This window comes from Scyliorhinus canicula, unplaced genomic scaffold, assembly GCF_902713615.1.
Source record: "Scyliorhinus canicula unplaced genomic scaffold, sScyCan1.1, whole genome shotgun sequence".
Lineage (NCBI taxonomy): Eukaryota > Metazoa > Chordata > Chondrichthyes > Carcharhiniformes > Scyliorhinidae > Scyliorhinus > Scyliorhinus canicula.
The window spans coordinates 147,847-219,935 of NW_024055479.1; the positions used below are offsets into that span (position 1 = coordinate 147,847).

The 72,089-nt window shown below is 46.0% G+C and overlaps 1 long non-coding RNA gene and 1 pseudogene across 2 annotated transcripts; one reads left to right on the forward strand and one right to left on the reverse strand.

Annotated features, from left to right (window-relative positions):
* Positions 1-5,261: 5,261 nt before the first annotated feature.
* Positions 5,262-24,789, forward strand: LOC119960047 (annotated as a pseudogene).
* A 24,689-nt stretch (positions 24,790-49,478) lies between these two features.
* Positions 49,479-55,468, reverse strand: LOC119960042. Of its 2 annotated transcripts, none has more exons than XR_005459316.1 (3): positions 55,347-55,468; positions 53,427-53,549; positions 49,479-49,817 (listed from the first exon to the last, which is right to left on the reverse strand). It is a non-coding gene; the product is annotated as an uncharacterized LOC119960042 (long non-coding RNA). The 2 variants fall into 2 exon arrangements; XR_005459317.1 differs by having other exon boundaries at positions 53,434-53,549; positions 55,347-55,467.
* Between the last annotated feature and the right edge of the window lie 16,621 nt (positions 55,469-72,089).

The window sequence follows — 72,089 nt, forward strand, 5'->3', positions numbered from 1 at the left end:
ACTGTGAAAAGCCCCTAGTCGCCACATTCCGGCGCCTGTTCGGGGAGGCTGTTATGGGAAACGCAGGCCAAGGAGCAGAAACGCAAATGTGAGGAGGAGTTAGGAGGAGAGACGGAGGATGGCCTCTGGGTGGATGCACACTGGGCTAAATCGCTGGCTTTTAAAGCAGGCCATGCAGGCCAGCAGCACGGTTCGATTCCTGTACCAGCCTCCCCGGACAGGCGCCGGAATGTGGCGACTAGGGGCTTTTCACAGCAACTTCCTTGAAGCCTACTCGCGACAATAAGCGAGTTTCATTTCATTTCAACATGTCCCAGGTTCAGGCTGATACAATTTAAGGTCGTTCACGCAGCCCACATGACAGTGGCCCGGTTGAGCAGGTTCTTTGGGGTAGAAGACAGGTGTGCAAGGTATACAGGCGGACCAGCAAACATGTCCATGTGTTCTGGGAATGCCAGAAGCTTAGAAGATTCTGACAGGGGTTTGTGGATGTTTGTGGATTTTCACGGTGTTAAAAACAAGGGTTGCACCGAGTCCAGCGGTGGCGATTTCGGTGGCGATTTTCAGAGTGTCGGAAGACCCGGGAATCCAGGAGGAGAAAGAGGCAGACGTTCTGGCCTTTGCCTCCCTGGTAGCCAGAAGACGGATATTATTAGCTTGGAGGGACCCAAAGCACCCAAAGTCAGAGACCTGGCTATGGGACATGGCTAACTTTCTGTGTTTGGAGAAAATCAAGTTCGCCTTGAGAGGGTCAATGTTAGGGTTCCTGGAGGTGGCAGCCGTTCGTCGACTTCTTTTGGGGAAATTAACTGTCAACAGAAAGGGGGCGGGGTTAGGGTCTAGCTTTGTTTAGATTAGTTTGTAAGAAAGGTGGGACCTGTGAGGAAGGAAGACGGCCTTTGCACTATGTTTATATTTTTGTATGTACATTGTTTCTTCTTTTATTGTAATAAAATTATAAATACCTCAATAAAATGTTTATAAATAAGTAAAAGAATAATGCTGACATTGTCAGTGATGCTCATGATCCCTTTTCGGAATAAAAACAATGCATAGTACTGCGGATTTGGGTAATCTAAAACAAAAACAACAAAAGAAGCCTCCACACCAGGCCAGTGAGCACCAGCCCAGAGAGAAACCAATTCACTTTTCATGTGGATGACCAGTTACAAAATCTCATTGATATGATTCTAAAGCGCAGGCCTGTCCTCCAGAGTATCCTAAACCATTGTGCATTCTTCAACTAAAATCACAGATTAGCTGGTCATTCAGAATTATAGAATTTACAGTGCAGAAGGAGGCCATTTGGCCCATCGAGTCTGCACCGGCTCCTGGAAAGAACACCCTATCCAAGGTCAATACCTCTACGCAATCCCCATAACCCAGTAACCGCACCAAACACTATCATAGATATCATAGAATTTACAGTGCAGAAGGAGGGCATTCGGCCCATCGAGTCTGCACCGGCTCTTGGAAAGAGCACCCTACCCAAGGTCAACACCTCAACCCTATCCCCATAACCCAGCAACCCCACCCAACACTAAGGGCAATTTTGGACACTAAGGGCAATGTATCATGGCCAATCCACCTAACCTGCACATCTTTGGACTGTGGGAGGAAACCGGAGCACCCGGAGGAAACCCACGCACACACGGGGAGGATGTGCAGACTCCGCACAGACAGTGACCCAAGCCGGAATCGAATCTGGGACCCTGGAGCTGTGAAGCAATTGTGCTATCCACAAGGCTACCGTGCTGCCCACTTTTTTTTCTTTCTTTTTTTGGACATGAAGGGCAATTTATCATGGCCAATCCACATAACCTGCACATCTTTGGACTGTGGGAGGAAATTGGAGCACCCGGAGGACACCCACAAACACACGGGGAGGATGTGCAGACTCCGCACAGACAGCGACCCAAGCCGGAATAGAACCTGGGACCCCGGAGCTGTGAAGCAATTGTGCTATCCACAATGCTACAGTGCTGCCACGGTCAACACCTCTGCTTCATACCTCTGTTTGTTGGAGCTTGTTGTGCTCAAATTACCTGCTGTAGTTCCAACGTTACAACAGTTTCTAAATTCAGAAAAAGTAGATCAATGAGTTTTAAGTGTTTTGGAAAAACCTACTGTCGGGTAATGCGTCCCATTGATGCAAGTTCTTTCGAAATGTTAACATTTTAAAATGCAAGTAGTGAAACGTTGGAAACTCTGAGATTAATGTGATTATAGGTCACTCCACTGACTGATATTTTCAATTATCCAGTTCAAATGAGTGAAATCTTCAATCAGATTAACCGTCTGTGGTATACCAGCCTATTAAAAGAAGCTTCATTGATTGTGATATCTGAACTTTCAAACTGAATTCTGAATTTAAATGTTTTTTTATTTGAATTAAATAACATGTGTCGGACGTTCAAGAAGTCTCTCTTCATTTTGAACCAACTGACTTAAAATATGTCCCTATTTTGAGTTGAAAATAATCAATAACATACTATGTCTATCTGGTTTTGCTACCATGCACACTTTATTGTAACCAAGGAGTTGCTTATGTAAATAAATACAGAAACAGAAGCCCAGAATAGATTGTGGACTGACAAAAACACAACAAATATTTCCCCGATAGCGTCGGGATTTTTTCACCCATAAAATCTGGAGGAACTGAATGTATTGGACTGACACAAAGGAAAACAGGACCTGTTCAATTTACGAATTAGTCAAGCACAAGGTGAGAACAGCATGTGTCAGGCCTATCTGTCGATACATCTATCAAATCATTCATTGATTCCACGAACAAAATATTTCGGCATTGATGTATTGTTCATTCGAGCATCAACATTATCATTACTTTTTGTGTGGTGTGGGGACAGACAGTGGCATAGTATTGATGGTATTGGTCTGGTAATCCAAAGGCCGAGGTCAATGATCTGGCGTAAGGCAGCTGGTGGAATATGAACAAATCTGAAATACATGGTAATGGTGAACTTGGAAACACCTCTGCTTCACCAGTGAAGAAAATTAGCCATCCTTACCTGGTGTCACTGACATGTAACTCTAGGCGGACAGCAATGCGACTGACTCTGCAATGTCTACTAATATGACCCAGCAAACCACTCACCTCAAGAGTACTGGGGACCGGCGACAGATGCTAATCTTCCCAGAGACTCCCAAATCCCATGGACGAATCAAGGGGAAAACACAAATATCCATGTTTATCTATTGCAAAATGTATCCTCTGCCTGATAGTCTGCCTTTCTTTATTTCTATACATCCATCACAATATTATGAGATATTGGAGGGATCTTCCAACAGTTTCTGTTGCCAACATGGTGTCAAAGAAGCTGGATAACTCTCCTCTCCTGACAGATGGGAACTGTTCACATAAGTTCACAATTCAAAACATAGAAAATGATCTCCAGTGGTGTTGCTGGGTGAGTTTGTCTATAAATAGTCTTCTTGAAAATACAGAGAGTTTGAAGTTGGCTTGCAGCACCAAGGAACCCATGTATTTTGTTTACTGCAAAAAGCCACCAGATGCTTCCTGTCAATGAGACTGCCTGGCTGCAGCCAGTTGGGTTGCTGCCAAATACTGTGTGAGACAGATCCGCGCCAATATGAATGGACAAAGTGGGATTCAGCCACGACGAATCAATGTTGTAATCGCACCTGAAGTACACATTTTAAATGTTATTTCACAAAAATAATCATTTTTAGTGAATTCCCTGTTCAACGTGAGATATAAAACGATCCTAAAATAGTAAACTAAGAATACAGTGTTTAATTTGTATACTTGCCAAGTAAAATTAATTCAAGTTATTAAAGACGGTTATTGAGAACGTCATGAAGTGCGAATGAAATGGATGTTCCCATAAACAGCATCTAATGGGGTCAGTGGGATGGCAAAAATACATTTATATTAAATTAAAAGAGAATCATAGTATCATTTGGAATATTCACCGTGTTGAGCCCCTCATTTAAACGGAGGCATCTATGATACCCAATTAGCACCGTGTTCTGTACAGTTTAATTTGTGCTGATTTCCATTATTTAACAATCCCTCTTATTGCTGCCAATGAGTGGAGAAATGACCCGTTCATGACCTGTTTTAGTGGAAGATAAAACATTTATTCTTGTGATATTTTATTATAGAACAGTACAGCGCAGAACAGGCCCTTCGACCCTCGATGTTGTGCCAAGCAATGATCACCCTACTCAAACCCACGTATCCACCCTATACTCGTAACCCAACAACCCCCCCCTCCCCCCCCCCCCCCCCCCCCCCCCTAACCTTACTTTTTAGGACACTACGGGCAATTTAGCATGGCCAATCCACCTAACCCGCACATCTTTGGACTTGTTATATTCCGCAAAGTCCCGATATCCTGTGTTCCCAACACTAGTGAATGTTAGACAGCCGGTGGCCAATACAAACTAGCTGCAATTATTTGGATGCTGAAGGAGAACTTTGCTGATCGCCGGATCCCTTCTGATTCATTAATTTTTCTGTCCAATGCTGATGTCAATTTTATGTTTCTCTGTCCACTCACAATGCGATAACGGGGAAAACGGAGTTCTTTTCCCGCTAATATTTACAGGACTGTCTTAATCTCAAGAGAATTTCGTGAAATGTCAGGAGAAATATTGTATAATGTGAGAATTCCTCTTACCCACAGTCCCACATTGTACAGTGATAGGCACCCACACGGGAAATACAATCACTTTGTTCATCCCGTCATTTGGTTACAGAAACCGATAACAATTCCTCTGGTAGATAATACTTTATTGTTGTAATGGGAAAGAGACCCAAGGTGGTCGAAATCAGACTGACAGACGATTCGTTCCCTGATACTATCATTGAATCTGTTTATGTTCACTCCCTTATATTGGAGTGTAGAAATAAAGGGGCTTAATTTACAATGGAATTAGTTTTTATAACCAAATATTCAGATGTAATTTTGCCATTAGGAAGAGGAGAGGTATTACAACGAATCAATTCAGACAAATAAATATTCCGATACAGATAAAATGTCAGTTTTAATAATAACCCTATAGTAAATCTCTGAGTCCATTCTGTTGGGGGTGTGGAAGGCGGGACGTGGATCCAGTCGCCGCCTCCACCAGGGAATCAACAGGCGGCGCCTGGAAAGCCGCCCCCTTCTGCCGGGTATTTAAATGCCGCTCACTGGGACCCGAATCCAACAGTCCGGGAGCTGGTTTGTTCACTGAGTTCCTGACACAACCATTTCCCCCAAATGGCCAGAAGGATGAGGTGGGCCATTTCTCTCAGTTTGTTGCTGACTTTCTTATCCCGTGAGTAATTTTTATTGTCCAAGTCTCTCACTGTTACTGTCTCAGTGTTAGTCTCTCTCTGGAATGTTCCAGAGTCACCAATCATTTCACCAGCATTAATCCTCGGGCTTTTTGATATATTTTTACAGGTGTCCAGTCGCAGGTTGTGTTGACTCAGCCAGAGGCAGAGACCGGGCGTCCCGGAGGCTCCCTGAGACTGACTTGCAAAGCCAGCGGGTTCCGCGTAGGCGGCTTCAGCCTTCATTGGGTCCGATTCGTCCCCGGACAGGGTTTACAGTGGTTGCTTTACTATTATACTGCATCCAACAATTACTACGCCCCAGGGATTGAGAACCGATTTACTGCGTCCAAAGACCTTACGAAGAACATCTTCGCTTTGGACATACGGAATCTGAAGACCAAGACATCGCCATCTATTACTGTTCATGGCAGCCTACAAAATACTGGGGTGGCGAATACTGGGGACAAGGCACCATGGTGACAGTGACGGCAGGTCAGATTCTTGCATTTATTTATGCCTACTCACAAAGTTGTTGCCATTATTCCAATTTTCTGGTTATGTTCCGAATTAAATAGTTTGTTGGCGAGCGGGCTCCTTGAATTCCATGTTGAATTTTAATTGTACCAGGCATTTGTTTTGGTTGGAAAAATATGCATAATAGAAGAAAAACAGCTGCGTCTCCATGAAACGTGTTTCAGCGCACGGTAGCACATTGGTTAGCACTATTGCTTCACAGCTCCAGGGTCCCAGGTTAGAGTCCCTGCTTGGGTCACTGTCTGTGTGGAGTGCACGTTCTCCCTGTGTCTGCGTGGGTTTCCTCCGAGTGGTCCGGTTTCCTCGCACAAGTCCCGAAAGACATGCTGTTAGGTAATGTGGACATTCTGAATTCTCCCCCTCTGTACCCAAACAGGCGCCGGAGTGTGGCGACTCCGGGCTTTTCACAGTAACTTAAATGCAGTGCTAATGTAAGCCTACTTGTGACAATAAAGATTATTATTGACGTGATTTGGTATTTTTCTACGGTGGAGAAGATGTGACTGCGTTACTTTGAATAAGTAAAATTTGTGGAAACATTTTGCGTTTCTGACTTGCTCATGCATTGTTTCAACTCCGTGAGATTGCGCGGTTAAACGTTAACTGATTGCATGAAATACTTCAAGCACGATTGTAGGCAGAAAACAGGCAGACGTTAAAATGAAAAATTAACATTTTCAGATATGTTGGTGCATTTTTAAAAATTGTGATAATTGCAGTTTAAATAAAGACAGGGTTTATGATGCTCGCTCAGAACATATTTTGTAACTGTGGTCACAAACTATTTAATTAACAAGTTCACCAAATGGAGAGTAAAATGAATGTCATTCAAACAGCTAGAATGAGCCAATATCTCTCCGTATTGAATAAAGGTGCGGTTAAATTAATATCATTATCATCAATCCCCTTTCACAATGCTGCTGTGTACTGGGCACAAACAACATGAACGGAAAACTTCAAGTTGTAAGTATTTTTTTTATTATCCCTGCAAATATTTCAATAAGACATTCTGATTCCAATCAGTGTTCAGTTTCACAAGCCATTTTGAAGTAATTGTTATATCCCAGGCTAAAACAGATAAATGAACGTTCGCATTTACTTACATAGGAGTTTTATATTGCATTTTGGCAATATATGCATCCGGTTATGATATTATTTGTGTGCAGCCGCAACTATATTATCCCATCAATTTTATTTGTACTTTGACAGTGAGGTAATTATAATTAACCTAATCCTAAACGGTTTTGTGAAGGAATTGTTAATAATGATGGTTAAATAGTTGGTGTATTTGCATATGGCTAGAGATTTGCAAATAAAACAGGAAAGTGAGCGAATTATTTTAAATCAAAAGTCTGCCAGTAGCATCGAACCTGAAATCAATACCGTCTCCTATAACTGTGCTGCACACAGGAAAGAATCAGAGCTGAAATACTGATTATATCTGACCTTTATGGTTAGTTCTTTACTAAATATTACATTGAACAAGGAAATTGCGCCTTACTTTCTCGCAAACGTTCTGAATGAATTGTTCCCAAGATTTAGATGCTTCAGTTTGGCTCTTCTCGAATTAATAATATATTTATTAACATATTTCCGGCAATTGTGTGAATTGCAGGTGTATTTTTGAAAAATTGCCCGAGTTATTAAATCCAGGTAGTACCGTTACCGCTCACAAACTGCGGATATATATAGGCCCTGGCAGTTTCTGATCAATAAAGTTGCTGCCTGTAGGTTATAACACAGACATTTTTTAAATATTCACTCCTGTAATAATATATATAGTTACGATTTACGACAATATTTAAATATGAGAGTCTTGTTTTGCCAACCAGCTGATATTACAGCCCATAAACCGACCGTGCGAAGTGGCCCACTCAAAATTAGGAACTACTTAAAATATTCCACTCAAATGCATCATGTAAACCACTTACAGAGGATTAATTGAGGTTATAATACATGAACGTCTTTACGAATATTTTAGTGTTTACATGTTTGTCGGTAAAAAGGGCAGTTATAGGTATTGCCCATTTTAAATTCTTAAAATGTGATTAGATTTAAATAAAATGACATATATGTCTCAATATTTCCCTCTGTTAATTTTATTTGTATTACGTAACATAGGTTAAGTGCCATACTAATTCAGTTTACCCCAATTATTTCACAAAGTATTAGGCAGAAACATATTTTGAAATGTCAAAATTATTTTTTATTATTGAGTACAAATCTGTTAACAAGCAAATTAACTGTAACCATAATAACTCGAACTTATTCTACACACATGTGATCTCCTACAACTGAGTAATTTCAGTGAGCTCATGGCCCCGGCCGTTAGGATTCACTCTTCCCGCCGGCGGCGCACCCCCTCCGGCGGCTTTCCCGACGGAGTGGGGTGGCTTAAATGGAAAATCCTATTGGCAAGTGGCAGGAGGGGAGAATCCCCCCCGCCAACGAGCGGTGCGGCACCGAGCAAACGCTTCTCTTGGATGGGAAAAACCAGTCTCAGATCTCAACGGTTAGGAAGAATGTTTAATTGCATCCAAAATGAATTGAGAAAACAACACATATATTTCGTCAACTGTAAGATGCTCGGTAAGGAGCTTTGCCTTGATTTCTTTGTTAGCTACATTCCATTACGAAATTGTTATGTCAAACCTGTGGAGAATGAGTTTTGAATATGAATGCTTCCCGGTTTGTGTGTTGCTTCCCCTGTCACTGCGTGTCTTTTAAGAACATCAAATTATCCCTAATCTGCAAAGCTTGATATGCTCATATTCAGGGAAACTAAATCTTTGTTTTTTCAAGACTGAATGTCAAAGGCGTTATTATTGTGGTAATGGATCATTGATCAAATAGAATCACACCGTTTGAATGAAATTGACAGACTGAACGTATTTATCTGCTGGAAACTCGGTTGTAGCACTGCTTGTGTCTGTTCAGTTCCATGCGCCTGGTCACTGTGTTGTACCAGGAACCTTGCTGACTGGTTGTAAACCTTCCGCTTCCTTCTCCTGTTTTTCAAGGCGTGCAATCGGATTAATTTCTTCAAAAAGTATGCATGATCAATGTGAAAGTTTGACTTCATATTTAATTGTATGCATCAGAAATCGGACTCCTGACAGACCGGGAAAATCACACACAATCGACAGCCTAGCAAAAGAGTTTAGTTCGATTTGTAACCAGTAATATTGGGACTGTTGAATTAGGCAATTTGAAGTGAATTTTACTCTACATTTAACTTTTGCTCCTAATGTTCTCTGAATGAGATGGTGCAGAAGGAGTGAACAGACGGCATGAAAAAGTATACAGAGGGCTGGTTTAGCACACTGGGCTAAATCGCTGGCTTTTAAAGCAGACCAAGGCAGGCCAGCAGCACGGTTCAATTCCCTACCAGCCTCCAATTAAAGGCGCCGGAATGTGGCGACTAGGGGCTTTTCGCAGTAAGTTAATTGAAGCCTACTCGTGACAGTAAGCGATTTTCATATTGATCTAAGATTACATGGCAAGGCCAGCATTTTTTGCAGTTTTCTAGTTTAGTTTCAGAAAGTGTCGTTGAATCCTATAGAGTCTATGGAATCCTTTCAGTGCAAAAGAAGGCCATTCGGACCATCGAAAGTGTAGTTACCCTCTTAAAGGGCACGTTACCTCGGCCGACTACGCGACTTATCCCCCTAACACCGTAGCCCCACCTAGCCTGCACATGGTTGGACTATGGTGGAACCCCGGAGCACCTGGAGGAGTCGCATTCTTAAACCGCTGAAACAATGTGTGTCAGTACACTCAAAGTAATGTTAGGAAGCGAATTGCATGATTATCCCCAGGTAAGAGTAAAGAAATGATTATATAGTTCAAATCATGATAATTGTGTATTCAAGGAGAACTGAAGGTTACACTATCGTCAGTGGGAGCCATTCCACTTTCAGCTGGTGGAGGGACGTGGGTTGGGAAGGAGCTTTGTCGAGTCGTTGTTGTAAGGGACACTGTGCACCGGAGGTAGAGAGAGTGAGTTTTTAAGGTGGTGGGTGTGGTGCGAATTTTGCTGGCGACATTGTTCTTGACAGCGTCGAATTTATTGAATGTTGTTGGATTGGCATTCATAGAGGCATATGGAATTTATTCAATAGTTGTCCCCCTTTGTGTCTTCTCTAGATGATGGTCGGCTTTGATATAAAATTGTTGAGTTACTCCGGGAGTTGGGGGTTTGGTGGTGGAAGGAGGCGGAGAGACAGGACTTGGGGCGGGAGGGTATTCAGAGGCAAGAGAGTCAGGAGAGGTCATAACTTCATAATTGTCCTGTGCCTGACCTGAACGTCTTCTCCCCACATCATTAAACACATTTAATCAGCTTCAATCTCAATAAGTATGTTCGTAAACACAAATTCTCCCGTTACTCCTGTGAACTAATGCACTTTAATTGATTTTAACAATCTTTCTAAAAAATGAACATGCATGCATTTTACTGAATTAATTATGTTTAGGCATTTGAGTACCAAATAATCATTCCATGAGAGCGACCTGACTTTGAACGCGGTTTTATAATACTTTCAGGAAGTGAGAGCAATGCTCCAGCGAGCGGCGTCTGTTCTGGTCTGATAGGAAGCTGCAAGTTATTTTCACTCCCGAAATAGAGAATGATTAGACGCCCATGCCAAATAACCAACATAAGAAACTTTTGGTTCAAATTATTATTTCATTCTATTCTTTGAAATTGTTCACTGACAAAAATAACAGGATCGAGGTGCAAGTATCCCACTGGGCCACCATACAGAGTATAAAGCCACAAAACTACATTTCTGTCACATATTTCAAGTGCTGCATTTAGTCTGAAATCGGCTGTTTCATCATAAACCTAATTCCTTGTGTGCATTCGATTGACTCAGTTACCTCAGATTAATCAGATCCCTTTATTTTAACGTAAGTTTCCATTATTCCAAACAATATAATGATATCAAAGAGCTGCAAGGGAGTATTAAACATTTTCTCCCATCAAATGAGAAAGAATGTGTCCAATGAGTCCTACAGACTGGTAGAATTATGTCGTAGATAACTGAGTAATTCGGCTCATTATGCCCATTTTGACTCTAAAATAGTTCCAATTTGGACCCACAACTCGTAAATCTGTTAATTAATTGACATATCAAATCACTTTATTCATTCCAGATGCAGCGAACCGGGGCAGACACAATGATCTGGATGATCTTCTCATTTGCAGTAACCACTCTATAATTCCAAAGTCAACACCTTCTGACTGGAGCAAAACACGTTCTGCATCACCCTAAATTTCCTAATTATTTTGTCAATTGTTTCCTTTCGATAACCAGCAGAAACATTTTCTCCTCAACTATTATATTAACAATATCTCATCATTTTGAACATATCTCTCCAATAACCCCATAAGACACACGGTTAGAACGTGAACAAGTTAGCTGGTGTAACCTCTCTATAATATTGAACTCTCCCACACGTGATATCACCTTAGTACATCCTCTCCGTATTCTCCACAGGGACTTGACCATTTCCCTAAAGTGGTGGTCAGAAGTTTTCAGAAGATAGCGCAGCCTGGTGAGTGCTTGAAAAACGTCATCATGAATTTCTCCTTGTCGGGGCTCCTATTTACAAGACTTCCATTCGCTTTTCAAGCCACCTTAACAACCTTTCCTGCTGCTTTCAAAAACGTTGTCAATGTGCATCCCTCTAATTCTCCACCGTGACAAAAATTAGTAATCCTTGATATTCCATACTGTAGAGTGTTATTTCCGAATAACTCAGGTATCTGAATCAGCCACAAAACAGAAGTGCGAGTTGATCATATCAACAGACTAGATGATTCCGTTCTTTTATCTATGTAACCCATTGACATATACTCGAATTATGACGTTTAATGAGTGCAAGCGTTGATGTATACACAAAATGTCTGTCCTGTGATCAAACAGAAACAGCTGGTAAAATAAATAAGAGGTAGAACTTAGGAAGTTAGATTGCTAAATGAAATAGACTATTTAAACAATGGCGTTTTATATTTTCAACGCATGGAATTGTGCTCAATTAGTAGTATTAATTGAGTTGTCGGGCTGGGGTGCGGGGCGACCAAACTTGAGATAGACATTCAGTAGATCTGTGTAGAGAATGTATGGGAGAGCACAACTCTTTTTCAGAAGGAAATAGATAAACTAGATTAAATGACTATTCACACAAAAATTCAGTTCCAGGTATTAACGTTTGTAAAATTATCCCTCGCAACGCCAATGTCAAATGTACATTTATATGTGAAAGGAGTCATCGACCAGTTATTTCAAATATCCATTACTGTCATGAGAACAAAGAAAATTAGGATGAAATCTGGTGGAGGTGTTTTGTACAACAGAAAGGGTTTCTTCTTACTGGAATTCAAGAAGTTATTTCCCCAAATCAGATGTTGGTCTATAAAATATATTTTGTTTAAATAAACATGGAAACATTTAAGGGAGAAAGGATTGCAATTTATAAACGCTTGGTTGTTAGGACCGGATATGGCCTGTCAAAAAGTAGATACATAGATAGATAGAACATTACAGTGCAGTACAGGCCCTTCGCCCCACAATGTTGCGACGAGCTGTGAAACCCCTCTAATGCCCATGTACACTATTCCCTTATCATCCATACGTCTATCCAATGACCATTTGAATGCCCTTAGCGTTGGCGAATCCACTATTGTTGCAGGCAGGCCATTCCACGCCCTTACTACTCTCTGAGTAAAGAACCTACCTTTAACATCTGTCTTATATTTATCTCCCCTCAATTTAAAGCTATGTTCCCTCGTGCTGCACACTACCAGCCCAGGAAAAAGGCTCTCACTGTGCATCCTTTCTAATCCTCTGATCATCTTGTGTGCCTCAATTAAGTCACCTCTTAATCTTCTTCTCTCTAACGAAATCAGCCTCAAGTCCCTCAGCCTTCCCTCATAAGATCTTCCCTCCATACCAGGCAACATTATGGTGAATCTCCTCTGCACCCTTTCCAATGCTTCCACATCCTTCCTATAATGCAGCGACCAGAATTGCACGCAATATCCAAATGCGGCTGCACCAGAGTTTTGTACAGCTGCAACTTGACCTCATGGCTCCGAAACTCAACCCCTCTACCAATGAAAGCTAACACACCGCACGTCTTCTGAACAACCCTCTCAACCTGGGTGGCAACTTTCAGGGATTTATGTACATGGACACCGAGATCTCTCTGCTCATCCACACTACCAAGAATCTTCCCATTAACCCAGTATTCTGTCTTCCTGTTTTTCCTTCCAAAATGAATCACCTCACACGTTTATGCATTAAGCTCCAGTTGCCATCTCTCAGCCCAGCTCTGCAGCTTATCTATGTCCCTCGGTAACTTGTAACATCCTTCCGCACTGTCCACTACACCACCGACTTTAGTGGCATCTGCAAATTTACTCACCCATCCTTCTACGACCTCCTCCAGGTAATTTATAAAAATGACAAACGGCAGTGGCCCCAAAACAGATCCTTGTGGTACACCACTAGTAACTGGACTACAGTCTGAACATTTCCCATAAACCACCACCCTTTGTCTTCTTACAGCTAGCCATTTTCTGATCCATACTGCTAAATCACCCTGAATCCCATGCCGCCGTATTTTCTGCAATAGCCTACAGTGGGGAACCTTATCAAACGCTTTACTGAAATCCATATACACCACATCAACTGCTTTACCCTCATCCACCTGTTTGGTCACTTTCTCAAAGAACTCAATACGGTTTGTGAGGCACGACCTACCCTTCAGAAAACCGTGTTGACTATCTCTAATCAAATTATTCCTTTCCAGATTATTATACATCCTATCTCTTATAAAACTTTCCAAGACTTTGCCCACAACAGAAGTAAGGCTCACTGGTCTATAGTTACCGAGGTTGTCTCTACTCCCCTCCTTGAACAAGGCAACAACATTTGCTATCTTCCCAGTCTTCTGGCACTATTCCTGTAGACAAAGATGACTCAGTGGAATGCGTAATAGTTTGGTAAAATTGAACTTTTGAAAGGAAGATCAAAGTCATGATCAACTGAATAGCTTTTTTCCCCAGACATTATATTTCATAATTTATAATGCTGTTATTCTTAAAGAGCATGCAGTGATTTGTTTTAAACATGTGATAACTTGTATGACTATAAGTAACATCTATAATGAAGAAAAGTAAACCGATCCAAAAAATTTTTTAAAATCCTCTAAATTCAATAGTGAGCTGCAATTGTATGACCACTGCAATGTAGTGCGACGCCCCAAACATTTTCCTCGACCTTTACAAGAGATGACCTACCCCGAGTCATATAATGAGAAGTTATGGCAGTTCCCCACAAGCTTTGTCCAAGAGGAAGGTTTAAGGCAGCTTTTAAAATGGAATGACGGATGAAATGTAATATCAAGAATGGGAGAATCCTGTGCAGATGTCAGGAGGCTGGTAGTAAATGTATGTAGGAGGTGTCCAATGGACAAAATGTGGAACAGTCTAACTCTAAAATATTTAATACTGAAATATAAAATATTTGGGGAGTTAAGTGAGTTTCTCCACAGCAAACAAGATCTGAAGAAAATCGACGATTCAATGTTCCGAAGTTGCTCGAGAAAGCAACCTCATGGTCAGAATGCACCTTTCGGAATCATGGCCTTCATTTTCTGCAAGACTGGAATTATTTGAAGGTGTTTTACATTTGGTCTCACAACCCACTTTAGCTCCAAGGGCACTGCAGGTCATGATTAGAAAATGTTGGAATTACTTTATCTTGTACTCAGGTTTAGAGTTGTAGGGCTATTTTATAAGCACTCCCTGCCAAGCACCGTTTGAATCGGAGTTATTATTTTGTGAGGGCCATGGGGCTGGAGTGGCAAATTTCAATAAGGCCAGTTTCCAGTGCAACAACCTGACGACGAGAAAACACTTTGTTCTTCACGAAAATGTAAATATTTTTGAAATGGTAGTTGCAATATTTGGAAAATGTTCTGCTCTTCTATTTTAATCTAACGAAGTCGACGTCATTCAGCTAAAATCAACATTTTAAAAATTGTGTCAGAGGCAGAGAAAGTGAACATGGGAAGAACAATTCATAATGGTACTGATGGAAACTCAAATGCGGATGTACAGATTACTGTCAAAATAATGGAATAGGGCAGCACGGTGGCACAGGAGTTAGCATTGCTGCCTCACGTCGCCGAGGTCCCCGATTCGATTCCGGCTCTGGGTCACTGCCCGTGTGGAGTTTACACATTCTCCCCGTGTTGGCGTGGGTGTCACCCCCACAACCCAAAAATGTTCAGGGAAGGTGGATTGGCCACGCTAAATTGCCCCTCATGTGGAAAAAATGAAGTGGGTAATCTAAATTTATTTTTAAAAATTGAATAAATGTATAACTATAACCTAATTTTAAGTTGTTTGGTTACGAATTAAAAGCAAACAATTGGATCTGACATGTTCAATCCGTCTTTCTTTTCCAGCGACGCCGTCTCAACCCACTCTCTACAACCTGGCCCCCTCCTGTCAGCAACACAACACCGACGGCTCCGTGACCTACGGCTGTTTGGCGATGGACTACTCCCCAAAAATCAGCAGCCTTACCTGGAAGAAAGATGGGCAGCCGATCACCACTGGATTGAAGACTTATCCGGCAGTGAGAAACATAAAGGGAACCTACACCCTGAGCAGCCAGTTAACCATCCCTGAGTCAGAGGGGGCATGCAGCAAAATCAGCTGTGAGGTTCGACACAACGGCTCAGACAAGAGCATTGGAATGACATGTAAGTGTTGTGGAACCAGTACAAAATAGGAAATCTATGAATACCTTGTGTAAGGTCTTGGTTATAACGCAGTTATAGTAATCACTGTATTCCTGATCCCAGGAAAATCCAGGTTCGTGTCTGTTGACCACAAAAACTGGCATGTATAACAGCTCATTTTATTTATTCTAAATTTCGTCTATAAGAAATATCTAACACTTGTTTTTGAAGGTCGTAAAAATGACAAACCTCCAAATCTTCTCCTCACTGTGAGTTCCAATGAAGAAATCACACGCACTAAATTTGCAACCATCGTCTGTTCAATCATCGATTTCCGTCCAAAGTCAATGGCGGTGAAGTGGTTGAAGAATGGACAACCCATGGGTTCAGGAATTCTCACCTCTCCCGCCTGTGAAGTGAACGAGAACTTCTCGGCGAGCAGTCGGCTGACAGTCTCCGCTGGGGAATGGTTCAGCAAAGCGGTCTATACCTGCCAGGTCACTCATAAAGGGCTCACACAAAGTCGGAATATCGGCACATCTGAAGGTAAGAGAATCAAACCGGGGAAATATTGATCATTCTATGCTGCGATTTTAAGCATTATGCAGAATTTTATTAAGCTACAACTTCTAATTTATTGCCATGTTCTTTGTGCTTCACTCTGATGTAAGAGCTGTATTAGATTGCTCAACATTCAGGATTTGATCACATCAGCAAAGACATGTTCCCTCGAGACTGATGTTATTCAGTGGCTGAGTTTCAGTCATTATTGACTTGCCTGGATAAGTGCAGCTCCAACGACACTCAAGAAGCTTGACACCATCCAGGGCAAAAGAGGCCGCTTGATTTGCACCTCTTCCACAAACATTCATTTCCTCCACCTCCAACATAGAGCAGCAGCAGTATTTAGAATCTGCAAGATACAGTTTGCGCATTCTCCCTGTGTCTGCGTGGGTTTCAACTCTACAACCCAAGGATGTATTAAATAGATTTGCCACGCTAAATTACCCTTTGAAAAGATTTTTAAAAAATAATCTACAAAATACACTGCAGGAACTTACTGTGCCTCCGTTAACAGAATCTTCAAATCCCACGACCGCTACCATCACAAAGGACAAGTGCAGCAGGATGACTACCTTCTGGAATTTGCCCCCCAAGTCACTCGCCATTTTAAGGTCAGAAGAGCGGATGACTGCACAATGTTCAGCACCATTCGTAACTCCTCAGATAATGAAGCTGTCCATGTCCAAATGCAGCAAGACCAGGACAATATCCAGCAGTAATAAAAAGTGGTAAGTTGCATTCGCGACCATCTCCTACAAGAGAGGATGTAACCACCGCCCCTTGACATTCAATGGGATTACCACCACTGAATCCCTCACAATCAACATTCTGGGAGTTACCATTGAATCCTCCAGCAAGCAACTGACCTCCTGATCCCCCAAAGCCTGTCCACCATCTACAAGGCACAAGTGAGGAGTGTAAAGTAATACTCTCACTTGTCTGGATGAATGCAGCTCCAACAACACTCAAAAAGCTCGACACCATCCAGGACAAAGCAGCCCGCTTGATTGCTCCCCCTTCCACAAACATTCAAACCCTCCACCACCGAAGAACAATGGCAGCCGTGTGTACCATCTACAAGATGCACTGCAGTAACGCACCAAGGCTCCTCAGACAGCAACATACAAACCCACCATCTCGAAGGACAAGAGCAGCAGATACCTGGGAACCTCACCACCTGGATGTACCCCTCCAAGTCACTCACCACCCTGACTTGGAAACATATCGGCGCTCCTTCACTGCCGCTGGGGAAAATCCTGAACTGCCTCCCTAACAGCACAGTGGGTGTACCTTCACCTCAGAGACTGCAGCAGTTCAAGAAGGCAACTCAACACCGCCCTCTGCAGGGCAGCTAGAAATGGGCAAGAAATGCTGACCTAACCAGCGACTCCCACATCACATAAATGAATAAAAGAAAGAACATCTCGACCTCGAAATTTCTCACCATCCCTTCACTGTTGCTGGGCCAAAATTCTGGAATTCACTCCATAACAAGGCTGGGGATATATACACCACATGGACGACAGTGGTTGAAGAAGACAGTTGACCTCCACCTCTCAAGATAAATAATGGATAGGCAATAAATGCTGGCCTAGCCAGAGACGCCGACATCGCATTGATTTCTGGAACCGTTTACTGGTAACAGCTTCTGTTCAAAGCATTGGAAAGTGAATTTCTAAAACGGTGTCACGTACGGAGGAAGCTGGTGTACCATTGTATATTGAAGATTTAAGGAATTGTTAAGGGTTGATACATCGAGGTTGGTATAGTTTCCTTTAGAAAGTGAAGGCTGAATACTGCTGTCCTGATGCTAAAGATGGAATTTGGGTTGATTTTAATTTGTCATTCACAGAGCCTGCCCCTTGCACTGATGTCTCAGTAAAAATACTGCCTCCGTCAATAGAACAGGTCTTACTGGAGGCGACTGTAACCTTAACCTGCATCATTTCGAATACTCCTTATGGAGTCAACGTGTCCTGGAGTGAAGCGAAGAAGCCGCTGAAATCAGAGATTGCTGAACAGCCTGGGGCAGATACTGGGAGTGTGGTGAGCAAATTAAACATCTCGACACAAGCCTGGCTGAGTGGGGCTGTGTTTGACTGTGTGGCGAGCCACCAGGATCTGCCAACGCCCTTAAAAAAATCCATCCACAAAGAAGAAGGTGAGATTGAAGCAAAGGCCTGTCCCTTATATTTAGTGTTTAATGGACCACATTGATAATTGTTAATTCCAATAACGAAATCCTCCGAAAGCGCAGATCATAGATTTAAGGAGAAATTGGATAAGTGAACGAATGAGAAAGGAACAGAAGGATTTAACACTAAAACAAATAAGGTGTTGAACCTAAACAGAAGCATCGAGCAGTTGCGCCGAATGGCCTGTCTCTATGCTCTAATTACGATTCAATTGTCATAGAAACATAGTAAATTGGAGCAGGAGGAGGCAGTTGGGCTATTCATTATGAACATGGCTGATCACCCAATCCAATAATCTGTGCTGGCTTTCCCCCAATATCGTTTGGTCCTTTTAGAGTTATACCTGACACTGTCTCGATAGCGTCTCAGCTTCACCTGCTTCCTATTGCAGCAAATAACGCAGTCTGACCACTCTCTGGGTGAAACAAAGTTTCCTCCTTTCATCCAAAAAGGTGCCTTAGACCAGGGGTGGGCAAACTACGGCCCGCGGGCCGCATGCGGCCCGCCAAAGGTATTTCTGCGGCCCTCCAAGTCATTAAAAAAAATAAAAAAATAAAAAAAAATTTTTTTAATTTAAAAAAAAAAAATTTTTTTTTAAAGGTTAATGGGGGGGGGCTGTTGGGTTACTTACTGGTATAGGGTGGATACGTTGACTTGAGTAGGATGATCATTGCTCGGCACAACATCGAGGGCTGAAGGGCCTGTTCTGTGCTGTACTGTTCCATGTTCTATATGAGGCGCCCAGAATCATAACCGGGTGAAGTAATTATTTTACTTAATATACTATGCGGCCCTTTGTGAATTGTGAATTTCTGAATGTGGCCCTTGCACGGAAAAGTTTGCCCACCCCTGCCTTAGACTATGACTTGGTTTGTGAACAACCCATGATCGGGAATATCCTTCGTGCATCTACGCTGTCTAGTCCTATTGGGATTTTATAGGTTTCCCCCTCATTCTTCCATCCTCTAGCGAATATAGAACATAGAACATACAATACAGAAGGAGGCCATCGGCCCATCGAGTCTGCACCGACACACTTAAGCCCTCACTTCCATCCTATCCCCGTAAGCAATAACCCCTCCTAACATTTCTTTGGATACTAAGGGCAATTTAGCATGGCCAATCCACCTAACCTGCACGTTTTTGAACTGTGGGAGGAAACCGAAGTACCCGGAGGAAACTCAGGCAGACACGGGGAGAACATGCAGACTCGGCACAGACAGTTGCCCAGCAGGGAATCGAACCTGGGACACTGGCGCTGTGAAGCCACAGTGCTAACCACTATGCTACCGTGCTGCCCTATAATCCTAAATTACTCTATCCCTCCTCATACATCAGTCATACCAGCCCAGGAATCAGTCTGGTAAACCGTTTCTGTGCTCCCTCTATAGCATGGAAATCTTTGCTCAGATCAGGAGACCAAAACTGCATAGAATATTCCAAATGTTGCCCCCCCCCCCAAAGAACTGTATAATTACAGCAAGTCATCTCTGCTCCTGTACTCGAATCCTCTCGCTGTAAAGGCCAACATAGCATTTGCCTTCTTCAGTGCCTGATCACTTGTATGCTTACCTTCAGCGCTTGGTATACGAGAACACCCAGATCTCGTTGCACATGTCTCTCTCTTAATTTATAGCCATTCAGATCATAATCTGCAGTCCTGTTTTTGCCATCAAATTGGATAGCTTCACGTTTATCAACACTGCACTACATGTGCCCGCATTGTCTACTCACTCAGCTTGTCCAAATCACATTGACGCATCTCTGTATCCTTCTCACAGCCTGCCCTCCCACCCAGCTAGGTGTCATCTGCAAGTTTGGAGATATTGAATTTAATTCCCTCGTCAAAACCATGAATATTTATTGTAAATATCTGGGCTGCAAGCACCAATCCCGACAGTTCACCAAATGTCACTGTCTACCATTCGGCAAAATTCAATCCTATTCTGTTTCTTGTTTACCAAACAGTTTTATATCCATCTCAATATACTAACCCCAAACCGATGCGCTTTAATTTTATAGACTAATATTTTATTTGGCCTTTGTTGAAAACCTTCATAAAATCTAAACAAAGCACAGGCCCTGACTCTCCCTCAGTAACTGTACTCGCTGCATCTTCAAAGGATTCCAGTAGAATTGTCAAGCACAAATTCCATTTCGTAAATCCATGCTCACTGTCCGATTCTGCAGTTTTTCAAATCCATTGCTACAAACTCTTCAATACATAGAAACGTACATAGAAAATAGAAGCAGGAGGGGGCCATTTGGCCCTTCGAGCCAGCTACCCCATTCATTGTGATCATGACTGATCATCAAGTTCAATACCCTGATCCCGCCTTACCCCACATCACTTTGCCCCAAGAGCTATATCTAATAACATCTTGAAATTACACAACGATTTGGCCTCAACTACCTTCTGCGGTAGTGAATTCCACAGATTCAGCACACTCTGGGTGATTAAATGTTTCCTCACCTCAGTCCTCAGAGGTTTATCCCTTATCCTCAAACTATGATCCCTAGTTCTGGACTCGTGCAACATCGGGAACTTTCTTTTACAAATCTGCACTGTCAAATATTGTGTAGGTTTCTATGCGATACCCTGTCACTCTTCTAACCTCCATTGAATCTAATCCTAACCGACTTAACTCTCTCCTCGTATGACATCGCCATCCCAGCAATGATGTCGGTGAACCTTTGCTGCACTGCTCCATAGCAAGATCATCCTTGCTCAGATAAGGACACCAACACGGCAAACAATACTCCAAGTTTGGCCTCACCAAGGCCCTAAAGAATGTCAGTAAATCATCTGTACTCCTGTACTCAAATCCTTTCCCTATGAAGGCCAACATAGCATTTGCCTTCTTTACTGCCTCCTGTACCTGCGGGCTTACTTTCAGCGACTGATAATGGGTCTAGAATTTGCATCTCTGCCGATGGCAAGGTGACTGGTCAATAATTCTCTTTTCTATTTACATCCCTATGTAAGTAATGGTGTTAGATTAGCTATCATCTAACCTGGAAATGGGTGGCACGGTAGCATAGTGGTTAGCACTGCTTTGTCACAGCGCCAGGATCTCAGGTTCGATTCTTGGCTTTGGTCACTGTCTGGAAGTTCTCATCGTGTTTGCGTGGGTTTCCTCCGGATTCCTTACACAAGTCCTGAAAGACGTGCTTGTTAGGTGAATTGGAAATTCTGAATTCTCCCTCTGTGTAACGGAACAGGCACTGGAGTGTGGCGACTAGGTGCTTTTCGCAGTAACTTAATTGCAGTGTTAATGTAAGCCTACTTGTGACACTAATAAAAGATTTTATGATAATTATTATTTTTTTAAAACTGTTCCAGAGACAATTGTATATTGAAAGGTGACAACCAATACACCTATCACTTCTAGGGTCACTTCCTTCAACATTCTCGTATATACATTATCAGGTCCGGTGTCTATATGGACCATCAATCCTATCAATTGACCTAAAACCATTTATCTACTAATATTAATATTCTTCAGTTCCTCCCTCCCACCAGACCCTGTGTTCCCCAAAATATCTGGTATGTTATTTCTGTCCCCCGTTGTGAATGCAGAACCAATGTATTCATTTAGTTGGCAGCCAGTCCTTTGTTCCCAATTATAAATCTCTCTGTTTCTGACTATAAGGGGATTACATTTATCTTCACCAATCTTTTTCGCGTCACATACCTGTCGAACGTTTTACAGACAGTGTGTATATTCCCTGTAAACTTACTCTCGTCCTCTGTTAAGCGCTTCTGAATCAAACCGTTGGTTCCCTTTTACGGAATTCTAAACTGCTCCTGTTGTTTTTTCCTGGCCAATTTTTATGCAACTTCCTCAGATCTAATACTGTCACTGATTCCATTGTACGCCACCGTTTGGTCATCTTTCTCCTTTTAGTTTACGCCAGACAGGAGTAACGGATTGTTGCAACCACCCATACATCTTAGATTATTTGCCATTTCCGATACACCGTCATCCCTTTACGTAATGTTTCCCAATATCTTATAGCTAACTGGCACCTCATACCATCCACGTTTCGTTCATTAAAGTTCAGGACCCTATTCTCAAACTCAACTACGTCACTCTCCATCCAGATTCAAAATTCTATCATTTTATGGTCGCGCATCCCCACGGCGTCTCGCACAACTGTATTTCAAATTATTCCTTTCACGTTACACAACATCCATTCTGGAATTATCTCCCCTCCCGTTGGTGGTTCAACGTTTTGGTTCAGAAAACCATCACGGATATACTCCAGGAATTCCTCCTCTACAGTACGATTGTCCTTTTTGATCCTGTTCGTAGATTTCTTTGCCTGTCACTTTTCTTATTCCCCTGACTGTCGTTAGTTCGTGTTCCTGATTCCCCCTTCTCTAACTACTTGCATATATTCCCACACCCTTGTCATTTTCGTTTCAGCCCTCCCCAACCACTCAGAAAATGCTCCCCCAAGGACAGTTTGTCTTGGTCCCACCTCCTGTTCCAGCTCCGAATTCCACAACATCTTAAACCTTCCCACTCGCGCCATATCATCAGCCATTCATTCATCCTATATATCCTGATATTTCGACGGTGACAAGCATATGGCACTAGTATTGATCCTGAGCTCACCATCTTTCAAATGCTAGTTCTCAACTTTTTACGTAACCACCTATATTTTGATTTTTAGGCCCTCATCCGTTTTTGTACCTGTGTGGTTTGTGTCAATATGTACCATGATCACTAGCTGTTGATCCACAATGTTCTCTAAATGCTCCAAGACATTGTTGACCCGAGCACCAGGGAGGCAATACCTTGCTGAATTCGCGCGTTTGCGGCCACAGAAATGCCTACCTATTGCCTTCCCTTGAAAGGCAGAATCGCCGATAGCTATTGCACTTCCACACTTCTACCTGCTCCTCTATGCAGCGGAGCCAACTGACGAGTAACGGATTTGGCTTTTGCCATGTTACCACAGAGGTAATTCTCCTCAACAGTATCTAAAGTGGTATCTCAGTTTTTCAGTGGAATGGCCACAGAATGAACTACCTGTCTAGTCCCTTTGCTCTTTATGTTGGTTACCCAATCCGTTCCTGCCCCTGGAGTGTGTGCTTGCGGTGTGACGACCTCTCTATTGGTGCTATCCACTTCACTCTCCGCCTTAAGGATGCACCACAGTGTCCCCAGCCGCCTCTTGGTCTCGGAATGCAGATTTCCAGGAGGTGAAGCTGGACGCAATTCCTGCGAGCCCCTGGCAATGGAAATGTTCCCAGCTTCCCACGTGGAACACAAGGAGAAAAGCCACGCCTTTGTTTTTTTCTGCTAAGACTTTTAAATTAAACCTTTCGTGGATGCTTGATGTCAGACAATATCCATTATTCTCGGGCACTTCTCTACTGGTCCACGTTGCTATAGACTATTTCCCTTATAAACTATAAACCACAAAAAGTCCTTATAAACTATAAGTGATAAAAACAGTAAATATTTACCCGACGTTACCCACTACTTACCAAACTGCTCTCCCTTTTGCCTTTATTGCTGCAGCAGGGAAAGGCCACTCTCTGAATATTTTTTAAAAATTAGAAAGCAAACACAAAATATGAAAAAGGCAGCACTTTCCTCTCTGCATCGAATTGTGCTCCTAATTCCCGATACCCACACTCACTCTGGCTGTGTCTCGTACTGAAATAGAACTGAGGTAAGATGAGATGACTCATGCGCCAGTTAAGCATCAATAGCAATCATGGTCAAATTAGTCCCTCGTTAGGATTCATGTGACTGGCAGATAATTGACACCAACTCTCAGTTTACAGAGAGACGGACTGCGCCCGCCCATACACCGGGATGGATAACAGGACAAACAAGAAAGAGGGATAGGAAAACATGTTAAATTGAGGGCAATGCATATTCGTCTCACACCGAGCCACCTGCACCAATGTCTTTGGAATTCTATTTTTTAACATTTGTTGTACATTTTCTGCAGATCCCAACCCGCGGGAACCGTCCGTCTCTGTCCTCCTGCCCTCGGCTGAAGACGTCTCCGCCCAGAGATTCGTCTCCCTCAGCTGCTTAGTGAGAGGTTTCTCCCCCCGAGAGATCTTCGTCAAGTGGACCGTCAATGACAAGCCGGTGAATCCCGGGAACTACAAGAACACCGAGGTGATGGCGGAGAACGGCAATAGCTCCTTCTTCATGTACAGCCTGTTATCCATTGCAGCGGAGGAGTGGGCCAGCGGCGCTTCTTACTCCTGTGTGGTGGGACATGAAGCCATCCCCTTGAAGATCATCAACAGAACGGTTGATAAATCCAGCGGTAAACCCAGTTTTGTGAACATTTCCCTCGCTCTGATGGACACCGTTAATTCATGTCACTGAGAACCAATCAGACACATTTCGGTTCTTAAATAAAATACAATAAAGGCCTTTCATTCAAAACTTAGCTATATGCACAATCGCTCACTTAATCCTGTGTAAATATGTCACGGAAATAATTATCTGCCTGGAGTCGTAAATTCTACCTTCCTCTGGCACAAGTCTTACATCCACCGCTCGCAGTTCAGATGCACCACAGACTAGAGATGTATTGGAGTTCATTCATTACATAATTCCACAGAGTATTTTCTGCAACATGCCTCCTGCTGAATTCGGATAGTTTTCTATTCCTCAGAAACAGCTGCAGCAAATTGAAATATCGGTGTCCCTGGTTCGTTCATTATCTATCACTCAGAATTGGGGTCAGTTGTCAGTTTAGCATCGTGCGCCTAATGGGAATGGAGTGACGGCCATATAGGAACACGTTCTGCTGCTCATCAAAGAAAGTAGAAAGGTTAATTTGTTAACCCTCTACTCCAAACTGGAGAGGATAATTGATGATTGTTAACACGCTTTAACCTCGAATCCCAACCCAGGCAGCAGAGAGAGCGCAAGGATGAATTGAAAAATGAAAACCGCTTGTTGTCACAAGTAGGCTTCAAATGAAGTTACTGTGAAAAACCCCTAGTCGCCACATTCTGGCGCCTGTTTGGGGAGGCTGTTACGGGAGCCCAATACACTTACCTGTGTACTGTGTACCCCTTGATAGGGGTGGGGGGCGTTGACAGAAATTATTAACCCATTGTAATCACATTTCTCCATCAGAGTAACGAAAAAGGACAAATGTTTGCACATTGTTTTTTGAATTCCCTCCGAAGGAGTTTTTAAAAAATACATTTAGAGTACCTAATTATTTTTTCCAATTAAGAGTAGCCAATCAACCTATCCTGCACAGCTTTGGGTTGTGGGGGTGAAACCCACGCAGACACGGGGAGAATGTGCAAATTCCACACGGACAGTGACTCGAACCCGGGTCCTCAGGGCTGTAGGCAGCAATGCTAACCACTGCGCCACCGTGCTGCCCTCCTTCCGAAGGAGTTAATCAATTAACTTGCATTCTGCACCAGAAGGAGGGGAAAGGCCAATTATTACTGAAGAAGGCAAACACTCCCTCGTTACATAATCGGCTTCTAGCTCACTGTGCGGCCGACGATCCCAACCTTTCCACTTGTGTTGGAGATATGTTCATATTTAAACATTCTGGTAATTTTAAAAAACTTATAACAGATAATCATATTCAACCGGTTGAACTCCAATAGTCTATCCTCCAGGGCGCTTTCACAGTTCTGTGATTTATATTTCCAAAGGTAGTCCCGTGATTATTTTGGGATATTTCAGCAGATGTCATATTGCATCTCTCAAATAGTAAGAAGTCTTACAACACCAGGTTAAAGTCTGAGGAAGAAGCTGCGCTCCGAAAGCTCGTGTTTGAATCAAACCTGTTGGACTTTAACCTGGTGTTGTAAGACTTCTTACTGTGCTCACCCCAGTCCAACGCCGGCATTTCCACATCATCTCTCTTGTAACACGCTTTTGCACAGAGCTGTGAATACTATTCCCTATCATGCACGCCACCAGAACCAGGCATGGCTGTTGGTGAAACTTGTAGCAAAAATCAAAAATACCCACATGCAAACACACGCACAAACACAACCGCAGATAATATGCCATCACAAGCATGCACGCAAGCAGGGACCCACAGGTAAACATTAACAAATGCACTTGCAAACTCTAACAAACACAATAATGTAGACATGAAGACAAATATTATCTTGGAAATGAACACATATATGTGGACACAGATGCATGAACACTAACAGGCACATACAGCGACACGCATTTCATAGATAAACTAACATTAACAAATTCACAGTGACACACATAGGCGCAGATGTTAACAGACACGCATAAGGACACAAATATATATGGCAAAAACAGACGTTACCACATAAGTCCAAGAACATAGAACGTAGAACATTACAGCGCAGTACAGGCCCTTCGGCCCACGATGTTGCACCGTCCTGTGAAACCCTTCTAAAGTCCCTCTACACTATTCCCTTATCGTCCATATGCCTATCCAATGACCATTTGAATGCGTTTAGTGTTGGCGAGTCTACTACTGTTGCAGGCAGGGCATTCCACGCCCTTACAACTCTCCGAGTAAAGAACCGACCTCTGACATCTGTCCTATATCTGTCTCAATAATAATAATCACTTATTGTCGCAGGTAGGCTTCAATAAAGTTCCTGTGAGAAGCCCCTCATCGCCACTATCCGGCGCCAGTTCGGGGAGGCTGGCACGGGAATTGAACCCTGCTTTTTCTGCATTCCAAGTCAGCTATTTAGCTCACTGTGCTAAATCAGTTAATAATAAGAGGCGGCACAAATTGCCACAGTGGTTAGCATTGCTGCCTCACAGCGCCAGGGCTATGGCCTTGCATGACTGTCTGAGTGGAGTTTGCACATTCTCCCCTTGTGTGTGTGAGTTTCCTCCGGGTTCTCCGGTTTCCTCCCACAGCCCATAGATGCGCTGATTGGGTGGGTTGACCATGCTTACTTTGCCCATTAGTGTCCAAAGATGTGCAGATTAGGCGGGGTTACAGGAATAGGGCAGGTTAATCGGGTTAGGTCGGGTGGTCTTTCGGATGGTCGGTGCAGAATCGATGGACCGAATGGCCTCCTTCTGCCCTTTAGGGGTTCTATGAATAAACAATTTAACAGGATCATACAGTCAAAAATATTAACATACACACAAATGGAAGGTCGAATGCATGCAAAAAGTCGTATATTGCACATCCAGACACTTAAACAGAGATAAATGCAAAGATCAATTTATAAACATACATATCAGCACAGCAACACATTAACGAGAAACACATATTCAGATCATGCATGTTGATTGATATATTACCACAATGCACACACACAGATGCAGACGCAGATGCATTAATATATCCCTCAATCCTCATTAGAATGTTTCCGACACTAATTAGAACTCATACAAACACAAGTGCAGAATAATTCAAATGAAACGATACTGATGCATATTAGAGCGACAGAGAGATAGAATGGGAGAGAGGGAGAGATAGAGAGTGAGGGAGAGAGAGAGAGAGAGAGAAAGACGAAGGGCAAAATCAGAATTCTGACGGACATTTTTTACAGCAACATTCGACTGTTTCGACAGCAATTGTCGTTAAATGACATGCACAAAAGCCAGATAACAGATAACAACTGATTTTATTTAATGATATACCAACCATTTCCATCACACACAAAAACATGCGTGAAACTCTGTTCGAATAGCTCTATTCACTGTCTTGTCTGAAGTAGTTATCTGAAACTATCATTACGGTGACCACTATCAATGTGTAAACCTTCTTTTGTGTCTCACCATAATATTCCCTGATGATAGACCATTTAAAAATTGATTCGCAATTAAGTTGCATCTGACGGTGAAGAAAAAATACAACATTTTTAAACACAGATGTATCATTGTTTGCTGTTACTGCTTGCTTTGTGAGCTAGAACCTGTAGATGTTGCAACATGCAAGGCACAGGATGTTCCCATGCGTGCTGCATTTGATCCAACCAGCAACAAGAGCGTGACTCATTGCAGCGTTTTGATAGGTCACCCAGATCAGGTCAAGGGTCAGTGAAGATCCGTGCAAGGGAGGCAGTGGCGTTGTGGTATTGTCACTGGACTAGCAATCCAGAGACCCAGGGTAATGCACTGGGGACATGAGTTGGAATGCCACCAGGGCAGATGGTGGAATATGAATTGAATAATAATCTGAAAGTAAAATCCTAATAACGACCATGAAGCAATGGTCGATTGTTGCAAATGCCCCATCTGGTTCGCTATTGTCCTTTAGGGAAGGAAATCTCTCATCCTTACGCAGTCTACATATGACTCCAGATATACTGCAATGTAGTTGACTCTTAAATTCCCCCGGAGATCGGTAACAATGCTGACCCAGCCAACGCCACCTATATCCCACGAACGAATCCAGAAAATCTGCAACAGGATAATAGGTTCCATGCACATAAACTGCTGTTGTCAATCACGAGAAGCTGAGTTGACAGGCTCAAAAACAGGAAGGCAGAACCACAGGCAAGTGAACTTAATATATGTTAGAGCATGGGCATAATCTGCACATTTTTGGATTGTAAGTAGGAATATAAATTGTGAGTAGGATATACAGAGGAGACTGGTGACTAAGATATTTTCAGTGACTGTCGTCACAACCAGATAATATAATGAGAATTGGGAAATTGTCAAATATTTGAGGAACAAATTAAAAATAAGCATATTAGCGAATGTGTGGGAGATTGCAGAGCACTGCGATTTAGAGAGGACTGTATTTCCTCAAGTGTGAAATGAAAACGGTTAGTATGCAGGGCCAGCGAGTAATCGGGAAAAAATGAATCTAGTTTTATCATGTGGGTAATTGAATACAAAAGTAGCGATGCACTGCATCAGTTACACAGAGAGTATGCTAGATCACACCTGGAGTCATTGCGCACAATCCTTTGTATAAAGTCGGGATATATCCTTTCCTAGAATCAGTTCATGGTCACAATCTGACTTTTAACTCCATTTTTTTATTCTACTCAAATTTCACTACCTGTCATGATGAGATTTGAACCCAGGACCACAGCTCATTCTCCTGCTTTGCTGAATTACTAGCGCAGCGGCAGTATGATTACGCCACTCCCCACTCCTTGCTGAAGGAAGGATGTAATTTCGCTAGAAGCAATGTTTGCCAGAGACTACCATGAATACCACCGGTTGTTTTATGATCAAAGTTTATATACGCTAATGTTATATGCACTGGAGATTAAAAGCATAAGAAACAAGTTGATTGAAACATATATAATGCTGAGGTGTCTTGACATAGTCTCTGTGGAAAGGATGTTTGCTCTGCTGGGACAATCGGGAACGAGAGGTCACTGTTCAGATATAAGAGGTCGCCAATTTCAGGTAGAGTTGAGGGGAATTGTTTTGTCTCTCAGAAAGTCGTGAATCTTTGGTCCTCACTGCCTCAAAAGCCGATAGAAACTTAGTCTTTGAATGTATTTGATAGAAAGATAGATAGATTCTTCAGAAGCAAGGAGTGATAGGTTTATTGGGTTCGGCAGGAATATGGGGGTGAGGATACAGTCAGATCGACCGTGATCTCATTGCGTAGTCGAGCAGGCGGTCGGGGTTGACGGACCTCCGCCAGTTCTCAGGATGCATAGTTCGGGAGAAGACCTGGAGAGCAGGAAAGGCAGCAGATGTGTGGTGGCTTCCTGATGCGCTTCGAGAAGCCAACGGTGACCCTTTGGAAACATGGCGATCTTCTATATCTGGCTGAGAGTTGGTGCTGGAGTTTAGCCTCAGGAATCCATGGGAACGTTGTCGCAAGAAGCGCGATTGAAAACCTGGCAGGTGAGAAGTCATGGAAGCAGTCCGGGGGATTTACACAGTAACTTCATTGCAGTGTTAATGCGAGCCTACTTGTGCCAATAATAAAGATTAGTATTATTAGAAGGAGCTATTTTTAAAGGCAATTCAGAGGTTCGATATTTGGAAAGGAATGCTCGAGTTCCCTCTTGAGGGGAGATAGTTTGAACCAGTATCGTGTAACACATAATTGATAAGGACGCCTGGCTGTGTTGTGTCGGGGTCTGTGGAATCTATGTTCGTCACATCGACCATGCATTGTGCAAGTTTGTGTGTTCGACTGCAGATTACCTGTTAATTCAAATGTGCCACGTGTTGATTCTGAATGTTTTTGATTAAGATAGGTATTGCAAATAACCACACTTCTTTGGCTTTGTAGAGTGATGTTTAATTTGTTTGTGCAAAGACTGTATGGCTTGGAGTGTACATTGGATATTAAACTTTGCAAACGTAAAACCGAATCATACCAAAAACCTGGTGGTCTGATCTAGGATCATAACAGAACATATTTATGGAATACAGCGGTGGTATTAAGTATTAGATATGTATTGATAAGAGAGATTAACTTAGCATGTTGACCCCGGTTGAAAGTTTAATTATAGAACAAATTGCACTTTAAGGAAAGTAAAAGAGGAAGTAGAACATAATTAGGATTTTAACCGACTGAAATACGTTTCAACTTTCCCATCTCCGTAGACATTAGAGGCCACATCTGGATTGAAGACGATGGGGATGATAATGGTAATATCGGGACAACCGCTTCCGCATTTATCACTCTGTTTGTCTTCAGCATATTCTATAGCACTGCAGTGACTCTGGTGAAGGTGAGAAGATTCAATCCATTCACTCTACCATCTCTCCACATTTCTACAAGTTTAATTTAAAAAGAAATTAGATAACTGCAACGGATCACTAAATATTTGTTTCATTCTTTTATCTCTCGTACAGATCGAGTGATCAGTTGAAGTTCAGGCGCCGTTCGTTTTCCTCAGTGTTTATAGGCACCTCTGGATTACAATAATAAACATCTTCTCTTGATCACTCTTAAAGAAAGACGTCTTTATTTTATGATGCCAGTTTCTTTTGTGACGAGAGAAACATCTTGCTGAGGTTCTCCATTTTGCACATCCAGAATCTTCGGAATCATACCTGTGTTTTCAGCAATATTCAAGTGCAGAGTGATCAAGCGACTGTTTCGATTCGTAACCTGTAGTTGAAAAGAATCATGATTGGACATCTTGCGTGTTTTTGTTTCGTTGTTCATTTTTGCGGGATGTGGGTTTCGCTGGCTGGGCCACCATTTGTTGCCTAACCATAATTGCTCTTGAGAAGGTGGTGGTGAGCTGTCTTCTTGATCCGTTGCAGTCCATGTGGTGCAGGTACATCCACTTTGCCATTGGGGAGGGCGTCATCATTATACGGTTAAGGTAACTTCGATTTTCACTTTAGTTTTTGTTAATGTGCTCATAAATAGCTTTTCTGGCTCCTGTGCTCAGATGTTTCTTCCTTTTATGTCGCAGTTATATTTGCTCACTGGTATGTTACAGGTGTAGATAGTGCTGGTAGCTCAGACCCCAAGTGTTCTTTTCTCAATTACTCTCTAAGCTGTTGTATCCTCTTAGTGTAAGTTTGAAACATACGTTCTCCCGAACATACTCTGTGTGAATTTGTCAATAAATTGTTAAATTAATTAACTTGAAATTGTTTGCATTTCTTTTTCTAAGGTTCCTCCCCAGCTTTCGATTTTCCCTATTAAAGCCTCCCCCCCCCCCCCCAACCCACTCCGCACTGCCCCCTCCCCCCGCACACACACACGGAGGGATCATGGCAGCCCATCACTTTCGCATGATGTTATCAGAAAACGCAGAGGCAGAATGACCACACAGCCAGAAGAACCTCTCTGAACTCTCTCATATGATGATTCGTCAAAATCACATGCCAGTTTCTTGTAAAGGGCACCACACTGATCAATCCCAGCCCGAACAGAACGGAAATTGGAAAATTAAAACTGCCTGTACAGTGTCTCAGTCAAACGCTACGGTGCAGGCACAGCATGGGGTTAGATTCAGAGTAACGCGGCTGTAGACTGTGCCAGCATACATTCCCAAGGCATTTTCAACTTACCCGCAGTTCCAATTTAACCATTTGGGTTGTGGATACCCTCGGATCTAATATATTCCATGATAGACACACAGTGAAGTTCCTTCTTCAACGACCAATCAGTGGCTTTCCCGACGGGTACATTCGGGGTTAGATGGAGAGAGAAACTCCCTTTATGCTGCACCTCTCAAACACGGCTTGGACAGGTTTAGTGCTGGATTAGATAGACAGTAAACCCCCTCTATATAGAACCATAGAAAAGGTACCGTGCAGAAAGAGGCCATTCAGACCATAGTGTCTGCGCCGGCCACGACAAGAGAAAATCCACTAGTCGCTCATTTCTCTCTCACTTTCCAGCAACTGGTCCGTAACCTTTCAGGTTACAGCACTTCAAATGCACCCCCAGGTATCGTTTAAATTAGTTGAGCTTTTCAGCCTCAACGACCTTCCGAGACAATGAATTCCAGACACCCACCACCCTCTGAGTGAAAAAAAATTCATCACGCCCCCGCTAATTGTTCTACTAATCATCTTACTACAATGCCTCCGAGTACTTCACGACAAACCTTACAACATGCCAAACATCAGCTGGCCAATACTGTTACTTGTTTCGTGCTCAGACGAATTAATTTCCATATTGCTACTATCCATTATATTATATGAGCTCCATACTTAATATCACAATCCCAGGCCAGACCCCAATAGTGGATAGGATACTTGACCGAACCCCCAATGTTTTATTTTAATTTTGTAAAACTATGATGAAACGATACCTTGCTCCAGGAGTGATTGCACGAAGAAATCGAGATATGGTCTATTAAAACAAACAAACTTTATTACTAACACGATATTAAAATCGTTAGCATAATACCCGACAATAGCTGTCAGATATTCTAGCTGCATGTCTTCAAAGGCTGCTTCAACGGGCTTGTTTCAGCTCACCCGTGTCCTCAGGCACATCGGTATTTCTTTACATACGGTTAATCTCTTTTCACTAACTTATAGTGGGGGTTTCACTGTGCGCATAGCTTCGGCCAGATCAGAACAGAATCCAAACTCCTTCCTCAAACTATCTGATGCCTTAGTTCCACCCAGCAATGACAGCATCTCCCCAAGCTGAAAACGAATTGACTCCATTAATCAAAACAAAATTGCATTGCCCAAGCTTTTTACGATGGTTAATCAATCTCTAGCTCCCAAAAGCGTGTTGTCTTGAAACATTAGAATCTTTGAAAACAATGTTTCAGCAGTCAACACACTCTAACCCAGGCGTTTAACCCTTACTTCTCCAACACATAATACAAAATATCTAAAATTCCTACACTCATCACAACTCCCTCGGCTGTGGTGCAGCACATTTTCTAAAGACTTCTCTTAAGGGGCAGCAGGGTAGCATGGTGGTTAGCATAAATGCTTCACAGCTCCAGGGTCCCAGGTTCGATTCCCGGCTGGGTCACTGTCTGTGTGGAGTCTGCACGTCCTCCCCCTGTGTGCGTGGGTTTCCTCCGGGTGCTCCGGTTTCCTCCCACAGTCCAAAGATGTGCGGGTTAGGTGGATTGGTCATGCTAAATTGCCCGTAGTGTCCTAATAAAAGTAAGGTTAAGGGGGGGGGGGGGGGGTTTGTTGGGTTACGGGTACAGGGTGGATACGTGGGTTTGAGTAGGGTGATCATGGCTCGGCACAACATTGAGGGCCGAAGGGCCTGTTCTGTGCTGTACTGTTCTATGTTCTATGTTCTCGAAGCCCATCAACAGAAATGGCCGCATTAACCATCTGTGTGACTCATCATAAAAGTCAACTAAACTTAATTAAACTTCATTTGCCATTACCAAGTCATTGTTGTATTAATTGATCAAGAAGTCGGTTCCAGCTGGTTCCACTGATGTGCCACCTTATCAACATTCCTGGAGTTTCCAAAAGTTAGATTGTGCATAATTGCGGATCAATGTGGCTGATTTGTGAACATTAAGGTGTGCGACGGGGCCAAGTATCTCAGTTGAACAAATAACAAATAATAAAGGAAAGTACAGCTCAGGAACAGGTCCTTCAGCCCTGCAAGGCTGTGCCGTCCATGCTGCCTGCCAAATCTGAAACGTTTTACAATTCCGAGTTCTGGATCCCTCTATTCCCATCCTATTTATGTACATGACAAGACGTCCCTTAAATGTCTCTATGGGACCTGCTTCCACCATCCCCTCCGGCAGCCAGTTCCAGGCAACTACTACCGTCTGTGTAAAAAAACGTCCTTCGCAGATCTCCTCTAAACTTTGCCCCTCACATCTTAAACCAATGTCCCTTCGTAATTGACTCTTCCACCCTGGGAGAAAGGTTCTGACTATCCAATCTGTCCATGCCCCTCATAATTTTGTAGACTTCTATCAGGTCGCCCCTCAACCTCTGTCATTCCAGTGAGAAGAAACAGAGTTTATCCAACATCTCTTCATAGCTAATGCCCTCCATACCAGGCAACATTCTGGTAAACCTCTTCAGTACCCTTTCCAAAGCCTCCACATCCTTCTGGTAGTGTGGCGACCAGAATTGAACATTATATTCCAAGTGGTCTAATTAATGTTCTATATAGCTACAGCATCACTTGCCAATTTTTATACTCAATGCCCCGGCCGATGAAGGCAAGCATGCCAGATAGCTTCTTGACTACCTTCTCCACCTGCGCTGTCACTTTCAATGACCTGTGGACCTGTACACCCAGACCCCTCTGCCTGACAATACTCTTAAGGGTTCGGCTATTTACTGCATATTTTCCACCTGTATGAGACCTCCCAAAATGCGTTACCTCACATTTATACCGATTAAACGTCATCTACCATCACTCCGCCCACGTTTCCAACCAATATCCTGCTACATCCTCTGACAGTCCTCATCACTTTCTGCAACTTCAAGAGCCCTTATGTCATCCGCACAGTTACTTATCCGACCAGTTGCATTTTCCTCCAAATAATTAAAATATATTACAAAGAGCAAAGGTCCAAACACTCATCCCTGCAGAACACCACTAGTCACAGCCCTCCATTCAGAAACGCACCCTTTCCACTGCTACCCTCTGTATGCATCTTGCCAGCTCACTTCTAATCCCGTCTGACTTCACTTTCTGAACCAATCTGCTGTGATGGATCTTGTCAAGTACCAAACTGAAGTGGATTTAGACATCATCCACTGCCCTGCCGTCATCAATCATCTTTGTTACTTCCTTCAAAAACTTAATCAAGTTAGTTTTCTCTCTTTCACAAAACCACACTGTCTCTCGCTAATACATCCATTTGCTTCCAATAGGGAGTAAATCCTATTTCAAAGAATCCTTTCCAATAATTTCCCTACCACTGACATGAGGTTCAGCAGCCTGCAATTTCCTGAATTATCATTGCTACGCTTCTCAATCAAAGGAAAAACATTGGCTATTCTCCAGTCCTCTGGGACCTCATCTGTAGCCAGCAGGAATGCAAGGATTTCTGACAAGGCCCCAGAAATTTCCTTCCTTGCCTCTCTCAGTACTCTGGGTAGATCCAATCAGGCCCTGGGGACTTATCTCACTTAATGTTTTTCAAGACGCTCAACACCTTCATCTTTTCGATCTCAATGTGACCCAGAGTATTTGCACATCCTCCCCCAGGCTCATCAACACCAAGTCTTTCTCTTTCGCGAATACTGATGCAAACTATCATTCAGTACCTCGCCAATTTCCTCTGGTTCCACGCATAGATTCCATCCCCTGTCCTTGAGTTGACAAGCCCTTTCCCTGGCTGTCCTCTTGCTCGTTATTTACGTGTAAAAATCCTTGGGATTTTCCTTAAACCTATTTGCCAATGACTTTACGTGGTCGCTTTTAGCCCTCCTGACTCCATGCTTTAGTTCTTTCCTACTTTAGTTGTATTCTCACGGGCTTCCTCTGTTCTCCGCCTTCTAACCCTTACAAATGCTTATTTTTTCCTTTGGACGAGGCTCACAATATCCCGCATTATCCAGGGTTCCCAAAACGTGCCATACATATCCTTCTTCCTCACAGGAACGTCCCTGTCCTGAATTTCGAGCTGCTGACATTTGAAAGCCTCCCACATGCCAGATGCTTATTTAATCTCAAATGTCCGCGCCCGACCTCGGATCTTCAGTTCCTGCGAATTTGTATATAAATGGCCTTCCCCCAATTTAGCACCATCAGCCGAGAACTACTTGATCTTTGTCCAGCAGTACCTTAAAACGTACTGAATTATGATGTCTGTTGCCAAAATGCTCCCCTACTGAAACCCGACCACCTGGCCGGGTTCATTTAACAACACTAGATCCAGTATGGCCCCTTCTGTAGTTGGACCAGCAACATTTTGTTTCAAGAAACCTTCCTGGATGCAACTTACAAACTCTGCATCATCCATGCCCCGAACACAAAGGGAGTCCCAGTCATATAGGGGATGTTAAAATCACCCACCACACCAATCCTGTTGCTTTTACACCTTTCCAAATTCTGCCTACATATCTGCTCTTCTATCCCCCTGGCTGTTGGAAGGCTTATAGTAAACCCTCAGCATTGTGACTGAACTCTTCCTATTCCTCAACTCTACCCATATTGCATTGTTGCATGAGCCATCTGAGGTGCCCTCCCTGAGTAGACCTGTGATATTCTCCTCAACCATGATGTCGGAGGTCTTTGTGATCCAGGCGAGAGGACAGGAGAGGAGGCTCGGGGAGATGCAATTTCAAGTGATGCGAGGGGGTTTTCAATACTTGGGAATTCAGGTGGCACGGGGATGGGAGCAGTTACATAAATTAAATCTGGCCCGATTGGTTGAGTAAATGAAGGAGGATTTTTGGAGATGGGACATGCTCCCGCTGTCACGGGGGAGGGGGGGGGGGGTACATACCCTAAAAATTATGGTTTTGCAGAGATTTCTGTTTATTTTCCAGTGTGTCTCTGTTTTTATTCCAAAAGCTTTTTTTAAGATGGTCAATGCAGTGATTTCTGGGTTTGTATGGGCGGGTAGAACCCCGCGAATAAGGAAGCTGCTGTTCGAGCGGAGCAGCGCGGGGGAGGGGCTGGCTTTAACGAACTTCAGGAATTAATACTGGGCGGCAAATGTAGCTATGATCAGGGAGTGGGTAGTGGGGGAAGGTTCGCTATGGGAGCAGGTCGAGGCGACATCATGTAGGGGCACAAGTTTAATTTCACTGGTGATGGCATCGCTGCCATTCTCGCTGGCTCGGTCCTCCACAAGCCCGGTGGTAGGGGCAGCTCTGAGAGTTTGGGGGCAGTGGCGGAAGCAGATGGGAGTGGAGGGAGCGGTGGCGTGGGCTCCAATTTGTGGGAACCACGCTATGTACTGGGAAGGTTGGAAGGAGGGTTTGGGGGGTGGCATAGAGCAGAGATTGAGAGGCTGGGCAACATGTTTATTGATGGGCGCTTTCCTTGTTTGGAGGATTAGGGCAGCACGGTAGCATGGTGGTTAGCATAAATGCTTCACAGTTCCAGGGTCCCAGTTTCGGTTCCCGGCTGGGTCACTGTCTGTGCGGAGTCTGCACGTCCTCCCCGTGTGTGCGTGGGTTTCCTCCGGGTGCTCCGGTTTCCTCCCACAGTCCAAAGATGTGCGGGTTAGGTGGATTGGCCATGCTAAATTGCCCGTAGTGTCCTAAAAAGTAAGGTTAAGAGGAGGGGTTGTTGGGTTACGGGTATAGGGTGGATACGTGGGTTTGAGTAGGGTGATCATTGCTCGGCGCAACATCGAGGGCTGAAGGGCCTTTTCTGTGCTGTACTGTTCTATTCTACTCTATTTGTAGGAGGAGGTGGTCTTTCAAGGGTCTTTAGGCTCGTTCGGCCTAATGGCCTCCTTCCGCAAGGCAAATTCCATTATTCTCTGATTATCACCTGTAAAGTAAAATGGGAAAATATGTCATTGGAAACATGGAAGTCTGACAAAACCTGAGGGTACATTAGAAAATGTAGGGAAAATCTCACGAGGGGTTAACAGCAGCAGTAAAAGAAGGTAGCCTTTATGAAACAGGCGTTAAGAAAACAGCTTCTGACAGCTCATTATGTAAAACTGATGCCTGTCTTTCAAGTTAAAGCAGATTGATCTTTTAATTACATGAAGGGATACAGTATTTCGCACCTTCTTTGAAGTTAATTATTTTAGTAAGCAGTTAAAAAAGAATTGCGAGGATATCCAGTTGTATTGGGTGACAAACGATTAGGTGTGAAATCCTGCTGACACCAGTTGAATATGGGAAGCCAGAGACGATGTGTCCACGAGAGCACAAGTTAACACCAAGTCGTGGTCAGAGGTCTGACAAGCTAAGGGCACTATTTGGTAATAAAACAACTTTAGAAGTGACAGGAGCCAAATGTAACACCCCTCTAGGATCAAAGCACTTTTGAATATTACAAGGAAAAAAATGTAATCAGAGTTCGATGAACTAAAGTCATGCTCATCATGAAAACGTAGTTGTGTTAAATGTAATTAAGATTAAAGGTACACTGAACAGTCAAGAGCAAAACGAAGTTACTTTACGATAATGTCATAAATTTAACTACTGTTAGAAGGGCAGTTTAAACCCTGAATGGCTAGCAGCCAGCAGAGTCATCTCTCATAGCTGCCCTCGGTCATGGGACGGATAGAACACGAAAACCGAGCAAAACAGCAAATTATACCGGGGGATAACTGGAAATATTAGTTTTACCCGAATACAGCAGCACCTACTTAAGTCTGCATCGGAGTCAGGGAGTGAGAATCCCTGTTCACCATTTAGAATATCTTGATTTTTATTGGCATAGGGGGAATTCTAAGAATATTGGTGAGTTTTTTTACTTCACACCTCCTGCAACGTGGAATGCGCCAGCTGGTGGGTGTCTTGAGCGTACCTCATTTTAAATCCATGAGAAGTCTCACAGCACCAGGTTAAAGTCCAACTGGTTTTCGAATGGCAAAGTTTCCAGCTTGATGAACCCTGCCATATCATTAATCCAAACTTTCATGCTTGGGGGCTTCATATCCCTCCACATTAGAAGGATCCTCCGCCGGGCTACCGGGGACGCAAAGGTCAGAACACCAGCCTTTTGTTTGGCTCCTGCACTCCCGGCTCGTCTGATACCCCAAATAATGCTATCCCCCAGCTCGGCTTGACCCGGGTGTTCACCACTTTGGACATAGTCCTCGCAAAGCCCCTCCAGGACCCCTCCAGCGCCGGGCACGTCCAGAACATATGGGCGTGATTTGCTGGGCTCCCCGAGCACCTCACACACCCCAAAAAACCTTCTCATCCTCGCCCCTGTCATATGCGCCCTATGAACAACTTTGAACTGTATGAGGCTAAGCCTGGCGCAAGAGGAGGAATTAACCCTACTCAGGGCATCAGCCCACAGATCCTCATCCAGCTCCTCCCCGAGCTCCTCCTCCCACTTGCCCTTTAACTCCTCCACCGAGGCCTCCTCCACTTCCTGCAGTTCCTGATAGATCGCCGTGACCTTGTCTTCTCCAACACATACACCCGAAATCACCTTGTCCTGAATTCTACGTGCTGGGAGCAGCGGAAATTCCCTCACCTGCCATCTCACAAATGCCCTCACATGCATGCACCTAAAAGCATTCCCGGGAGGTAAACCAAATTTATCCTCTAGCGCCCCTAGGCAAGCAAAAGTCCCATCGATGAATTGGTCCCCCATTCTTTTAATCCCTGCCCGATGCCAGCTCAGGAACCCCCCATCCTACACGGGACGAACCTGTGGTTCGCTCGTATTGGGGACCAGACCGAGGCCGCCAAATCGCCCCTATGTCGCCTCCACTGCCCCCAGATCGTCAGAGTCGCACCACCACCGGACTCGTGGTGTATCTTGTCAGCGGGAGTGGCAATGGTACCGTCACCAGCGCCCCCAGACTTGTACCCACACAAGACACCACCTCCAGCCTCTTCCACGCCACTCGCTCCTCCTCCATTACCCACTTGCGGATCATCGCCACATTAGCTGCCGAATAATAACCACATAGATTTGGCAGCGCCAGCCCCCTCTGTCCCTGCTACACTCCAAAAACACCCTCTTCACCCTCGGGGTCTTATTCGCCCATACGAATCCCATAATACCCCTGCTGACCCATTTTTTAAAAGCCTTGGGGATAAGAAGGGGCAGGCACTGGAACACGAACAGGAACCTCGGGAGGACCATCATCCTGACCGACTGCACCCTGCCCGCCAGGGAAAGTGGCAGCACATGCCATCTCTTGAAATTTTCCTCCATCTGTTCCACCAACCGTGCCAAATTGAGCTTATGAAGGGCCCCAAGCTCCTAGCTACCTGGATCCCTAGGTATCAAAAGCTCCTCTTCGCCCTCTTCAACGGTAGCTCATCTATCCCCCTTCCCTGGTCCCCCGCATGCACCACAAAAAGCTCACTCTTCCCCACGTTGAGCTTCTAACCCGAAAAGTCCCCAAACTCCTCAAGGATCCGCATAACCTCCACCATCCCCTCCACTGGGTCTGCAACAGAGAACAACAGGTCATCAGCAGAAAATGACACCCGGTGTTCCACACCGCCCCCCCCCCAGACCAATCCCCTCCAGTTCCAAAATTCCCTCAGTGCCATGGCCAGCGGCTCAATTGCCACGGTACAACCTGAAATACTCCGACCTCCAACGTTTCATAGCCACGCTCGCCACGGGGGCCCTATATAACAGCCTCACCCATCTTATGAACTCTTCTCCAAACCCAAACCTCCGAAGCACTTCCCAGAGATACTCACACTGCACCTGATCATAAGCCTTCCCCGTGTCCATGGCCGCCACTACCTCCGCTTCCCCCTCCACCGAGGGCATCATGAACACATTTCAGAGCCTCCGCACATTTGTATTTAACTGCCTGCCCTTCACAAACCCCGTCTGGTCCTCGTGGATCACCCCTGGGACACAGTCCTCAATCCTCGTAGCCAGAACCTTCGCCAATAAATTAGCATCTACATTGAGGAGCAAAATCGGCCCATACGATCCACATTACAATAGATCCTTCTCCCGCTTCAAAATCAGTGAGATCAGTGCCCGGGACATTGTTGGGGGCAGGGTCCCCTCCTCCCTCCCCTCATTAAAAGTTCTCACCAGCAACGGGCCCAGCAGGTCCACATACGTTCTGTAAAATTCAACCAGGAACACGTGCAGTCCTGGAGCCTTCCCCGCCTGCATGCTCTCCAATCCCTTAACCAGCTCCTCCAGCCCAATCGGTGCCCCCAAACCAGCCACCTGCTCCTCCTCCACCCTCGGGAACGTCAGTTGATCTAGAAACTGCCGCATCCCCACCCCCAGGGGCTCAGACCTATACAGATCCCCATAGAAATCCCTAAGCACCTCGTTTATTCTCACCGCACTTCGCACCATATTCCCCCCTCTATCCCTAATTCTACCAATCTCCCTCGCTGCCTCCCTCTTACGAAGCTGATGTGCCAGCACCGGCTCACCTTCTCCCCATACTCATATACCGCCCCCTGCATTTTCCTCCACTGCACCTCTGCTTTTACCGTGCTCAATAGATCAAATTCCATTTGGAGGTTTTGTCGCTCCCTAAGCAGCCCCTCCTCGGGAGCCTCTGCATAGCTCCTGTCCACCCTTAATATCTCCCCCACTAATCTCTCCCTCTCCCTCCTCTCTCTCTTCTCCCTATCGGCCCTAATGGAAATGAGCTCTCCCCTAACCACCGCCTTCAAAACCTCCCAGACTACCCCACCTGCACCTTCCTATTATCGTTGGTGTCCATGTATTTTTAAATACACCCCCCGGATCCGCTCGCACACCTCCTCCTCCCCCAACTCCAGGTCCACCCAATGCAGGGCGTGGTCCAAGATGGCTATAGCCGAATATTCCATTCCCTCCACTTTCGGGATTAGAGCCCTACTAATTATAAAGACATATACCCGGGAATAGGCGTTATGGACGTGGGAGAAAAAAGAAAATTCTCTGGCCACCGGCCTGGCAAACCTCCACGGATCCACTCCCCCCACCTGGTCCATAAACCCACTGAGCACCTTGGCCGCAGCCGGCCTCTTACCCGTCCTGGACCTGGAACGGTCCAGTGCTGGGTCCAGCACTGTGTTGAAGTCCCCCCCCCCCCCCATTATCAAATTCCCTGCCGCCAGATCCAGGATACGACTCAACATGCGTTTCATAAATCCGGCTTCATCCCAATTCGGGGCATAAACATTCACCAGTACCAACCGCATCCCCTGCAACCTACCACTCACCATCACATCCCGACCTCCATTATCCACCACAATATTCATCGCCTGAAACGACACCCGTTTCCCCACCAGTATTGCAACCCCTCTATTCTTTGCATCCAGCCCTGAGTGAAAAAATTGCCCGACCCATCCCTTTCTCAGCCTAACCTGATCTGCCACGTTCAAGTGTGTCTCCTGTAGCATGACCACGTCTGCCTTTAGTCCCTTTAAGTGCGCGAACACCCGGGCCCTCTTGACCAGCCCCTCACATTCCATGTTATCAGCTGGATCAGGGGGCTATTCGCCCCCCCCCCCCCTGCTGACTAGCCATCCTCTTTCGTAGGCCAGCCACGTGCCTGCGCATCCCGCACCCTCCACTCCCCCAGGCGGCGGACCCCCACCCCGACTCCCTCTTCTACCTCCAGCTCCCCTTTGGCAGATACAGCAGCAACCCAGTCGTCCCCCCCCCCCCCCAGCCAGACCACCGTCCAGTCATTCTGCTCCCCCCATTATGCTCCCTTAAGTCAGCTGACTCCTGCTGGCCCAGCCCCTCCCTTCCTTAACGCGGGAAAAAGCCAACGCTTTTCATCCGAGCCGGCCCCGCCCCCAATGGCACAGCTCTTTTTTCTGCGACTTCGCCCCAGCTCCCCAACCTGGGCTTCCAACCCCCCCTTCATCAGCGGGGACCTGCCCCTACAGTAACGGCGCCCACACTCTCACACAGCCCCCATATCATACCCCACTCACCCCTTCCCATGTCCCCTCTTCTCAACCTGAAACCAGCAGAAGAACACCCCCACAATACAGTGAACACCCCCTACAACAAACCCTCAGCGCGAGCCCAGCTTTTCAGTCTGAATAAAGGTCCACGCCTCATCTGGCGCCTCAAAATATTGGTGATGGTCCAGAAACATAACCCACAATCGCGCGGGCTGCAGCATTCCAAACTTCACTCCCTTCCGATGGAGAACCGCCTTGGCACGATTAAAGCCAGCCCTCTTCTTGGCCACCTCCACACTCCAGTCCTGGTAGATTCGGATCTCCATATTCTCCCACCTGCTGCTCTGTTTTTTCTTCGCCCATCTCAGGACGCACTCCCTATCCATAAAGCGGTGGAACCTCACCACTGCAGCCCTTGGCGGCTCGTTGGCTTTGGGCCTCCTTGCCAGGACTCAGTGAGCCCCGTCCAGCTCCTGGGGCGTCGGAAAAGCTCCCACGCCCATCAGCGTTTTGAGCATTGTAATTACATATGCCCCAGCGTCAGACCCCCTCCACTCCTTCAGGGAGACCCAGAATCCGAAGATTCTTCCTCCTCAACCTGTTTTCCAGGTCCTCAAACTTCTCCTGCCACTTCTTGTGTAGTTCCTCGTGCGCCTCCACTTTCTCTGCCAGGCCCAGAATCTCGTCCTCGTTCTCTGAGGCTTTCTGCCACACCACTCGAATCGCTGCCCCTTAGGCATTCTGGGTCTCCACCAGGTTTTCTATCGACGCCTTCATTGGCGCCAGCATTTCTGCTCTCAGCTCTGCAAAGCAGTTTTTGAGGAACTCCTGCTGCTCCAGCGACCACTGCGCCCACGCTGCTTGATCTCTACCCGCCACCACCTTTCTCTTCCTGGGCCACTCTCTTCGCTGCTCCAAAATCACTTTTTTGATCGCTCCACTCCTGGTCCACTCCATACAGTGCTGGCGGAACCTTACTATCACCTGCCCACACTGGGAACCGTCGTACCAGTGCCGCTGGGGCTACTCAAAAGGGCCCAAAAGTCCGTTCTTGGCGGGAGCTGCCGAACGTGCGACCTAGCAAAGCATGGCCGCAACCGAAAGCACGGACTGTAAAAATTGTCCTGCTCTGTTCACCGGGATCCACCTTGTGGACATTTTCCAAATAAGAAATTGGGGGCTGGTTCCGCTCATTTGCCTGGACAAATGGTTTGTGATGCAGAGCCAGTCCAACAGCGTGGGTTCAATTCCTCTACCGGCTGAGATTAGTCATGAAGGCAGCATCCAGGACCAGTAAACCATTCCGAGGAAACTCACCTCCCGTCCCGGAGATCAGCATCTCCCTGATACGGGACCAGTAAACTATTCTGAGGAGACTGTCACTGCCAGCCCCAGACAGCAGCACCCCCCTGATCCGGGATCAATAAACCATTCCGAGGAGGCTGTTACCTCCAGCCAAGGAGATAAGCACCCCCCTGATGTAGGTCCAGTAAACTGTTCCCACCTGATCCAGGGCCATACGTCTTTTCTGTCTATTTAGCTGTTGCATTAAATGTAAACTGTTGCTTCTTAATCAACTGCTTTAAAATCACCAATGATTTCGACCCCCTTTTTGGATAATCTGTGACTCCCGGACACTTGTCCATGAGAGTAAGGGAAGGTCTTATCTCTGAGTCAGGAGGTTGTGGGTTCAAATCCACCTCCAGAAACATGAGCATCAAATCCAGGTTGCTATTCTGATGCAGTCCTGAGGGAGCACTGCACTGTCAGAGGTCCCGTCTTCCAGATCAGACCTTTAACTCTGGCCCCATCTGCCCTCAGTTGGGTGTAAAGGTTCCCATGATGTTATCCAAAGAGCAGGGGAGATCTCCCCGGTTTACTGCTGAATTCATCACTCAACAAACATCACTGAACAGATTCTCTGGGCACAATCACATTTCTGTTTGTGGGATCTCGCTGTGCACATTTGGTAACTGTATTTCTTACATTACAACAGTGACTACATTTCAAAAGAACCTCATTGGCTGTAAAGGGACATCCTGAAGTTGTGAGAGGCGCTATATAAATACAAGTCTTCCATTAACAAAGGAGAAAAGACCCAACAATGGAACAGTCGGTAAAAGGACATCAATCAGTCTCCTCTTATCTTCGAGAAATCAAGGACTCCAACACTGTGTTTGACACAAAGCTGATTTAATTCATCTCTATCCAGAACATTAAACTCCAGTTGCAGGGATTATTAACATCAACTGAAACAAACTCTAACTGTCAGAAAGAACATGGTTCAGTCCTGGATGTGATTCACAGCAGCAATAACAGCAGAATCCAACTCTTGTAACTTGTGAAATCGCTGGTGTATCTGCAGGGTGGATGAATGAGAGAATCTCTTCCCACAATTGGAACAGGTGAATTACCTCTCCCCAGTGTGAATTCACTGGCGTTTCTGCAGGGTGAATGAATGAGAGAATCTCTTCCCACTCTCGCAGTGAACGGTCTCTCTCCAGTGTGAGCACCGTTGGTGACTCAGCAGATCCATTTTGCTTCTAAAGCTCTTCTCACAGTCAGAACACATAAAATGTCTTGTGTCAGAGTGAACATGTTGGTGTGAAGTGAGATGGGTTCGAGTTATAGAGTTTTACAGCACAAAACAAGGCCCTTTGTCCCATTGTGTCTGTGCCGGCTATCAAGCACCAATCTATTCTCATCTCAGTTTCAGGGATTATTAACATCAACTCAAACACACTCCATCTGTCAGAATGAACATGGTTCAGTCCTGGGTGTGATTTAGGCTCAGTCCTGGATGTAATTAACATCAATAACAGCAGAGTCCTGGAGGCACTTGTGAACTCGCTGATGTGTCTGCAGGGTGGATGACCGAATGAATCCCTTCCCACACAGGGAACAGATGAACGCTCTCTCCATGGTGTGAATGCGCTGGTTTTTCAGCCAGAGGGAATGCTGAGTGAATCCCTTCCCACACACGGAGCAGGTGAACGGCCTCTCTCCAGTGTGACTGCGCTGGTGAATCAGCAGATCCATTCTACCTTTGAAGCTCTTCTCACAGGTGGAACATTTAAAAGGTCTCGTGTCAGAGTGAACACGTTGGTGTGAAGTGAGGTGGGCAGAGTGAGTGAATCTCTTTCCACACTCAAGACAAGGTAATGGTCTCTACCCAGCGTGAACGTGCTATAAATTGCCCGAGTGTCCAAAAGGTGAAATGGGGTTACGGGGAGAGGGCAGGGGAAGTGCGCCTGTGTTGCGTGCTCTTTTGTCGGGTTGGTGCAAGCTCAATGGGCCAAATGGCCTCCTTCTGCACTGTAGGGATTCTACGATGCTGCCAGGCCTGTGGAGTTAATCTGGCATTTTCAGTTTTAACTCTAGATTACACACATTTGTAATCCACTAATTATATCTACGAGGAGCAGTGTGTTGATGTTTCAGCTATTCCGGCCTTGGGTGACTGTGTGGAGTTTGCACATTCTCCCCGTGTCTGTGTGGGTTCCCTCCGGGTGGTCCAGTTTTCTCCCAGTCCAAAGATGGGCAAGTTAGGTGGATTGGCCGTGCTAAATTGCCCCTTAGTGTCCAAACAAAGGTTAGGTGGGTGAGGCATGGGCTGAAGTAGGGTACCATATCCGATGGCCGGTGCAGGCTCGATGGGCTGAATGGCCTCCTTCTGCCTGAACCGATGGATGTGACTGGTGGGATTTCCCTGGGGGTAGCACAATTGATTCACAGCACCAGGGTTCAGAGTTCAATTCCCACTTGTATCACTGTCTGTGTGGAGTCTGCACGTTCTCCCCATTCCTGCGTGGGATTCCTCCGGGTGCTCCGGTTTCCTCCCACAAGTCCCGAAAGACATACTTATTAGGTGAATTGGACATTCTGAATTCTCCCTCTATGTCCCCAAACAGCCGCCGGAATGTGGCGACTAGGGGCTTTTCACTGTTACTTCATTGCAGTATTAATGTAAGCCTACTTGTGACAATAATAAAGATTATGTGTTTGTGTATTTTAGGTAGAACTTCCTTGGTTCTACCTGTTGTTCCTTCAGATATTCCATCTGTTTTTGGTTAATGTGTCTGGAGTCTGAGTTCTTCCAGTCTGTCTCCAATTCTCCTTCCTGTCTGGGGTATATTGGTGTAGGTAGCTTGGTGTTGTGATTCATGCTGTTTAGTTGTCTGTCTGTCTCCAGTAGGTATTGTTGTCCCTCGATAATGACTGCTGCTACCCTTGTCTTCTGATCTTATGAACATATCAATGTTGGATCCAAGCTCCCAGATTGTCTGTCTTTCTCTCCGGGTGAGATTCTGTTTGTTTCTTGTATTTCACTGTGACAGGGCAGAGACCTGATTGAAGGGACTCAAACATGGGAGTTTTGGGAAAGATGGGCAAGGATTTGGGAGGTGGCAATATGTTTTGGAGAGGAGAGGGAGGTTGAAGATGGGGCAGTAGTTTATAAGGTTGGCAGGGTCAAGGGTTTGTTTTATGGAGGAGGAGGTGATGATGGCAGATTTGAAGGATAGAGGGACACTTGAAGAGAGAAATGTTGACAATATCCGTGGACTCAGTAGTTGGCTGATCAGTAGCTCAGTGGGAATATGGTCAATGAAGCAGAAGCTGGGTCTCATGGACAAGATGGGCTATGAGAGGGAACGAGGGGAGATGGGAGAGAAACTAGAGAAAGATGTGGGTTCAGGGCTTGGGAAAGGATGAAATTTAGAGACAGTTTGGTCTGGTGGGTTCGTAGAAGGGAGGGAAGCAGCAGAGGCAGCTGATCGGATTGACTCAATCTCAGTCACAAAGAAGCTCCACAAGCTCCTCACACTTCTTGTTGGAGGTGAGGATGGAAGAGACAGGGGAGAGCGAGAGTACTTCAAAAGGAACTAACTTGTGTCAGAGATATTAAAAAGTTTCAAAACACTGTGTATTTAACACAAATCTAATTTATTTGACTTTTAGCCAGAATATTAGCCCCTGTAAATGGGCTGGAGTTTGTTATCAGCAGAAAGAGACCCAAATGAACATGGTTCAGTTCTGAATGTGAAGAACAGCAAAATTCAATCACTGCACAGCGATCAAAGAACAATACAGCACAGGAACAGGCCCTTCGGCCCTCCAAGCTTGTAGCGGTCATGATAGGACCTTGGCCAAAACCCTTGTGCCATATCCCTCTATATCCATCTTATCCATGTGTTTGTCCAGATGCTTTTTGAACGCCGTTAAGGTAACTGCTCTGTGGCGTCGTTGGTGAGTCAGGAGGTTGGATGAAGTGGTAAATCCCTTCCCACAATTGGAGCAGGTGAACGGTCACTCTCCAGTGTGAACTCGCCGGTGCCTCTGCAGGGTGGATAACTGAGTGAATCCCTTCCCACACTTGGAGCAGGTGAATGGCCTCTCCCCAGTGTGAACTCGCTGGTGCCTCTGCAGTTCGGATGAATCAATGAATCCCTTCCCACACCAGGAGCAGGTGAATGGCCTCTTCCCAGTGTGAATTCTCTGGTGTCTCCGCAGGGCTGATGACTGAGTGAATCCCTTCTCACACCAGGAGCAGGTGAATGGTTTCTCCCCAGTGTGAACTCGCTGGTGTTTCTCCAGGTCGGATGACCGAGTGAATCCCTTCCCACACTTGGAGCAGGTGAATGGCCTCCCCCCAGTGTGAATTCGCTGGTGCTTCTCCAGGTCAGATGACTGAGGGAATCCCATCCGACACCAAGAACAGGTGAATGGCCTCCCCCCAATGTGAATTCGCTGGTGTTTGCGCAGGGCCGATGACTGAGTGAATCCCTTCCCACACTGAGAGCAGGTGAATGGCCTCTCCCCAGTGTGAATTCGCTGGTGGTTCCGCAGAGTGGATGACTGAGTGAATCCCTTCCCACACTGAGAGCAGATGAATGGCCTCTTCCCAGTGTGAATTAGCTGGTGTGACAGCAGGTTGGATGACTGAGTGAATCCCTTCCCACATTGGGAGCAGGTGAATGGCCTCTCCCCAGTGTGAATTTGCTGATGTACAGTGAGGTCAAAAGATCGTCTGAACCCAGTCCCACAGTGAGAGCACCGGAATGGTTTCTCGTCAGTGTGAACACGTTTATGGAGCAGCAGTTCCCCAGAACTTCTGTAGCACTTCCCGCAATATGGACATTGAAAAGATCTCTCAGCAGTGTGAATTCGCTGGTGTTTGCGTAGGGCGGATGGCTGAGTGAATCCCTTCCCACACTTGAAGCAGGTGAATGGTCTCTCCCCAACGTGAATTCGCTGGTGTTTGCGCAGGGCGGATAACTGAGTGAATCCCTTCCCACACTTGAAGCAGGTGAATGGTCTCTCCCCAGTGTGACTGCGCCGATGAGTTTCCAGCCTGGATGGGTAAGTGAATCCTTTCCCACAGTCCGCACATTTCCACGGTTTCTCCTCAGTGTGACTGCATTTCGTGGCTTTTGAGCCCCGATGATCGAGTGAATCCTCGTCCACACACACAACACGTGTACGGTTCCTCTCCACTGTGAATGATGCTTTTTCCGTCCATGTTCAAAATCCGCTGATATTCAGGATATGATAAATTGAGGACTCTGTCAGATCCTGATGTGATGTTTGGTTTTAGATTCCAGACCTTGAAGTCTCCCCTTCGAACACCCTGTGAAACTGATTGAAAACAGAAAATAGGGAGTGAGTGAGAACCCACAAAAACACAAAGGCAGGTTGTGAAATTGAGCTGAATCAATCTGGCCATTTGTGGGGCCGGCACTAGGAAAAAGTGACCATGAAAACTGCTGGATTGTCATAAAAACCCAACTGGCCTCTTTGGGAGGAGTGAGAGAGAGGTGAAGTGGGATTTTGTATATCTACAAGACATATTAAGAGAGTAATTGGCAAAGCAAATTCGATCTTGGGCTTCATAATTAGAAATATTGATACCGAAACAGGGTAGCAAGGCTTCTGGTGGCACAGTGATTAGCACTGCTGCCTCACAGTGCCAGGGACCCGGGTTCAATTCCGGCCTTGGTGACTGTCTGTGTGGAGTTTGCACTTTCTCCCCGTGTCTGCGTGGGTTTCCACCCGGTGCTCAGGTTTCCTCCAACAATCCAAAGAAGGGAAAGTTAGGTGGATTGGCCTTGATAAATTCCCCCTTAATGTCCAGGGATGTGCAGGTTAGGTGGGGCTACGGGGTTACAGGGACAGGGTAGGGCTGTGGGCTTAGGCAGTGTGCCCTTTCAGAGAATCAGTGCAGACTTGATGGGCCGAATGGCCTCCTTCTGCACTGTAGGAATTCTATGGTTCTAATTAAATTCAATGGGCGCGATTCTCCGCCCCCCACGATGGGTCGGAGAATAGCGGGAGGGCCTTCCCGACATTTTTCCCGACCTCCTGCTATTCCCCCCCCCCCCAACACGGCCGCTCCACGACACGAATTACTGCTCGCCGTTTTCTCCCCTAGCCGATGGGCCGATTTCCCAGGCCTTCACAGCCGTTTTCACGAACTCCAACACACCTGCTCTCACAGTTCGTGAAAACGGCCGCAAAGTGCCGTTCTGGAGAACCATGCCACCGATTGGAACGGCCGTACCACGGCCGTGCCAAGGGTGGCAGGGGCACCGATCGCGGGCAGCGGGTCCGAACCCCGCGCACTCTTTGTTCCTCCGCCGCCCCGCTGGATCAGTCCATGGGGCGGCTGAGGGGCATAACGGCCCGCGCATGCCGCCGTTAAACTTGGCGCGCGGGCTTAGCGAAGTTCACTAAGCCTGCGATGCCGAGGTTCACGGGGCCCCGCTGCTAGCCCCGACCGGGGAGCAGAATCGGGTCCCGGGAAGGGGTGCGGAGGCTGCCGTGAAACACGGCCAGTTTCACGGCAGCCTTCACGACTCTCCGCATTTGCGGAGAATCGCGCCCAATGAATCTTTATAAAGCTCTGGTCACCACTCTTCAGGAAGAATGTGAAGGTTCTTGGAGAAGGTGCAGAGGAGATTTACCAGAATGGTTCCAGCAAAGGAGGTTGAGGGGAGATTTGATTCAGGTCCACAAGATTATGGCAGATTTCCATTGGGTGGACAAAGAAACTCTGTTTCCATTCACTGATCGTACAAGCAATCGGGACACAGATTTAAAGTTTTGGGTAAAACCTGGATTGAACAAGATAAGAACCTGAGGGGTCTCGACAGGGTGGATGTGGAGAGGATGTGGAGTGGGCAGCATGGTAGCATTGTGGATAGCACAATCGCTTCACAGCTCCAGGGTCCCAGGTTCGATTCCGGCTTGGGTCACTGTCTGTACGGAGTCTGCACATCCTCCCCCGTGTGTGCGTGGGTTTCCTCCAGGTGCTCCGGTTTCCTCCCACAATCCAAAGTTGCGCATGGATTGGCCATGATAAATTGCCCTTAGTGTCCAGAATTGCCCTTAGTGTTGGGTGGGGTTACTGGGTTATGGGGATAGGGTGGAAGTGTTGAGCTTGGGTAGGGTGCTCTTTCCAGGAGCCGGTGCAGACTCGATGGGCCGAAAGGCCTCCTTCTGCACTGTAAATTCTATTTAAAATAAAAGGATGTTTCCTCTTGTGGGAGAATCTGGAACAAGGGGGTCACTGTTGCAAAGTCAGGGGTCACCCATTCAAGATGGAGATGAGGATTTTTTTTCTCTTGAGGGTTGCAAGACAGGGGGTGGCATAGTGCTTAGCACTGCTGCCTCACAGCACCCGGGTTCAATTCCCAACCTGACGGTGTGGAGTTTGCACTTTCTCCCCGTGTCTGTGTGGGTTTCCTCCGGGTGCTCCGGTTTCCTCCCACAGTTCAAAGATGTGCAGGTTAGGTTGAATCGGTTAGGATTGTATTCGCTGGAGTTCAGAAGAATGAGGGGGGATCTCATAGAAACCTATAAAAAGTGGGTGGCACGGTGTAGCAGTGGTTAGCACTGCTGCCTCATGTCGCCAAGGACTCAGGTTCAATCCCTGCCCCGGGTCACTGTCTGCGTGGAGTTTGCACCCTCTCCCTGTGTTTGCGTGGGTCTCACTCCACAAATCCAAAGATGTGCATGGTAGGTAGATTGGCCACGTTAAAACTGCCCCTTAATTGCAAAAAAAAAATTGGGCACTCTAAATTTATGTTTTAAAAAAAAACAGGGCGAGACAGAATAGATTCAGGAAGGATGTTCCCGATAATGGGTGTGTCCAGAAATAGGGGTCACAGTCTGAGGATACGGGGCAGACCTTTTAGGACAGAGATGAGGAGAACTTTCTTCACCCAGAGAGTGGTGAGCCTGTGGAATTCGTCGCTACAGGAACTAATTAAAGCCAAAACATTGCATGTTTTCAAGAAGTAGTTAGATACAGAACTTAGGGTGAAGGGGATCAAAGGATACGGGGGGAAAGCGGGATTAGGCTATTGAGCTGAATCAGCTCCGATCGTAATGAATGGTGGAGCAGGCTCGAAGGGCCGAATGGCCTCCTGCTTCTATTTTCTATGTTGCTCCGTATCTATGCATGTAAATGGTCCAGGAGGTATGAGGAAGAATGTTTTTACACAGCCAGTGGCAATGACGTTAAACTTGCTGCTTATGACAGTGTTTGGAAATAGACACAATAAATTCTTTTTTTTATAAATTGGATAGAAACCTGAGAGAAATAAACCTGTGAGGATACAGAGCCAGAGCAGGAGAATGACTCTGACTGGATTGCTCCAGATAATAATAATCTTTATTAGTGCCACAAGTAGGTTTACATTAATGCTGCAATGATCAATGCACAGTCCAAAGATGTGCGGGTTAGGTGGATTGGCCATGCTAAATTGCCCGTAGTGTCCTAAAAAGTAAGGTTAGGCGGGGGGGGGGGGGGGGAAATTTTAACAATAAATTTAGAGTACCCAATTCATTTTTTCCAATCCACCTACCCTGCACATCTTTGGGCTGTGAGGGCGAAACACACGCAAACAATGTGCAAACTGCACATGGACAGTGACCCAGAGTCGGGATCGAACCTGGGACCTTGGCGCTGTGAGGCAGCAGTGCTACTCACTGCGCGACCGTGCTGCCAGCTGACTCTGACATTTTTGTCTAATCTCGCTTTGTAATTTAATCCCGGGGGGTTCAGATATCACTCAGGTAAATCTGTGCCACACTCCCTCCGAGGCCATTCTATCCTTCCTCAGGATTGTTGCCCAGAACTGAACACAGTTCTCCAGGTTTGGTCTAACCAGGGTTTGTGAATCTCGGGGCTTTTCCAGTCACACTGAGACCTGAAATCTTCCCTCACAGACAGAACAGACAAACCTTTTACCTCCCACACCCAGATGCAGCTGAAATTCAGTTTCTAATGAATCGTGTGATTCTGTCAGATCGCGATGTGATGTTTGGTTTGCGTTTCCCGTCTGTTAAACCTCCACTTCCAGTATCCTGTAAATTTACAGAAACCTCACTGTTAGTTTAGGATAGAAATTCACCACATTTTCTCCTCACCAACTTTGATTAAATGTATTCCTGGAGGTTTGATCACATGACCTGTCACCATCCTGGGTGGTGGTTTAGCACACTGGGCTAAATCGCTGGCTTTTGAAGCAGACCAAGGCAGGCCAGCAGCATGGTTCAATTCCCATACCAGCCTCCCCGAACAGACGCCGGAATGTGGCGACTAGTGGCTTTTCACAGTAACTTCATTGAAGCCTACTCGTGACAATAAGCAACTTTCATTTTCATTTCATTTCCTCCAGCCATTAATCGGTCAACACATCCATCCTTGTGACACACTGCCTTCCTCAGCCAATTGGGAAGCAAAAGGACTCCTGACCGACCAGGACAATGTTTGACTTGGGCAGCACAGTGGTGCAGTGGTTAGCATTGCTGTCTCACGGCACTGAGGTCACAGGTTTGCTCCGGGTCACTGACCATGTGGAGTTTGCACATTTCACCCCCACAACCCAAAGATGTGCAGGTTAGGTGGATTGGCTACGCTAAATTGCCCTTTAATTTGAAAAACTGAATTGGGAATTCTAAATTTATTTTTAAAAAGTAAAAAAGATTGACTGTCAGCCAAACAACCTTTATCCCATTTTCAATATTTTTATATCCGCTGAGGAGAAATGCTCAAAAGTATTTTTTACTGTCCTAATGACCCAAAATTAATATCTTTACTGTCCAATTCATGTTCCAGAGTGACAAAAATATTTTGTACTGTCCCAATGGTCTTCCTGCCTCCCAGATATGAATCTCACCAAGACAGAAGGTAAAATTTGAATTCATTGAAAGTTTACTTTTTAAAAATAAATTGAGTGTACCCAATTCATTGTCACGCGACGCCTGTTCATCCACTGTCACAGCATCTGCAAGGTCTAGCCAATGTACCACGCTTCGGGGGCTTATTGGGAGTTTGTGAATCCTCCCCGCCCACCTGCCAGGGTTTCCTTCCCAGGCAGTTCCCTTCCAGTCGGGGAACACTTCAGCAGTCAAGGGCATTGAGCCTCTGATCTCCGGGTAAGCGTTCTAAGGCAGCCTTTAGGATGCACGACAAAGCAGAATTGCCAAGCAGACTTATAGCCAAGTCCCGCACACATGAGTACGGCCTCAACCGGGACCTTGGATTCATATCACATTACATTCACCGCCCCCCCCCCCCATCTGACCTGGGCTTGCGAAATGCTACCAACAGTCCAGGCTTGAGACAATTCACACTTCTTTAACCTGGATTCCACCTCTCTCTGGATCTGTCAAGACTTAATTACCTGCAAATGCTCGCATTCAAAGCATTGCCTGGCATCTTTGACTATGTATATATTTCTAGAACATACCTCTTCATTCACCTAAGGAGCAGTGCTCCAAAAGCTAGTGATTTCAAACAAACCTATTGGACATTAACCTGGTGTCAGACTTCTTACTGAGTTCACCCCAGTCCAACACCGGCATCTCCACATGATTGTGAAGGGTTTGCTCCAGCTCTCAATGCCCGGGTACTGATTGACGGCAGATTCGGACCAATAGAAAGAGGGGGCGGCGCTGGAGGACCGAACAAGGTCCTCCAGCCAATCAGAGTGAATGGGAGGCGGGGCAAACCCGGGCCTGTCTCGGGGAAAAGCCCGAGCAGCGATCGCCAATTCAACGCCCATATCCGAGCTTCGTAATCCGAATTTGGGGCCTACACGGAGTGTTTATGAAACCTCCCGACCCATCCACCGGCTCCATCCCTCCCTTATGACTCACCGAGCTGAAATTGACCGGCTGAGAATTTCCACCCGACCGCCGAAATCCTGATCTATCATCGGCACTGCGCATGCTCCAATAAAGGATGGTGATTGGGGCTCAGTCACGTCCCTGATTCACTCTGATTGGCTGGAGGAGCAGCTGGGTCCTCCAGTCCCGCCAGTTTCTTTCTATTGGTCCAGGGCTGCCGTCAATCACTCCCCGGGCATGGTGATGTGGAGCATGCGCAGTGCCGATGCTGGACTCAGCCGGGCGGTTTCATCGGAATCAAATCCGCGTGAAATCACTGTGCCATCGTGGGGTAAAGGAGCAGAGGTACCTACGTGTATATGTGCAGAAGTCATTAAAGGTGGTAGGATAGGTGAAGAGAACAGTTAAGGCATATGGGTCAGCACGGTAGCACAGTGGTTTCACAGCTCCAGGTTCGATTCCCAGCTGGGTCACTGTCTGTGTGGAGTCGGCACGCTCTCCCTGTATCTGCATGGCTTCCCTCTGGGTGCTCCAGTTGTCTCCCACAATTCCCGAAAGACGTGTTTGTTAGGTGAATTGCACATTCTGAATTCTACTTCCGTGAACCTGAACAGGTGCCAGAATGTGGTGACTTGGAGCTTTTCACAGTAACTTTGTTGCAGTGTTAATGTCAGCCTACTTGGTTCAATAAAAATTATTAAAGGTTATTATAATATTCTATAAGAAGGGCATTGAGTACAGTAGCAAGCTGGTTATGCTGAACTTATATGAGACACTAGCTAGACCACAGAACTATACACAATATTCCAACGGTGGTCCATGGTGGACTTCCTCCAACTAACAACAGGAGATCCAGGAACAGGTAACAATAGTTAATTTCAATTCAAGCATGGAGGGAACTATCCCAGTGAAACGTCTGTAGGAGCACCTTCCCCTGAACCAGATCTTTCACTTTCCCACCTAAATGTTTAATATTACCTGCCTGGAGCTCAGAAAGGAAAATTTGAAGAGTGGTGATCGTATGACATTGTCCACGAGCATGGTGACCATCCACATCTAGTCCCTTTTGGATAAAATCAAACATCGTACTTATTCTCAATCTAGTTATCAGACTTCTTAAATTTTGTACCTGACACACTTATTTCCATAGTAACATAGATACCGTGCTTCCTTCCCTCAGTTCTGAATAGCCCATAAAAGACTTGTTCTTCCCAATTTATCCAGATCATCGTGTGGAACGTCCCAATTAGTCTTCCTGCTGCATGACTGGATTAGTTTGGACACAGGTTCAGGTGCTGATAAACATCCTGGTGTTTCCTCAGCCACCAGAACTAATTATGAGCATATGGGGACACGAAAGACAAAAACACTCCCCCAATTTGATCCCTAAACAAAAAATATTTTTGTAAGACATCAAGATATGACCCAAATCGAATTAGAGCCTCTTTGTGATAGAAAACCTCATCATGTAGGATTGGTGAGTCCTTGCTGTGAGAGATAAGGGAAAGTCTATCACCTCTTTACCATTCTCACGCTAGGGTATGGGTCCTGACAAGTGTTTTAAATCAGGTTTATCTGGAGTCTGTCATACCAGTGCCAATGATTGTACTTTGGGTGGATCCCATGGACCTTCCTCTAGAGCAGCATTCCTGGTGAGTCAGACTGCCTGGTTATTACCGTCACCCTCTTCACCAACTCCTCCTACTGATGTACCTTCACCTCGCAAATAACAACTAGTTCTGGACAATTACTAGCAACATCCGAAATCATTCAGAGTTTGAACTGGTGTGTGAGTGGTTTCCTTTCTGCTGTGGAGAAGCTGTGTGTTTTTTGCTAGATAAATATGTTTTCACTGAGAGTGTTACAACTAATGGAGCTTTCAGAATTGTGGTTGATTCTGTCAACAGTTTCAAGGGCAATAATAATGATGATGTCCTCAGATTGATAGGCTAAATGCTGTCATGGTGTGGAGTTTGCACATTCTCCCGTGTTTGCATGGGTTTCGCCCCCACAACCGAAAGATGTGCAGGGTAGGTAGATTGGCCACGCTAAATTGTCCGTTAATTGAAAAAATGAATTGGGTATTCTAAAAGAAAACGGGCAAATCATTTTTTTACACAGGGGTGAATGTGACTCTGAACAATCCAATAGGAAAACAGCAGATACACATTGTTCTCACTCTGCCAGCAGGGCTGTGGGATTCAATGAAGAGATCTTCCAAAGAGCCAGTACAAGTCTAATGGGCCAAACGACTTCCATTCATGCAGTATCATTCTGTGAAACACTGAATATTCAGTATCAGCAATAGAGAGAGAAAGAGAGAGGGACCAGTGACGGCGTGATTGAACCCAGCCAGAGTCAGTACCATGAGAGGAGGTAAGAGGGGAAACAGCATAGAAGCTTGAACACCTCTGCGTGGTCACACAAGAGAACACTGAGAAAACGGAACATAGTAGATCACCAATTCACAATTTGAGATTTTGAATTAATTAATCTCAAATCGTAACAAAGTTATTTGGTTGAGTGTTTCGGATTTGATTGGTAGGACTATTACCAATCATTCCCTGCGGTTGTGAATGTGCCCTATTCACTCCACAGGAGGCCAGTGAGCAGGCGCAGTGCTGTATCCGGAGCATGCGCAGTGGTGTCTCCGGTGCATGAGCAGTCGAGGCTGTATCTGGAGCATGCGCATTGTCACTTTGTTCGGAGCCCTGCCAGTGCGGGAGCGCCTTTGTGGTGGTTAGAGTCGTGGGGCGGAGTGAGTAATGGAACTGTGAGTCCGGGTGGAGAGGGAACGGAGGCTTCATAAACACCTGGTACAATCCCCACGGCCGGAATCATATCCTGCATGTCCCGAGTTTGCAGCTGCGGAGCTTCTATCCGGGAAAGGCCCAGTTCCAGCGGCGCCATCTCCGTTCAACAGGGAGCGGGGCGCATGCGCGGTCATTTTGGCGGAGCAGCAGATTCAGGGTCCCGGTGACCAGGAGAGAAAATGTTTGAGTAAATGAAAGGTGCAAAATACGGGCGGCCTCTTTATATGATATGGAGATGCCAGCGTTGGACAGGGGTGGGCACAGTACGAAGTCTTAGTACACCGGGTTAAAGTCCAACAAGTTTGTTTTGAATGGCTAGCTTTCGGAGCACAGCTCCTTCCTCGGGTGAATGAGGAGAAAATTCTTCCCTCAGAGGGTGGATAGTTTTCGCAATTCTCTTCCCCAGAGAACAGTGGAGGCTGCATCATTAAATATATTCGGAGCAGTGGGTGGAAAGTTACAGCATTTGCGGAATGAGATAGGAAAGCATGTTCCACAGTGAGTCATTTGTCTGTTCTGAATTTGTGAGCTGTACTGACAGTGATGACAATTCTAATCTCCTTTAATAGAATATTAAAAGCAAGATCTGACGGCGTCATTCGGCCACTTTACGATCAGTGTGACTGGAAAAGCACCGAGACACGGACACCAGCACCATGAGGAAACCATGGAAATGTGGAGATTGTGGGAAGGGATTCACTTTCCCATCTGAGCTGGAAACTCATCGAAGTACTCACACTGGGGAGAGACCGTTCACCTTCTCTCATTGTGGGAAGGGATTTACTAATTCGTCTGACTTGTTGAGACATCATCGAGTTCACTCTGGGAAGAGCCCATTCACCTGCTCCATGTGTGGCAAAGGATTCAGAGATTCATCCAGCCTGCTAACACATCAGCGAGTTCATACCGGGGAGAAGCCATTTACCTGCTCAGTGTGTGGGAAGGGATTTACTAATTCATCCAACCAGCTGAGACATTAGCGAGTTCACACTGGGGAGAGACCATCCACCTGCTCCGAATGTGGGAAAGGATTTAGAGATTCATCCTGCCTAATGGCACATCAGCAAATTCACACTGAGGTGAGACCATTCACCTGCTTACTGTGTGGGAAGGGATTCACTAATTCATCCAACCTGCTGATACACCAGAGAGTTCACACTGGGGAAAGACCATTCTCCTGCTCTGTCTGTGGGAAGGGATTTACTATTTTATCCAACCTGCTGACACACCAGCGAGTTCACACTGGGGAAAGACCATTCACCTGCTCCGTGTGTGGCAAGGGATTTACCAATTCATTTAACTTGCTGACACACCAGCGAGTTCACACTGATGAGAAGCCGTTTATCTGCTCCGTGTGTGGGATAGGATTCAGAAATGCATCCCATCTGCGGAGGCACCAGCGAGTTCACAAGTAATTAGAGGCGTTGGATTCTGCTGTTAATCACATCCAGGACTGAACCATGTTCATTCTGACATTTGGTGAACAGGGAAGGTCAGAGGGTTTCCCTCTGGACTGGTCGGTCTTCCAATTTTCACTCCAGTGGACTGATTCTCTTTGAGCAAGAGCACATTTCCACTGCAATGATCTGCAAATGCAGATATAGTACATTAATTTTATCCTGTTTAGTAAATAGTCTTTCGTCTACCGCAAAAGGTGTCCTGTCTTGTCTTTCATCCGTCCTCATTCCGAGTGTTGGCCGCTGTCTAGACAATCTTTCTCACTGATTTCTCCGCTGCTCTCACTGCCTGTCCCATCGAGAGGCCAGTCCACATTCTGATACTATCCACCCAGGCCACCTTGGGCTTTCCTTGTGCACAGTTTCCAGGTGCCTGGCATTACCTCTTTGTCCAAACACTCCCTTCCTATTCACAACACATGTCCAAAATACGTGAGCTTCCTTGATATCAGTGCCTCAAACAGGTTCCTCCGAACACCAACTTTCTCCAGCTCCCACTCATTCATCCACTTTGCCGTCCATGACAGACAGAATACCCGTCTGAGTCCTTTCAATCCTCTCCAAACTCTTTGAACTTGTTGTCGCCTGCCAAATCCTTACCCATCTTTTCAAGAACTCTCATGTTTTAATCCCTTCAATTAGGTCTCTGCCCTGTCACAGTAGTGAAATGAGAGACAGACACAATCTCACCCGGAGAGAAGGACAGACAATCCGCGAGTTTGGACCCAACACTGATCTGTTCATAAGACCAGAAGACAAGGACAACAGCACAGTCATTATCGAGAGACAACAATATCTGCTGGAGACAGATAGGGAACTAAACAACATGAATCACAACACCAAGCTATCTAGACCCATATACCCAAGAGAATTGGAGACAAGCTGCAAGAACTCAGACTGCAGATACATTAACCAAACGGATGGAATATCTGAGGGGACAACAGGACGAACTAAGGAAGTTATATATACTCCTTAAAATACACAAACACGGAGACTTCCGGTGGCTGTGATGGAGTAGGAAGCCACACATTTGGGAGCTCCCGTTTTAAAGAGACTTTTCGGCTCATTTGAGAGCCCAAAACGGAAATTTCTCGACGTCTCCCGGTGGGGGAAGGTGTCCTGAACGACTTTCCCCGCAGTCCATGCCTCGAACTCGGAGTGGAAAGGGGGAGAAAACGGCAGCAGCTCCTCAGAAAAAACGGGGGAAGGAATCCAAGATGGCGGCCGGGGGAGCCCCAGAGGAGTGGAGGCTGTGGGCCCAGGAGCAACAAACTGATCTCCTGCGCTGCTTTAAAGAATTCAAGGATGAGGTACTGAGCTCTCTGCAGGAAACGAACAGAAGGCTGTCAGAGATTCAGTCCACCCAGGGTGCTGCCATCAAGGAGTTGCAGACGCAGGCCACTGAACGAGAGGAGGAGGCCGTGGTCCTCGTTAGTAAGGTGCAGGGGCACGAGGCACTCCACAAGAAGTGGCAGGAACGCTTCGAGTAGTTGATCACCGCATGAGGCGGAAAAACCTGCGGATCCTGGGCCTTGCGGAGGGGCTGGAGGGGTCGGACCTGACAGCCTACGTGGCTGTAATGCTGAACTCGCTAGTGGGGGCCGGGTCTTTCCATCTGCCCTTGGAGCTGGAGGGAGCACACAGAGTACTGGCCAGGAGGCCGAAGGAAGATGAAGCCCCGCGCGCGGTGCTGGTGAGATTCCACCGGTTCAGTGATCGGGAGTGTGTGCTGCGCTGGACCAAGAAGGTGAAGAGCAGCAAGTGGGAGAATGGGGTAGTACGGATCTACCAGGATTGGAGTGCGGAGGTGGCTAAGCGGCGGTCCGGATTTAATCGGACGAAAGAGGTGCTTTATAGAAAAAAGATAAAGTTCGGAATGTTGCAGCCTGCGCGCCTGTGGGTAACTTATTCGGACCAGCATTATTATTTCGATTCCCCGGAGGAGGCGTGGGCCTTCGTGCGGATGGAGGAACTGGACTTGAACTAGGGGTTGGGGGTTGCGGGATCGTCTGTAATATATGAGTGCTGGATTCTGCTGTTGCTGTGTTCTCTTTTTCTTCTGTTTTTCTCTTCTTGTTTTAGTACTTTTGCAATTTTGATATGGTTATTTATGGCGGTGTTGTTCTGCTATGTTTTTGTTTTTGTGCTGTGGGGCACTGTTTGGGCTGTGTATCTTGCGGGGAGGGTCGGGGGGGTCTGTTGTATTCTATGGCGGGTTGGGGGTATGGAGTGGGGCTGATATTTGGGAGCTGCATCAGAAGGGTGTGGTGGGGCAGTGCGAAAGCATGGGCTTTCCTCTGGTTTCCCGCGCTGCGGGGCTGGGGGGTGGAGACGGTGACGGGGGAGGCGGGGCCTTAACTGGTTCTTCCCGCGCTGGAGCGGTGCCTGGAGAAGGGATAGATTGGGGGATGATCCCACTTCGGGAGGGGTCGGGCTATTGGCGGGAGTTTCCGGGGTCAGCAGAAGTCAGCTGACCCACGGAAGAACAATGGAGGACGGTTCGCGGCTGGGAGGGTTCCTAGCCTGGGGGGGGAAGGGAGGGGGGAGGAAGGGGAATACCGGGTTGCTGCTGGTAGGGACAAGAAGGAGCTGGTGGGGGCTGGGGGGACAGAGGTGAGGTGTTGTCGCTGTGGGGACTGGGTCGGGCGGGCGGGTGCTGGCCTGGGGCGGGCAGTCGATGGGCTATGGCTAGTCGACGCGAGGGGGGGGGGGGCGGGACGCCCTCTGATCCGGTTGGTCACTTGGAATGCGAGAGGGTTGAATGGGCCGGTGAAGCGGTCGAGAGTACTGGCTCACCTGAAGGGGCTAAAGGCAGATGTGGCAATGCTTCAGGAGACCCACCTGAAGGTGGCGGATCAGGTCCATCTGAGGAAGGGATGGGTGGGGCAGGTTTTCCACTCTGGGTTGGATGTGAAAAACCAGGGAGTGGCGATTCTGGTGGGGAAAAATGTGTTGTTTGAGGCATCGGAGGTGGTGGCGGATAAGGGGAGTAGGTATGTTATGGTTAGGGGCAGGCTACAAGGAGAGACGGTGGTACTGGCTAGTGTGTATGCCCCAAATTGGGACGATGCAGGCTTTATGAGGCGTATGTTGGGACGGATCCCGGATCTGGAGGCTGGAGGTCTGATCATAGGGGGGGACTTTAATACGGTGTTGGATCCTTCACTGGATTGGTCCAGCTCTAGGACGGGTAGGAGGCCGGCGGCGGCCAAGGTACTGAGAGGGTTTATGGATCAGATGGGTGGAGTGGATCCATGGAGGTTTGTGAGGCCGAGGGCACGCGAGTACTCTTTCTTATCCCACGTACATAGGGTCTACTCTCGGATAGATATCTTCGTGGTGAGTAGGGGACTGATTCCGAGAGTGGAGGAGGCCCAGTATTCGGCCATTGCAATCTCCGACCACGCTCTGCATTGGATAGAGTTGGAGATGGTGGAGGTGCGGGACCAACGTCCGCTTTGGCGGTTAGATGTGGGGTTGTTGGCGGAGGAGGAGGTGTGTAGGAGGGTCCGGGCAAGTATTGAGGGGTACCTCGAGGTGAATGATGCGGGGGAGGTTCAGGTGGGGATGGTCTGGGAAGCCCTGAAGGCAGTAATTCGTGGGGAGCTGATATCCATCCGGGCACACAGGGAGAGGAGTGAGAGGGATGGACTGGTGGGAAAGATGCTGGAGGTGGACAGGAGGTATGCAGCGGCACCAGAGGAGGGACTGTTGGGGGAGAGGCGCAACCTGCAGACTAAATTTGATTTGCTGACCACTAGAAAGGCGGAGGCACAGTGGAGGAAGGCACAAGGGGCAGTGTACGAACATGGTGAAAAGGCAAGTAGGATGCTGGCTCATCAGCTCCGCAAGCAGGATGTGGCTAAGGAAATTGCTGGAGTGAGAGACAAGAGTGGGAATGTGGTGCGGAAGGGGGTAGAGGTCAATGAGGTCTTCAAGGACTTTTACGGGGAACTGTACCGGTCGGAGCCAACGGGGGATAGGAGGGGAATGGAGAGGTTCCTTGATGGGCTTTCTTTCCCAAAGGTGCAGGAGGAGAAGGTGGAGGGGTTGGGGCAATTTAGTGTGGCCAATCCTCCTAACTTGTATCTTTGGATTGTGGGAGAAAACTGGAGCACCCGGAGGGACCCCACACAGACACAGGGAGATTGTGTGGCGTTTGCACAGTCACCCAAGGTCGAAATAGCTGAAACATCAGGACACTGCTCCTGGGAATTGATGGTATGGTGGTTCAGTAAATATAATAAGTGGATTAAAAGTGTGTGTAATATTGAGTTAAAACTGAAAATGCCAGATTAATTCAACAGATTTGGCAGCATCACAGAATCCCTACAGTGCAGAAGGAGGCCATTTCCCCCATTGAGTTTGCAACAACTCTACAAAAGAGCACCCCACCCAGGTGCACTTTCCTTTCCCTCTGCCCGAAACCCCATATCACCTTTTGACAGTAAGGGGCAATTTATAGCGCGTTCACACTGGGGAGAGACCATTCACCGACCTTGAGTGTGGGAAGGGATTCACTCAGTCTGCCCACCTCACTTCCCACCAACGTGTTCACTCTGACACAAGACCTTTTAAATGTTCCACCTGAGAGAAGAGCTTCAAAGGCAAAATGGATCTGCTGATTCAACAGCACAGTCACACTGGAGAGAGGCCGTTCACCTGCTCCGTGTGGGGGAAGGGATTCACTCAGCACTCCCTCCGGCTGAAACACCAGCGCATTCACACCAGGGAGGGAGCGTTCATCTGTTCCCTGTATGGGAAGGGATTCATTCAGTCATCCACCCTGTAGACACACCAGTGAGTTCACAAGTGCCTCCAGGACTCTGCTGTTATTGGTGTTAATCACATCCAGGACTGAGCCATGTTCATTCTGACAGATGGAGTTTATTTGAGTTGATGTTAATAATCCCAGAAACTGAGATTAGAATAGATTGGTGCTTGATAGCCGGCACAGACACAATGGGAAAAAGGGCCTTGTTTTGTGCTGTAAAACTCTATAACTTTAACCCACCTCATTTCACACCAACATGTTCACTCTGACACAAGACATTTTGTGTTCGGACTGTGGGAAGAGCTTTAGAAGCAAAATGGATCTGCTAACTCACCAACATGCTCACACTAGAGAGAGACCGTTCACTGCTCCGAGAGTGGGAAGGGATTGTTTTCCTGTTGTGATTCCGGTCTCCCTGGCACCCCCTCCTCCCCCAACCCAAGACTGGAAATTCCTGGATGTTTATCAAATAGCTGTAGTGCATATACCTTTAAGAACTGGGTGTTTATCAAATAGCTGCAGTGATATCAGAGTGTGGGTGGAGCTGGGCTGTCTGTCTTCCCTGCAGCTATTTGATAAACACCCAGTTCTTAAAGGTACTCTCACATGACAATTCTGAATTCTCCCTCTGTGTACCTGAACAGGCTCTGGAATGTGCTGACTGGGGGCTTTCACGGTAACTTCATTGCAGTGTGAATGTAAGACTACTTGTGACAATAAAGATTAGTATTATTTAAAAAAAGTTCTGGCAAATTTCCATCCCGCCCAGGATGATTCGCACGGGAATATAACCCCAACAAATGGGATGAAGCCAAATCTTTCAAAGTCAAAGTCTTTATTTCGAATTATTGCCGTGCTGTTAGGGAAAGGTTAACTTCTCTGCTTGTTTACAAAAGTAGGAAGTCTTACAACACCAGGTTAAAGTCCAACAGGTTTGTTTAAAACACGAGCTTTCGGAGCACTGCTCCTTCATCAGGTGAGAGCTCGTGTTTGAAACAAACCTGTTGGACTTTAACCTGGTATTTTAAGACTTCTTACTGTGCTCACCCCAGTCCAACGCCGGCATCTCCACATCATGTTTACAAAAGGGAAGAGGAAACATTCACAAAGCTTCCCACAGCTTGTGATCTCCGAAACATAACTTGAAGGCTGAAGTTTATCTTCAGAGATTGAAATGTTCTGGTACCTTTTCCAATTGTACCAGTAAATTGTGATTCACACTGAAAGGTTATCTTTCACTCAGTAATTAGAACATTTCACTTTCTCAGCACAAACACTTTAGATCAAATATCAATTGTTCACTTCTCTTGTAGCTGGTGTGTGGAGAAGATCATGTTCACTGTAGATCAGTCAGCACAGAAACCACACTGTGCTTCTGGACAAACTCAGTCTGCAAGTAGATGAATCTTTTTAACATCACCCAAGTGAAGGTCTTCCCCTGACTCTAAGGAGTGAGATGTCCCTGTAGTTGATGCTGTCTCCTCTGTCACTGCTGTTTTTATTGCATCACACATGTTCCGTGGACCAGTCTCACAGCCCAAAGGGGAGGGCAGGAAGGTGTGACAGTCGATGGGACTTTCTGTATGTGAGCAGGTCAGCTGGAATTCCATCCTTGCCGGGCACCTTTCTGCTTGCTCAGCAATCAATGGCCTTTTCCAGCTCAAATGATGAGAATTCCTTGTCCAACTCAACCATGACAGAAAGCTGCAGGAGAGTCAAACAGAGATTGGGAGTTGCCCTTCTAACAGGGGTACAGCTCACTGTTGTGTTCAACCCAGCTCCTCCTCACTCTCACCATGACTGACACGGAGCACGCTCAGAGCACACACCCACACTGCACCTGCGCACTGGCGTCGTACATTCAATGATAGGGGACTTTCTTCAGCATGGGGGATTCTGGGTAACACAGCCGCCATAGAGCAATTAGTAAACAGGAAGATTCTTTCGCCCAGTCGGCAAAACAGAGGAGCCACAGTTAGGCAAGATGCCGGGCATGAAGCACAAAGAGAGGTTTGGATACTTTATTTAATACAGAAGCACATTATTCTGATATCACTTAGACATGGGCAGCCAGCAGGCTGATCTACAGTCTGTACAGTATTTACAACACCTGGGACACGCTAAATCATCTCATCAAACCAGTGATAGGTTTGTTTACTGTTCATAATAGTGACTGGGTCACACTCACCATTTATGCAAAATGCAACTCCCCAGGTTTTTTGACCCACTCCCTCCAGACCTGTTTTCGCTCCAAGGGTCTTGACATCTGCTTTGGTCTTTCTCCACCCATGTATGTTCAGCTGTTTACAACAATTGTTCAATTACTTACAACAATCTGAGGTCCCTATCTGCTTCAAGAAGACGACCAGCATCCCTGTACCGAAAAAAGTCAAGCAGCGAGCCTTAATGACTGTCGTCCTGTGGGTCTGACATCCATCATCATTCCCGTACCAGCCTCCCCGAACAGGCGCCGGAATGTGATGACTAGGGGCTTTTCACAGTAACTTCATTGTAGCCTACTCGTGACAATAAGCGATTTTCATTTTTCATTTCATTTCATTTTTTCATCATGAAGTGCGTCGAAAGGTTAGTCATGGCACAAATCAACTCCAGCCTCCCAGATTGCCTCGTTGCACTACAGTTTGCCCACCGCTGCAACAGGTCCACAGCAGACGCCATCTCCATGGACCTGCACTCTACACTGGAACACCTAGATAACAAAGACACCTATGTCAGACTCCTATTTATCGAATACAGCTCAGCCTTCAACACCATCATTCCTACGAAACTCGTCTCCAAACTCCGTGGCCTTGGCCTCAGCTCCTTCCTCTGCGACTGGATCCTGAACTTTCTAACCCACAGACCAGAATCAGTAAAGATACGCAACAAAACCTCCTCCACAATCATCCTCAGCACCGGTGCCAGACAAAGCTGTGTCCTCATCCCCCAACTACACTCCTTATACACCTATGATTGTGGCCAAATTCCCCTCCAACTCAATTTTCAAATTTGCTGATGACACCATCGAAGTGGGTTGGATTTCAAACATAGGAATGAGATATAGAATCTGGTGAATTGGTGCGATTACAATAATCTCTCCCTCAATGTCAACAAAATGAAGGAAATTATCATCTACTTTAGGAAGTGTAGTGGAGAACATGCCCGTGTCTACATCAATGGGAACGAAGTAGAAAGGGTCGAGAGCTTCACGGTTTTAGGTGTACAGATCACCAACAGCCTGTCCTGGTCCCCCCATGCCGACACTATAGTTAGGAAAGCCCACCAACGATTCTACTTTCTAAAAAGACTGAAGAAATTTGTCATGTCAGCTACGCCCCTAACCAACTTCTACAGATGCACCATAGAAAGCATTCTTTCTGGTTGCATCACAGCTTGGTATGGAGCCTGCTCTGCCCAAGACCGCAGGAAACTACAAAAGGTCGTGAATGTAGCCCAGTCCATCACGCAAATCAGCCTCCCATCCACTGACTCTATCTATAATTCCCGCTACTCTCGAATGGAGATCAACTCACCCCTAACCACTGCCTTCAGCGCCTCCCAGACCATCCCCACTCGGACCTCCCCGTTGTCATTGGCCTCCAGGTACCTCTCGATACATCCTCGAACCCGCTCGCCTACCTCCACGAGGTCCACCCAATGTGGGGCATGGTCAGAGATGGCTATCGCCGAGTACTCAGCATCCTCCACTCTCGCAATCAGCGCACTACTCATAACGAAAAAAATCAATCTGGGAATAGGCCTTGTGCACGAGAGAAGTATGAAAATTCCCTGGCCCTCGGCCTCGCAAACCTCCATGGATCCACCCCTCCCATCTGGTCCATAAACCCCCTCAACACCTTAGCCGCCGCTGGCCTCCTACCCATCCTGGATCTGGAGCGACCTAGTGCCGGAGCCAGCACCATGATAAAATCCCCCCCCCCCCCCCATTATTCGGCCCCCCGCCTCCAAATCTGGAATCCGGCCCAACATGCACCGCATGAAACCAGCATCGTCCCAATTCGGGGTGTACACATTGACTAGCATTGAATTGCAAACATGACTGACCAAGAAAAGAAAGCGTTTCACTGGGTAACAGAAATCTCATGAATCTTTACTGAGTTTGACCACAGTCAGCCTTTGAACAAAGTCAAATATAGTTAAATGGAAGTGAATTGAGAATTATGTGATGCTTATATTTGACCCCTCTGTGTTTTGCTTTAAAACATTCTGCAGCCTAAATACCGTTCATGTATAAGAAAGGAGGGGTGACAGCAAATCCGCACTGAGCCTGGATTCCCACATCTCCTTGAGTGGCTTTTCCTGTTTCTCTATCATTCAGGCCAAATTTTTCAAAAAGGTGGCCCAGTTAAATCTCTGCTATTTCCTCGAATTCAGTTGCAGTATCGTTTGTATCTGTCTATATGAACACACATTACCTGTCATGTATAGGCCAGGCTACGCAAGGAGAGCAGATTTCATGAAGGACATTAGTGAACCAGATGAGTTTTTACAACAATCAAGAATGTTATCATCAGACTTTTAATCCCCAGAGCATTAACCTGGGTCTCTGGATTACTCGCCCATTAACAATATCATTACACCAATGCTTAGTCCACATATTCTTGGCAGAATATGGTGTCTTGTGTTGTGTTCTGTGATCTTGTCTTGCAATGATTCTACAGAACAGCTGGTGAATTAGCCAAAACGATGATTTATTGATGTACATGTGGTAAGGTAACGATCAGAATGCTGTACAGACTATGTTATCACAGAGTTACATTGGACTCTCTTGGAACTACCCTTATGTGCGACTGGCCTCATGTATGCCTGACAACCTTCTACTGGTAGCCGGATGTCACCTGACTGATGCCTGATGCCAACTACTGGTGGGAGGTCACACTGCTGAGTACATGCAATATTATATACAGGCTTATCACCACATCGCGTAACTTCTCAAAATTATCAAATAATTTATTTTTTCAAACAAATTGATAGCTCTGCAGTTTCTGAAAACATTTTGGTTGATCGTGTTATCTTTAGAAATAAAGATCTAGTCTTTGCAATATAATTACCTAACACACCAATTCATTATTCATAATCAATGTTCGCTACTGAATAAAGTTCAATTTAATTATTATTTTTTGCAATGAAATCAATACGTAGTTAATATAGAAAGGTACAGAAGGGGAAATTGATGCAGAAAGGCACATATTAGAGGTATAAAAGGGCTTCCTTGACCTTATTACTAAGGCCAGTGAATACACTATGAAAATAACAATTTACGGGCAGCAAGGTGGCACAATGGTTAACACTGTTGCCTCATGGCGACGAGGTCCTAGGTTCGATCTCGACCCTGGGTCACTGCCGTGTGGAGTTTGCACATTCTTCCCGTGGCTGTTTTGGTCTCACCCCCACAACCCAAAGATGGGCAAGGTCGGTGGATTGGCCACGCTAAATTATTCCTTAATTGGAAAAACTGAATTGTGTCCTTGAAATTTTTTTTAATAATGAAAATAACAATTTTAAAACTAAATGTGATGACACATGTGTACTTACAGCTTCCTACATTACAACAGTGAATATGTTTCAAAATTACTCCATCGGCTTTAAAACACTTTAGGAGGCCCAGTGGGAGTGAGAGGTTTTATAGAAATGTACATTTGTACTAATTGTTGGCAAACGAGGATATTTTTCACTTGGTGTCCTCACCAATTTATTGATAAAGGCTGAGTCTTAATTTTGTGTAATAACCACGTCATTTTGAATACTCTGTGAAACTCCAGACACACCATATGCACAATTATTTGTTGTAAAACACAGCGAGTTGTTGAGATTTGGAATACACTGTCCATAAATGGTGCTGGAATCTCTTTGGATTGTAACTTCCAAAACGGAATTTGGTACATTCTGAAAAAGAAAACAAAACAGTCGAACTATGGGATTAAATGGGTCGCTGGCAAAGAGCTGGCATGGGAAAATGGGCCAAATAGACTCCTCTGTGCTCTAGCAGCCTTGTGTACATGTAAAGGGGTTGGTAACGACCTGGAACCTACTGCCTTTGAGGGTAGGAGATGCAGAGATGACGGAAGGATTTCAATAGGAAATTAGACAAGCACTGAGAGAAATAAACCCACAGGGATTCGGGGAAAGAATGGGGCAATGGACAGACTGGCTTCCTCCACAGGGAGCCGACACGGTCCCAAAGGGCTGAATGGCTCCATTCCCCACCCTCCAGATGCTGTGATCTCAGGAGATAAATTCAGCTGCTCCAGTCACTCCAACTAACTGGAGTCCCTCATCTCTGGTGCTATTCTTGTAAATGTCCTCTACACCCTCTCTAAGAACTTCCCATCTTTCCTAAAGTGTGAAGCCCATATATAGGGTTCCATTCAAGAGGGATAGAATTGAAAAGCACGGCGGAAATGTTCAATTTGTTTAAAATGATGGTTCCACTACACTTGGAGCATTGTCAACATCAGAACATAAGAACTATGAGCAGGAGTAGGCCATCTGGCCCCTCGAGCCTGCTCCACCATTCAATGAGATCATGACAGTGACCTGGGGCCAGGATTGAACACTGGTCCTCAGCTCCGTCAGACTGCAGTGCTGAGGTGGGAAGGTGAGTTGTGAGGAGGTTGCAGAGATCCTTCAGTGTGATTTGGACAAGTTAAGTGAGTGGGCAAATGAATGGCAGATATAGTATAATTTGGAGAAATGTGAGGTTATCCAGTTTGGTAGAAAAACGAGAAGGCAGGCTATTATCTGAATTGTCATAAATTAGGAGAGGGGGATGTGCAACAAGACCTGGGTATCCTCGTACACCAGTCACTGAAGGGAAGCATGCAGGTACAGCAGGCGGTAAAGAAGGCAAATGATATGCTAGCCTTCATTGTGAGCGGATTTGAGTACAGGAGCAGGAATATCTTGCTGCAATTATATAGGGCCTTGGCGAGGCCATACCTGGAATATTGTGAGCAGTTTTGGTCTCCTTATCTGAGGAAGGATGTTCTTGCTCCAGAGGGAGTGCAGCGAAGATTTACCAGACTCATTCCTGGGATGGTGGGTCTGATGTCTGAGAGATTGAATCAGTTAGGATTGTATTCGCTGGAGTTCAGAATGGGATGGGGGGGATCCCATAGAAACCTATAATATTCCAACAGGACTTGATAGGATAGATGCAGGAAAGATTTTCCCGATGGTGGGAGTGTACAGAACGAGAGGTCACAGTCTGAGGATACGGGGTGGACCATTTAGACCAGGGGTGGGCAAACTTTTCCGTGCAAGGGCCACATTCAGAAATTCACAATTTTAAAGGGCCGCATAGTATATTAATTAATAGTCCCGGTTGTAACCAATTAGCATGCGGCATATACCTCAGCGCTTCCCCCGGCGGCATCCTGCCTTTCGCCCTCTTTTTCTCTACTTTTCAAAAATGGCGCTTCACCCGGTTATGATTCTGGGCGCCTCATATAGCACATAGAACAGAGAACAGTACAGCACAGAACAGGCCCTTCGGCCCTCGATGTTGTGCTGAGCAATGATCACCCTACTCAAGTCAACGTATCCACCCTATACCAGTAACCCAACAGCCCCCCCCCCCCCATTAACCTTATTAAAAATAAATAAATAAATAAATAAATAAATACATTTTTTGATGACTTGATCTTGGTGGGCCGCATAAAGACCTTTGGCGGGCCGCATGCGGCCCGTGGGCCGTAGTTTTCCCACT